The 72,089-nt window shown below is 34.9% G+C and overlaps 1 protein-coding gene across 4 annotated transcripts; it reads right to left on the bottom strand.

The window, feature by feature from the left end:
* Positions 1-39,961: 39,961 nt before the first annotated feature.
* Positions 39,962-71,166, bottom strand: LOC138704406 (facilitated trehalose transporter Tret1-like). Of its 4 annotated transcripts, none has more exons than XM_069832265.1 (7): positions 71,098-71,166; positions 69,902-70,015; positions 58,129-58,264; positions 49,378-49,577; positions 47,217-47,929; positions 43,517-43,673; positions 39,962-40,583 (listed from the first exon to the last, which is right to left on the bottom strand). In XM_069832265.1, exons 2-7 carry the CDS (start codon positions 69,959-69,961, stop codon positions 40,245-40,247), a joined length of 1,605 nt encoding a protein of 534 aa, XP_069688366.1. In that variant the 5' UTR covers positions 69,962-70,015; positions 71,098-71,166; the 3' UTR covers positions 39,962-40,244. The 4 variants fall into 4 exon arrangements, with proteins under 4 accessions (XP_069688366.1, XP_069688357.1, XP_069688383.1 ...); XM_069832256.1 differs by lacking the exons at positions 69,902-70,015; positions 71,098-71,166 and adding exons at positions 59,370-59,472; positions 63,310-63,597; XM_069832282.1 differs by lacking the exons at positions 69,902-70,015; positions 71,098-71,166 and adding an exon at positions 63,348-63,596.
* Between the last annotated feature and the right edge of the window lie 923 nt (positions 71,167-72,089).

Raw genomic sequence — 72,089 nt, 5'->3', positions numbered from 1 at the left:
CAGTATGAATATTAGGTACTTTCCAAATAATTAATATTAAAGGTTCGTTGAATTCTGGTAAAGGTGCGGTATGGCCAATAGAAAATATTTGTTGGATTGAGACTGTATTTAACACACATGCATTAAACACGAAAAAAACTTGCAGCCCTCAAATTAAGACTTTCAAATTATTAGTGAAATGTTGAATTCTCCGTCTTTTTTGTTCAATAATGTAATGAGAACACCTCGAATACCATGTAATGTAGCCTACTTCGATATTATAAGAAATTCAAAAGAAAAAAATAGTCCGAAAAAAGAACTCAGAATATGAAATTCGCTATAAAACAACACAATAATAATAATTCGCGAATGTGTTCATATTTCGCTATTAGAACTCTATTTCGCGATTTGTCGCGATTATTTTATCCGCATATTATTAATCAGAATCACTTAATTCGTAAAGATTAGTAAAAATCTATTGCATATCTATTATGTCGTGATTTTCGCGATCTCCATAAACACCTGGCCCTGCTTATTTCGCACAGGTACGGTGTGTAGCATGCCTGAATAACTTTATCTGTGTGGACTGAGCAGAAGTGGAGATTAGAGTTACCGAAAGTACGGTAATATGCTGAATAAAGTAGCCATTGTATAATAAATACAACCGCTTTAAGAGTTGAATTTGTGAAAAAAAAAAAAACTGTTACTACACTACTCTATTTTGATAAAATACCGTAAAAGTAATAAACAAACTGAAAATCCTAATATCGTATTTCCCTGTAACATAAGTGGATACACTACTTTTCTCTCCTCCTATAGCTAGTAAAATGATTTGTTTACATATTGCACTAGTAACACCAAACTCCTGTAATAGAAGGGGGTAACACTGTTTCCGAGTATAGCCAGGTTAATGTTAAAAATGTTGGTAAAATAAAGTGATATCCCTGTACTATGCACAGCCCTGCAGTAAAGAAATGCCTCAATTCAGTTCGTTCAGTCTGCTAGTCGGTATCGGAAGTGTGTGTGTACACAAGAGCGAATGGAAACTCCGCCGAAACACTCGTCACGCGAAGTCTTACACTCGCAAATCAGAAATATTATATACAATGTGCTAAAATTTTGTAAACAAGAGAAAAATAAAGGTGTTATCATTCTATTAACGAATTCTGTGAAAAGAACAGCAACGGCGGTGGGGAAGAGTGAAAGAACAATAAATACTGTAGCTAAGAAGGTGAGGAAGCAAAGCGCATTGGAGGATAATTTTCAACTCCTGGTGAAAGCTGCCCACATCCAAAGAAAATTGTACTTGATGATTTTGAAAAAATGTGTCATCCGCAGTAGGCTACATTTTTGGAGTTTTATAAGAAGAGAAAAGAAATTCCGACCCTACCCAAGCTTCTGAATGCTGTTAAGAAAAATATACAGTTTAATGACGGAAAAGATACATTTTGGAGCCTGTCAGTTTTCAAACAAATGACCGCACAATCAATAGGCGAAATCAGCAAAGAAGTCTGGATAAAATGCTGCCAATCTGTTAAACATATCGAGGACGAATATTGGCGTCGTGACGCGTTAATGGAAGAGGAAGTAGAAAGGGTAGTAATAAACATAGGCATTGTGAGTAGTGATGAAGAGTGTGATGAAGATGAGATGGATTATGATAGGCCAGATAGCAGCACATATACAGCAGACGAAGGCAGTTCAACTGATAGTGCAGATAAAATTGAGACCTCTGCCTCAGGCATACAGCTACTTCTGGAATAAAGTACGTTTGTATACCGTACATGATAGAAAAAGTAAATTCACCTATGGTATTGGTAATTGTATTTGATTATGTTCATAACAGCTGTTGATGTTATTGTCAGACTGTACCACCATTTCTCCAGCTGACTCGCCACGCATCGAGACTGAGAGGATCGCATTCGCGACATACGAGCGCCCTCATCTGAAAACTGCAATATTTCGTCAGTCTGGTTATACTACATTTAGCAAATTAACGTACCTAAAATTCAATCGTCGAGCCAATTCGCAGACTATTTCAGCCTCATAGCCTTCAATTGCGGTAAAATTTACTCCGAACTTCGGCTTAAACTGAATTATTCCAACCTGTTTTGGAATAGAAAAAAGTATTAAACTAACAGAAACACGTTATGTAATAATTATACATGGTAAAAACACTTGCATTGTACCAGTTTACCTTGAGATCAGTTCCATGTAATTTATGGCTTGTGTTCTGTCAAACAAGTACCCTCAACTATAGACTAAAATTCTTATGATTGCAATACTTCTTTTCTTATAGCTAAGATTTTTATTTTTCTTTCTCTTTCCGTTTCCCTTTCTCTTTTTGGACTACTTCGCTACAGTTTCTTTTCAACTTCTTTTCTCAATCACAATAAATCTGTTCTGTATATGAGGCGTTCCGTAAGAGAAGGGCGAGCCCGCCAAATGTACCTGTAGAGATAATCGATGTTCAAAGTATTTTACCTGTAAACGAGATAAGGGCGAAGCCGCCAAGGACACGTCTGTAAATAATGATAATTACTTTGTACACTGAAAAAAGAATGCTTTTATTGAAAATTGCAATTAGGGGAGAGTCGGGTAGTATCGGACATCGGGTAGTATCGGACATCGGGTAGTATCGGACATCGGGTAGTATCGGACAAAGTTTAAAAATACTTTATGTATGGAGCTTAAATCCATTGCACTTATCTGCCATAACTAATTAGATCCTTCAAAATCGGGAAACAAAAAATATATAATATAATTTAAGTGCATTTCTTTCATCTACCACCATAATGGTAGTACATGAATGACAGAAACGTAACCATGTCAGTCAGGTACTGTCATCGTGTGGTAGATGAAAGAAACTCACTGTCCGATGTTACCCGAAGTCCGATACTACCCGAATCTCCCCTAAATGTCCAATTTAATATTCCAACTTAATAGTGATTATAGATGACATTAGGAATTCATCAATTACTCCTACATCTACATTAAGTATTAAATTACATAATTCTGATTGTTGTCTTATACAGTGTAAATGTCCGATTATTAAAGAATCCTCTGAAGTTAAGTATTTAGGCATAATTTTCGATAATCATTTAAAATGCAACCAACACATTTTATTATCTTTGTAACAAATTACGTAAAATAGTATACTATTTTCTTTTATTGAGGAATTACTTGTCAATAAGTTTATTACGTACAATACGAGTATATTTAACTTTATTTCAATCGGTAATTATGTATGGAATTATGGGATGGGGTAGCTCATTTAAATCCAATTTTAATCCACTTTATTTATTACAGAAGAAAATAATTAAAATATGTCTTCATAAACCTATTGATTTTGCATCTCAAAATTTGTTTCTAGACTTTAATGTACTTAACGGAAGACAAATTTATTATATTGTATTAATAAAATTCATACATAAAAATCTAAATAATTTTGAATTGTATTCTCATAGTTATGAAACAAAAGGTATGAATTCTTTAAGATTGTTTGAACCAAAATGCAACACTGTTACAGTATTTAATCATAGTAGTAATTTAGGCCCAAGAATATATAACAAATTTATATCTAAATATCCTAATCTTGTGAATTGTAATAATTCTAGTATTAAATTTAAAAAGTTATGTATGGATTTTATAAAAATTGAAAAATTGTAAATTTAAATGTATATACTATAATTGCGCAGTAGACATAAGACAAATTGCATTTTATAATTATTAATTTCAATTCAGGAATCCGCCCTTGAGCACGAGTTCTTCTCTTTCAGGGGCGAGCTAAAGTTTTTTCCGTATATGTTATATTTTATGTTACAATTATTAGCAAAATAATAAATAAATTACGCCTAAATCAATATTATGGAAATAATTTGAAAACAATGTATTGGAAAAAGCAAAGGGCGTAGAATGAACTCAATAGTAGCAGACATTAATAATAATAATAATAATAATAATAATAATAATAATAATAATAATAGTAATAATAATAATAAATAAAAACACTTAATCGCTCTGTGATGTGGCATTTACAAAGTGTTTGAAATTATTAATAAACAAAAATAAGTAGATGCCTGTCATGTTATTATCCTTGCTATCAAAAGTGGTCACACTTGTTCTGGGAACAGAGGTGCTAATAATCCATTACATCATCTTCATGAAGATGTTCCTCTGAATCCGTCACTGCTAGTTGCACGTTTTGTTTGCTGATCACGTCGTCCAGAAACGTTCTGTGGCACATAGATAAGGAGAGCTTTCAGATCCTTTAATTGCTCAGAAGTGAGCTTTATTGGCGTGACATGCCTCTTTGGCAAAACCAACTGAGAGAGGTCGGCCTGGTTCTTAATGTTACATCTGTTTACATCAACGCTGGTTACGAGCTTATAAATAAAGGCATTCTGGAGGTCATAATCACTTAACTCCCAGAAATTACGAACTACAGATTGTATTTTCTCTGTACCTAATGCGTTGAACCAATCACAGGTACATGGCGGGCCTGTACCGCGGGCTTGCACATGTCGAGATGTTTTCGTACTAATGTACGATTCACATTTGTTCCTTTTAATCTTTGCTTGTACGTTTATCCATTTTTCGATATGCGTCTGACGTTTCCTACAATAACTAGGTATGCCTGGTTGATTATCACTGTCATTATTACTCATACTAAGCTATTACAATGTCCATAAATTCACGTAATTCCTTACTACGGTTATACTGGGCTGTGTGGTTACAACAACACTGAGACATTGAATGGCGCGCGCCTTCAGGCGGAGTGGCGTATTCGCCCTTCTCGTACGGAGTAATATGAATATTATGAACCTGTCACAGACTACGCTGTTTCTCCAACCTTATAAACAATTATAATTTCGATGTAATAGGGATATCTTATGCGAAGTTTTACCGTTAGATAGCAGGAGCGTTCCATGCGGCACAACATGTTGTAGGGCTATATTATGTTACATGCTTCAGTTGATTACGTTTTCCCGCTTATTGGTTTTCTGTGCGTGTCAAAATTATATTTACAATTATTTTGTATAACCTAGTATAATTTTATATAATTCAATATTTTCTTACCTCATAATTTAATTTAATTTAATTTACAATAAATAATAACGCAAACCTGTATAATATTGAGCGATTCCCCGAGATGGGTGGGGAAATCTGCAGTATGCAGAATATAGATATGAGTAAATTGAATGTTCATGAACCTAAATGAGAACTTTGAGAACGAGGTGCACGAATAAAAAAATAGGAACTATGTCGAAGGTGAATATTGCCCTCTTTAATCATTAATATTTAAGAACCGTACGCTAAAAAAGGATATGCAGCCACCAGTGTGGTTTTCTTTTTATAGGGAAGGGACTATCGAGATTGAATTCCTTGTATTTTGTTCTGTAGTTGCAGAAAGATCAAATGCAATTTTTAATCGAATAATATAATATGATCGCAGTAGTATCAGGATTAGTCGTGCGATTTGTAGGTTAAGGACATGCAGTTTTGAATATTATGTAGGATGATTTTGAAAATTTGAAGTTAAAACATGGTTTTAATAATTCGGGTACAGTAAATTAAAAACATTATTCACGAAATAGGTTTCACTACGGATCGTCCTGGATAATAAACATCCTAGTTTATCGAGAGTCTACTGCAGGCGTAAACTTCGGAGACTCCTACAACTACTGCATATAATGTAAGCTAACATAGCTCGCTGTCGAGGTTGCATATGTTTTTATTAATTTTTCTTTTTCCTCTTCCAAAATGAAACTATAGTCAACAATTCCTTACTTGAAGTACCGGTAGTTACTTTTATATAATACTTTCTAGGCGCAATTTAATTACTTATATTTTTTTAAGTTTAAACCATATATTTAGAATATTTCGAGACCTAATTGAGGACAGAAAGCTTTCCCTGGTTTTTACTTATAGCAACATAACAAAAATTTGCCATTTTTAGTTGTTTTTAAGAGTATTTAATATGCTAATACACAACGTATATCCTCAATGTTTATATACCGAAAAACAAATGCACACGCAAAGCGCATCCCTCAAAGTACACGTGCGCTATCTGTTGGTGCTAGTTCAGGATATCCCTATAAGGGTGAGGTTGCCAACGTCTGCCAGGCTTATGTTGTAGATATGTATCTTAAATGTTCGGAGGTATAAAAAACACAAAATTAGACTCTTGGCGGCCTCGCCCTTCTCTTACGGAACGCCTCATGTAAATGTGCATATCTTCATGCGATGCATTTTCAGCCTTCAGAATAAGCTGAGCAGCCAATTATGAAGGACATAATATAACAAATGGCTTCAAGCATGTCTTTGAAAATTGACAGACACGCTGGGGCAATTATATTGCAAGCAATGGGGACTACGTTGAGAAAGACCATCAATATTTGGAGGATAAATAGCGGATGACGTCACAAAAGTTGTGATAATTATTGAACAGTCATCGTATATAAAGTGAAGTATAGAAATATAACTGTATTGAATGTCGTTATCTTGCACCATATTTATTAAACAAGCACATGAACGCAACTAATTCTTCGAGTTTGTTCTGTTAACTTTTTTCCTTAAAAATAATTGAAGTCTCTGTAATTGCACAGTAAATTCCGAAAGTTAGAAAAGACGTGCTTTACCCTCACAATCTTTCCTACAAATTTATATTTATATAGATAGATAGATAAAACTTCATTTTCAAAGGCATAGACATTGTCAATAAAATACATGAATACATTAAAATTAAAATAAGTCAAATATAAAATACATTATTCAGTTCAAGAACCCGTGAGTGCAACCCCTAGACTGTAGGGATACAAATATATTCATTTCTTTTTTATATAACTCCTGAATTTGAGTATTATTTGTGTATTTGATATCCTCAGGCAAGCTATTGTAAATTTTAATACCACAAACCACATAAGTTCTGCTAATATTTGTATGATGGTGTACTGGAATACTTAAACTATTTTTGTTACGAGTATCATAAGTATGAAAGTCACTATTTTGGTGAAAATCAGAAAGATTTGAATAAATTAATTGCAATACATTAAAAATATATATACCATAAACAGTGAGAATGTTATACTGTAAAAAATATTCCCTACAGGAGGTTCTACTATCAATACCCGCTATCTACCTGACAATACGCTTCTGATCCATAAAAATATAATTCAACATGGTTCCCCCAAAAACAAATGCCATATGAAAGCCTTGACTCAATTTGTGCAAAATAAAAAGACATTAATACATCATGATTAATTATAGTACTCAAAATTCTGATTTGATAAGAAATACTGTTGAGTTTAGAAATTAAACTTATACGTTGGGGTCTCCAAGACAAACAATCATCAAATGTAACGCCCAAGAATTTAGTAGTTTCCCATTTACGTAAGTATTGATCTTGAATAGAAATATTAATGTCCTTCAAATTTTACTTTTGGGAATTGTGAAAATGAATATATCCCGTCTTATTAACATTCAAGTAAAGCAGATTGCTATCAAACCATGCTTTGAGATCTTTTAACAGTTCACAACAGGTTGTCTCTAAGTCCAGTTCATTTCCATCTTTAACAATAACAGAAGTATCATCGGCATACATACACATAAAGTAATTTCTTAAGTACATGGGTAAATTGTTTACATATAATATACAATATATAGCTTGTGTTATACATATGTTTATGCTCGACCATGCCGAAATGTAGTAATTATACACCTGGTAGCAGACCTTTAATGCATGTCATTAAAGTACACCTATTCATTAAAGGTCAGGTCTTTCAGCCAATGACGACTCAGGTTACAACTGTTCAGCCAATGACAGCTTTCTACCGTTATAAAACCGCAAGTATCGATTATTCTCGGATATGCAATCGAAAGAGAATTAGCGAAAAGTCACGGAGGCTCAAAATCCAATACTGTCGCAGAAGGTTATGTTCTGTTACTATAATAAGTAGCGTTAATTGTAAATAATATTCAAATAAATTCAATTTGTCATCTCGTTTTTCAATGTCTAATTTAATTTCAATGTTATCTCTGTAGGTTCTTATGGCCTAGCAAGATCAATGTGGACATCTGTTCCTCGGAAAAAATCAATACTTTCGCGTCTGCGCACATCTCACAACATACGGGACATTGCTCAGAAATTAATAATATCAAGCAAATCAAGATTTCAGGTATAACTCCCTGTAAAGTTGATTTGAATAATTTCGAGGGAAAAATTGTTCCGGAGCCGGGTATCGAACCCGGGACCTTTGGTTTAACGTACCAACGCTCTACCACTGAGCTACTCGGGAACTCTAACCGACACCGATCCAATTTTTCCCTCTATATCCACAGACCTCAAAGTGGGCTGACAACCGTCAAGCAACCAACTTCGAGTGCACACTAACTCCGTGTGACTTAAATTGTGGCTTTCTGTTAACGAACAGTGACGTGTATTATGCAAATCAAGATTTCAGGTATAACCAAAGGTCCCGGGTTCGATACCCGGCTCCGGAACAATTTTTCCCTCGAAATTATTCAAATCAACTTTACAGGGAGTTATACCTGAAATCTTGATTTGCATAATACACGTCACTGTTCGTTAACAGAAAGCCAAAATTTAAGTCACACGGAGTTAGTGTGCACTCGAAGTTGGTTGCTTGACGGTTGTCAGCCCACTTTGAGGTCTGTGGATATAGAAGGAAAAATTGGATCGGTGTCGGTTCCCGAGTAGCTCAGTGGTAGAGCGTTGGTACGTTAAACCAAAGGTCCCGGGTTCGATACCCGGCTCCGGAACAATTTTTCCCTCGAAATTATTCATAATAATATCAAGTTAGAAATATGGTCGAGCATAAAAAGTCGTATGAAACTCGCCTATAATGGTAATTAAGAAGCTCGTATGAAAATTATGAAACTCGCTGGCGCTCGTTTCATAAATATCCATACTCACTTCTTAATTACCTTCATTATAGGCTCGTTGCATAATGTATTAATCTATATGTAAATACAGTAATCTAGATTTTAAACTTCACTTGTTAGGTTTAATATGCACGAAAATATACGATTCCTAAGACATTTGTGTTTTAGTTTTCATAATGGATAACTGAAATATTCTATTACAATAATCTTGTTAGAATGGAATATTATGTGATTATTCAGAAACACGAATAAGTGTCCGTGTAAAACGGAAATAAATTCAGGTGTGATCTCACCAATGAAGATTATCATTTGTCATGCAAAACGAAAATGAGGTGCACACTACTTACTGATTCTACAAACGTAGACTTTATGATCATTTGCTGTAGATTCACCCTTCGTTGCACATAAGATATTGTTGACCACTCAAATCCGGAGTCTGAACGCCATTTCGTCACTCGATTCACGTTAAGAGATCCCAGAGGGTCCAGCTTGTAGACTTCAGAGAGCAATATTTGGAAGTTATCATCTGTGTCTCCAGAAACAGTGTGTGCTACCAACAACTCACAGTGGATAGGAATGTAAATGTCTCTGAAAAACTCTTCTAATGACTGTGAGTCAAGAAAAATCAGCCATTTTCTGTTCCCGAGACTCTTGTGTTGAGACAGCTAAAATAATAATAATAATAATAATAATAATAATAATAATAATAATAATAATAATAATAATAATAATAATAATAAAAATATATAAAAACCTAAACTTGCTCTAAACATTCTGTTGTTAATTACTATTTTGCATATTATATGAGTGTAATTAGTTACACTTCCACTGAAAGTTTATCCTTGAAGTGAATAAATACAAAAAAAAGTAAGTACACACAATGGAGGGAAAAGTAGACTATGAATTTTCAATACATAAGCTTATCTCGAATTTGATTTATCACATGAAAAAAAAAATATATAGATACATAATAAAACCAAAAGTTCATACAAATTTTAAGACTATTTAACCTAATTTAATAAAAAAAAACCTATACAATCAAAATATGTAATATCCTAGCCCTAGCCCTTCCTACTTCTTAATATAGAAACGAATTTGCCACTAAAATAAAACGACAAGGAAACATTGAAAGTTCTTTAAATTAAATTTCTCAGAAAACATCAGGTTATATAGTCTTTCGAACTTAAAAGCAATGAAGGTATTTTTGCAAAATTAGATGTCCCATTAGTTAAAGATAAAATTAACAATAAATTTGTAGTGTAATATAACGAATTTCACAGCTCCAAATTCATGTTGGGGGGGGGGGTGTTTTTGTGCGGTTCTATGTATGTGTATGTTTGTGCGGTTGTGTGTGTGTGCATGTGTGTGTGTGTGCATGTGTGTGTGTGCGCGCGCGCGTATGTATGTATGTATGTATGTATGTATATATGTATGTGTGTATGTATGTATGTGTGTATGTATATTGTTTATGGCTGACTGTATGTAAGTATGTGCTGTATGTTCACGAATGAGAAGTTGAAGGAGAGATGGTTGTTTGGGAAGTTTGGTAATGTTCGTTTTGGAGAATTTAACAGCAAATACTACAATACCTGCTTCAGGCACTGTTGAGTTGCGTTATAACTGGACATTATGATGTATAGATTTGCAGACTCCTCACTCATAGACGCAGAATAAGTTATCAACTGACTCAAATGCATTTCCATGCTTGAGGCGAATTTCAGAGAATGGTAGATGCTTAACATCTGTATGTCGTACATACTGGATAAATCTGATACACAAAACAAAAGAGGAAACAATAAGCTAAGTTCTATTAATTAAGGGGTTAGGCACAGCTTACAGCAATAAAATTTTTGGAAATATTCAACATTTTTTCATCCATTACTGTATTTTGTACAATAATGAAAATTGATATGTATAAAACACTGTCCTTCTGCTATGAAAAATATTTTTACGATTTAAAGAAAATTATTTATTTATTTATTTATTTATGTTCAAAATTCAAAATGTTGGTAGTTCACTGTGCAGTGATGAAGCGTTTCCCTCATAAATAAAACAACTTGTTAACTTTTTCATGTTCTCTCTCTTTTATTTTATTGTTGAAACTCATGATTACAATATCATGCTCTTTCAACTACATTCCTTAATAAATAATATTTTGTTTATTTTGTGTTATAGGAAATACTGATATTTGACCATTTTTAAAATGAATTTATTATTTTATCAATCTATCAAAGATAAAGAAGTGATCTTGCTTCATATTGTAGATGTGACATGCATAAATACATACAAAACATTTCATCACAGAATGTTGGATAGTTTTTGAGTTATATAGGAAACGCTGCACAGTGAACTGAATTTTGAAAACAAAAATGTAAATAATTTTTTTAAATCGTAAAAATATTTTTTTCATATACAGTAGCAGAAGACCAGTGTTTTGCACATACTAATTTTCATTATTGTACAAGATATAGTATATATTATTATTATTATTATTATTATTATTATTATTATTATTATTATTATTATTATTATTACCTTCGGCAGAAACACTGAAATTTTTTGGAAGTAACAATGCTGTTGTTACTGCTGCTATTATTACTACGTACTTCTGAAAAACAGATATTACTAAATACTGCTATTACCGCTACCATTTGTGCACATAATCGTGTCTCGTTTTTTTTTTCTTTAAGAAGTTCCAGACCAAAATATTTAATTCTGTTGGTAAAAAGCAAACATTCTCATGGGGGGGGGGCTGATAATTTATTTTTCTTCCATCATGTTAATAATGTCAAAACAAGTGCTTACACAAATGTTTGCCACTCGACCGCAATTACAAGAGCCAACCAGAAAGTAAGTTCCCCTTGGGATCGTTTACAGAAGGAAAAAAACATGGAAAGATTTATTGGAACAGATAAAGCAATTGTTGAGCTATTTTTGAACATATTTCCCACCGGAATTGGGACATCTGTCATACCATGGGATCATCTTTTGTATTCCTGTCTCATAGAAGTCTACCACCTGAGATCGGAAAGAGTATGTGACAGCCATCTGCATTTATCTGTTGATCCCATGGTATGACAAATGTCTCAATTCCGGTGGAGAATATGTTGAAAAATAGCTCAACAATTGCTTATCTGTTCCAAAAATTTTTTCCAATGAAATTGTGTTTCCTTTCTATAAACGGCCCCAGGCAAACTTACTTTCTGGATGGCCCTCGTAAGTGCACTCGAGTGGCCAAAGTTTTATAATCAGTTGTTTTGACATTATTAACATGGTGAAAAAAAACACTTTTTTATCTGCCCCCATCATAATGTTTGCTTGTAAGACTGGACTATGTGTTTCTTACCTTCTCCGTGTGTTGAATTACATGCTGGTAGCAGATAGATATGAGACGAAGAATAAAACAGTTGTCCAACGCTGTTTATGATATTTGCTTTTATATACGTAGACAGCGTATATCCGGTAGAAACATTTGAAGTGATCATAATTACAATACCCAGAAGTTGAAGAATTTGCATTTTGAGGAAATTAATATGAGCATCACATTATTACGTCATCTTTGCTTCTCAGCAATCAAATGGAGTTCAGCTTGTTACAACGAAGAGCTTTATAACTAAATGTGTCAACTGTCCGTGTTGTTTTTGTAAATCGTACTAGTTAACATTAATATTTAATATCCGAATGATTTATCCGCCCCGGAATGTAAATTTACAGTGTTTAAGCTCAATGAGGTATAAGGGAAAGATAAATGCGCTGTTTAAAATAATAACAGCACTGAGTTAAGATAATTTATTACTGAAGAATTAATTATTTGTGTCTATGTGTGAAATTAAATGTCATGCATTTCTTCTGTTTAAGATAATGATGAATGTATAGTTTTAAGATTTAGTTCATATCACAGAGAACAACATTTATTTTATTTCACAAGGACATAAAGTCCTTATCAAGGTACTACTGAATGGATAGTCTAAACACGAGGTACAAATTTCCTTAATTAATAATCTTGTAACTAGAATTTCCTTCATGCTATCATGATCAAACTCAGTCTGTTCAATTTTTCGCTGTTCACCATGTGGCATAAGTTTGAACATTTGTTGCATAAATCTTCATAATGTAAAAAAAATAATATTCAGTTATTCGATATTGCATATTTCATAAAAGTCTTTGGATGTTTAGAAAAGCCATCGAAGAAATACACGTCTGAGGATGGGGCGTGGCCTTGTTAGAAGTGTGACATGTGGTCCACCTGCCAGCATGGGATTCACAATGCCATCCGGGCCACCGTAGGATTTAGAACAATAGGCCTACTTGAATTATGAGTTTCATTTCCAGCTATTTTTTAAGTAGATGGATGGATGGATGGATGGATTTATTCAGCAATATTATACATACAGATGTACTACACTATCAGAATTTGACGTTAAATCCAGTGCACGGGTCTTTTGACCGTACGTGCTTTACAAAACAAGTCCTACTTTGTAGGTTTCGCCCCCCTCTCCTATGATTAAATCCAACCACTGTCCATAAAACACACGGATTAATATGGAAATAGTACAAACAAAACACATTATATCATATATATCCTAACCTAAAATATAAAAAAAAACAGGCATAAAACTGTATAATTCAGTAGTTAGCATTATCCCTTCTCAGTTCGTAACACAAACTTCAACAACTGATGTTCTAAGCCAGGCATGTCAAAACCCTGCACATTGTGCAGTCGCGCACATTGTGCACTGGTCTCTGTGCAATGTGCAGTTCCTATTCCCCTACCTGGAGGGAGTGAATCGGCTTGGAGGGGAAAGCGACAGGGCTGTACATTACCTGCAATAGCAGAACAGCTTTGGTTTCAGCTACACAGATCAATACGTGTGCTCATTGAGCTGTGATTGTGAATGCGTTGTGAAAAATAAAGTGTAGAGTCCACAGATATAACGAAGAAGAGAAATCACCAATCATATAACATAGGCCTAACTGTTATCATGTTTACCTCAGCCAACAGTAATTATTTTAAAATGAAAGGCTTTCATCATATCATGTGGACCTAATAGTGATGTGAGAATTTAAATCAGATTAGTAAAGTTCTCAAAATATGATATTCGCCAGCTCTTATTTCTTAATTAGTACTCTCACGGCAAGACAAACATGGCAATGATGTTGTTTTGGAGTCTGTACTAACACAGCCATCAATGGTTAAATGACTTACAACTTTTATTTGATAAGCTGATAAGTGATGAGAATAATGAGTGAGGAATACATGTGAGGGTCTTGAGGTTGTAAGGGAAGGAAAAAAGGAACTATTTGTAAGGCGGAAAAATTTTCTGGAAAAATAATATATAATGGCGAATTTTCCATCTCACGTTACTATATTATCTTAATATACTTACGTTAATAAATCTTTAAAGCTGACATAAAGAAAATGTACTCGGTTCACAGCTTGTGAACTACTTTATTAACTCAATTCAGTAACGGTCCCAACTTGCTGATACTTGTTCTCAACGTTTTCCAAATAAACTATAAGCTTATATAAATTTAAATTCAAGCTTAATTTATCCAATTTATTAATAATAATGTGAATTTATATTAATATACAGCAAGGAAATTATTCCAGTGCAAAAGCCTCACAATGTCCTATTGCATGTAATTGGGAGTAAAATGTTTTCTTTAACATTTGTGCACCAATGGTCCCAATAATGCTTGAGAAACAATGAAAGAGTATTACTTTGAAATAATCAGTACCTACTACGTAAAATGAAATACTGTGTTCATTTTTTGTTGTTCCAAAATTACTGCAATATTTGTTATTTTTTCAAATAAGTTACTGTATACAAATCATGTAAATAAATGATTCTTTACAAATGACTGCTTTGAGAATTGTAACTGAGTACCGGTAAGTCTATTGTTTCTTGTGTTACAATTATTGTCAAATATAGACACTGACAATAACTGTGTTTTTGTCCTTCTGCTAAATGAGTTTATAATGTCCAAATGTTAATTTAATTGAACACTAGAAGCGCAGAATAGATTCTTATACATCCCTCCGGCTAAGAACTGGGAAGAGCAACACGAGAATGACGCAATCTGCACAGACCGGCGTTCCGTGCAAATACACTGCACATTCAGTGTCTGATCTCTGATATGCCTGTCCTAAGCTATCTCGCCTTGAAGATAAACAATCCAGTTTTTTGGTTCGTATTCTCTATTCCCCATGAGGCCAAGACATGCAAGCGAACCTCTATTCCGACTTCCCAGCTGATTTTAACCACTGGACATAAATAATAAAGGTATGTTAATAGGCTATCAGTCTTACTAATAAACCGTGTATAGTTTTTATACGAGATTTATGCAGAGTTGAGACAGAAAACGTTACTAACAAACCGTGAATAAGCGATGGACGTATAAACAGGCTGTAACTATACAATGGGAATTGCTCTGCAGTAGTTATATACACGAAACCCCTTGTTTAAGCGTTGTATATAGAGAAAAAATGGCCGCCCCTCTAACAGCTGTTTGTATCGACTGTCATTTTATGATGATGGTTACCTTGTAACCACAGAAGAACAAACCAAAGATCATAGAATTATTAGAATAATATTGCTGTAGCTTGTACTCTTTGACCAAAATGTAGTGTGGTAATCGATTAGAGCCAGTTGTACTATCGATATTTAACACGCTACCGTAGAGCGCTCTACCGGATTCAATAGAGAACCTCAGATATTCTATTACCTCTCGTAACGAAGTAATGACGAAACTATGACGTAGCTGTGTAACAGTTACACTGTTATACACGACGTATGTAGTGATTATTAGTAAGGAATTTACACACCACTTATAAACGAGCTACTCATTGTATAAGAATAAGACAGTTAAACGTCTGTATATAGAGTTTTTATTAGTAAGACCGTATGTGTACAATATAATGAGTTACATACACGCACAAGCTTTTGCTTTATCGGGAATGCCAACCAAAAGTGTACTATTATTGTCTTCCAAATAAAATTATTATTATTATTATTATTATTATTATTATTATTATTATTATTATTATTATTATTATTATTATTATTTATATTAATGTCTCCGCCGCAGCTGCGTGGTTCAAGGCGCCATGACTTGAGCTAGCTATAAGTAATTATTGCAATAGGTTAATAACTGGCAAAACTCCGTTGTAGGAGGTTACTAAGCCTTACCGCTGTGCTGGAGGCGGAGTAGGAGTTTTCCCTCCATTAATCTGAACCATTGTCGCTACTGACTGACAAGTCATCTGACGCATCACTGCTATCAGTACGCGCTACTATTGGCTGTCAGGAAAGAAGAGGTGAATAATATATTCTGTCACTCTTCAAGATTGATGCATGCGCAGACCAACGGAGTTTTCTAAGTTGTTCCCCTATAGTTCGATTTCTCGTGAAATTTCGATCAGTGATATATGAAGCTGATACTCATCTGTATCGTGATGAATTTGGAAGCTACAGTGAGCAGCGAAATCTGGTTTCGCAAGTCATCTACTCGTATAACTGCTCATCGCGGACCACACGTTGTACCCATGAGGGTTAGATGATTTTTCCCCTTTGCTGACGCATTTGGACGTGAGGCCGATAGTCGGCAGGTCGACCTTGGTCCTCTTTAAGGGTAGAGGACGGTATCTTTTAAAACTTTTATTTTATTTGGTGTAAAATATTAATTTGTTGTATGTAGTGAGCTCATGGCTATAGCAACTCAACCAAATAGAAGTATTTTGAAAAAAAAATTATTTGGGTGTGCAGATTTGAAAAAAAAATGTATGCAATACAGGATTCACTAAAACCGATGTATCTAAGCCATTTCAAAAGATAAAGTAAAACGGTTTTTTTCATTTTACTTGTAAACGTATGCTCTACAAACAGTCTGTAACAGAATTTTGATATTAGTGTCTACATTAGTAAAATAAACAATTAAAATTGAATAACTATTTTTTGATTTCCTTTCTTTGCAATCAGACAAACATATCTCTAAAATGAAATCAGTTTGCAAAATTCTGTTACAGAGAAAAATTTCCTAACAGTATAGAGAATAGGTGTTCTAAATTTCATGCACGTATCTTTAATATTTCAGAAATTATATCCATTTTTGTCTGGCAATGTAGCAAAAAATTGAAGTTACTGGAAACAACAATCAAACGGTGCGTGTGATTTAAAAATCTAGAGCACAGGAAGTTCAAAAATGGCGCCTTAACATCCGATAAAGGCACAAATACATACAAAATGTTATGCAATGTATTCCGCACACATCACAGGGTATTTTAAAGAATTTGTTTTCAATTTACTCATTTTTTTTTTACCAAAACATACCGTCCTCTTCCCTTAAGTTGATGGACCATGCATTTAATTTAGCTTTTAATATATAAAAGATAGAAACAGTTACGGTTGCTAGAAATTTGGAGCCATGATTGATGAATAGAGAGGAATGGCGTTTGGTTTTCAGAAGACGGCGACAACTATTGTGATACTGTATATGTGAATATGCAGGTGTGTGTGTGTGTGTGTGTGTGTGTGTGTGTGTGTGTGTGTGTGTGTGTGTGTGTGTGTGTGTGTGTGTGTGTGTGAGAGAGAGAGAGAGAGCCCGTGAGTGCGGGTGTATATGAAACTCACTTTATGATTAATGGCCAGTAGTAACAATAACTATGAATGAAGCTCATATTTCAGTATGGAATAATGAATGTAGGTCTATAGAAATATTACATGACGTTTGTAATCCACGTCATAAACACACATCAAGGCTGAAATCGTTTTCATCATTATTATGGTTAATATCATCGTGAAAAATGAACGTCACTTATTACATAGCTTTATGAAAGCACTATGCTTAATAACGGTATTAAGTAGCGTGAGAATAAATTCATGTGTTAGTGTCTGAATATATGTATATTTGACTTTCAACTTCCATAATGCTGTTCGAGATTTCTATACAATATAAAATATATTATTATTATTATTATTATTATTATTATTATCAATATCATCATCATCATCTTCTTCTTCTTCTTCTTCTTCTTCTTCTTCTTCTTCTTTTCCTCCATAAAAATAATTTACTTTTCGTATAATGAAAATTTATTCCAGATTCGATCCTGATTGCTCAAAGTGTAAATTCTAAGAGTATACATTTTTGCTCAACTTTTTCGACGGATATTAACAGTTACGGGCAAACAAACTAACGGTACAGGGAAAGAACATGCCTTTTCACTTCAGAAAATCATTCAGGAGAAGTTGAAAGTCTGTCTTCGATATATTCTTTCCTTGCATGTCCAGTCTAAAATATGTCATAGCACTTACACCATTCAAGTTATCACAGTGTTACATTCGTGAGATTAAACTACATGCAATCCTATTCCACACAACATGCATAACTTATTTTTGGCTGTATCCTGTATTTGCTTGTTACACTTTTGTCATATTCTGTGCAAATCTGAGTCTAAATTTAATTATTATTACAAATCATATTATATTATCATTATTTTTATTAAGTATTCCTAATAGGCCTACTATTTAATTATTAGCCACACATACACGTACAGACTAAAGACATTATACAGAGTTTTCTAAAAAAAAGGTTCCAATATTTAGAGAGGAGGTAGTATACGTCAAAACAAGAAATAGAAGTCATATAAACATGGGCCCTAAAATTAATATCTTTTGAGAAATGACCAAATATTACCATCACTATAAGAGCAGCATATCTCCTATACTGAGTTCTTTGGCAAGAAACAAATGAGGAAAGAGAATCCAGCCGTTTGTCACCATGTATTCCATAGCATACCTTTGTTTGTGTTTGTATCAAGAGGGCGCTTAAACAGACGACAGTACATTAGAGTTCGTAATTTGTACTATTGTACAGTAGTGGCAAAAAAAACCGGACCGACCCTTGTAGCTGATTTCAGAGTCACAGATTCAAATTTTGCTAGTCACAAAACACATCCATCTTGTATAATTAATTGTAACAATGAAATTTATTGCATTTGTTCGATTCTTACCGTCTTTTGTTTCCTTCAGTGCCTCAAACTTACAGACGAAAAAACTTTGAGAGTTTTATTTTCATCTAGCATCAATATTACATTTCTACCTCTATTCGGCAAAGATAACTGCGTATTTTTACATTAAATAGCAGTACATACCTCTGGCTTCACGATCCATATTGAAATTACCAAAGTTTGACACAGTACACAGCACAGAATTCTTTTGTATCAGCTACAAGGGTCGGTCCGTTTTTTTTTTTTGCCACTACTGTACATAAACTGATTGTACACTGCAGTAATTATTGCTGTACCAGTCGGGTAAGTTAGTTTCGTATCTGTTGAATCGGATCATGTTTTGTTGTAACAGTAACATGGGTCCTAATATTAATATCTTCTGAGTAATAAGCGAATGTTTACCATTACTGTAAGAACAGCATATTTTCTACTGTGAGTTATTGGGCTGGAAACAAAACATGATCCTATTCAACAGATACGAAACCAATACGTAGTGACAAACAGCAACGTTCTGTTTCCTCAGTTATTTCTTGCAAAGAGCTCACAGTATAGAAGATGTGCTGCTCTTATAGTAATGGTAAACATTTGCTCTTTTTTTAGAAGATACTTATTTTAGGATTCATGTTTGTAGGACTTTTATTTCTTATTTTGATGCTTACTACCTCCTCTCTAAATATTGGCACTTTTTTCAAAACATCCTGTATATTATAGTGTCTGACATTTTCAGTGTCTGCAGATGTGAACGCTTTCTTTGCTGCCCTCCGACACGTACCTTATTATCAGACAGAGGATCCGATACCGAACGTTAGGTGTTCGTCAGTTGCAGGGAGGTAGGCCTAATTGAACTCATTGCTATGCTGCCTCCGTAAGCCAAGGGACGCGAAGTCTTGCCACTATGTAGGGACAGAAAAATCCGCTGTCTGCTAACTAGTACTGTCTTCGGCTTAATCGGCGCAACGACTTCTACTGGTGAGTGGATTGAAAGTTTTCGAAGATAATGAACACGCTTTTGAGGCATTTCAGGCCTATGTTTACCACTGTCGTTACATCTCTCAACAATAGACGATAAGGAACTGTCGACGGTCGTATTGTTTCAGCCATGGCAACCTATTTGCTTTTCCCAAAGCCACAACAATAATAAAATCTAATTTGAAGTTTACACTAACATGCGCAAACAAGTTACAACTGACTAAAGCCTTGGTTTTTCTGAACCGACGCACAGGAAATGCGAGGTGCGAGGCCCGCGTCGCGCAAATCTGGACTACACGAGAGATAGTGAGTGGTTTCTATGGCTGCGAGGTGCGCAGACCTCGCGTCTCGCAGCCATAGAAACCACTCACTATCTCTCGTGTAGTCCAGATTTGTGCGACGCGAGCCTCATATGTCGCACGTCGCATGCGTCGGTTCAGAAAAATCAAGGCTTAAAACGGCAAATGTTTATATGAATTGCTCTGTATTTTCTCTGTCGTCGTGCTCTTCTTGCGTTTCTTACTTGTAGCGCCTAAGACTTATTTTCACACGATAGACTTTCCAGAAAGTATAAAATAAATTATTATTATTATACTATTTATCTTTTATCGTGTTTGCCACATTTCACAAAAGCCTTGGTTTTTCTGAACCGACGCATGCGAGTTGCGAGATGCGAGGCCCGCCTCGCACAAATCCGGAATACGGGAGATAGTGAGTGGCTTCTGTAACTGCGAGATACGCAGACCTCGCACCTCACAGTTATAGAAACCACTCACTATCTTTCGTGTAGTCCGGATTTGTGTGAGGCGGGCCTCTCATCTCGCAACTCGCATGCGTCGGTTCAGAAAAACCAAGGATTTAAACGAACGTTCTGCGCATTACCCTGTACAAGTCCATGTGTTTTCTGCGTATTCCATTCAATAGAATTTCATTTGAATTAAAATTTTCTCAAAGTCTTTCAAATTGACTACCAAGTGCGACGACAATGTCTTCAGGGATCCTTACGATGCCAATTTCAATTTGAATTGTTTATGACATAAATATGGAACACACGATAATTCAATTCTTACAGAAATCTTGAACTAAATTATAAATACATCACTCATCAGTCATGAACATAAATCTTCACTAAATGAACTTTAGATTAAATAAACATAACATGCACTTTAGAGTATTTCAATCATAATGTACGTAATTAAATAATAAAGGAAACTATAATAGATAAAGACAGTTGTTATTACACTGATCATAGAACTCCTTGAGAAGGAATTTTCAGTAGTAAACAAGTACAAAGGTGTGAATTGTGTAATAAATTCTTTACGTCTGTAGTTTTCAAAGCAAACTCTAATCTCAGAGCGTAAACACGTCTCGAAGGAAAACAACAAATCATATTATAACAGATAGCAAAGTTATTTCGAAATGTACTTCCTCGAAAGATGTAAACACAATATTACTGATCTCATTCTGCTATCTGTTATGCCAGTTTTGCAGTTAATTCCAATCAGCGTTGTATTTGTCACTGTGGAAATCCTTCAATGTGGGTGTCATATTTTTTACTGAGTTTCTAAAGAAAGATAATTAAATTTTTCGTAATTATTTACTACAATTCCCCGAAATAGTAATCCAAGTAATTTATTACAGGCTTATACCTTTCGAATGTTTGTTGTATATGAAACGGCAAATCCCTCCTTTGATGTTTTACAAAGGATTTGATCGATGATTCGAATCCCTCGCTAAACAAGAATGTTGTACGTTATCAACAGACTTTGGATTTATATGCAAATGCATATTTAATTTGTTTTTACTTGTGATATGGAATTAATTTTTGCAATGTGTTTTATGTTCTTCTGTTTTTGTACGAGTATGTGAGGTTTTCATAGTGCATATAATTGCATATTTCCGAAGTTTCTGCATATTTCACCATTTTTCTATGCATAATACGTATATTTTTTAATTTCTAATTTTATATTTAAACACATTAGTGACAAGATAATAAAGTTCTTACAATGGAGGCAAAATTACGTGATGTTGCTGAGGAATAACATTCCTATTTACAGTTGAAAGCAGAAGTGTTTGCGAGCCCCGTTCAGAGTTAATGCTTACAAAGAACAATTTACAGACCTCCCATTACTCCCAGAGCCAATACTTACCCGCTGGGGTACGTGGATTGAAGCTACTCTCTCCATTCACATAATTCCAATACAGTTAAAGAATTCGTTGGTGCACTAAATGCAACTGAAGCTTTGTTAATTCAACGTTCACAGAATATTTTAATAGTGAATATTTGCAAAGGGACTTGGCTGTAATCCAGGCATATTTCAAAGTTATAGCTGAAGTCACAGAAAAAAAAATCCTAAAAATGTGGTTTGTCTTTACATGAATTTTTATCAATCCTCAAAGAGGTTTAGATTAAACTTTAGAGTGCTCCTTAAGTATGAAGAAAAATTAAGTGTTAAATCTTGCGCTGTTTTAGGTAGAAATTCTGACATTAAAGTTTTGTGTTCTGTGGATAAATATCTTCAAGGTGAAAACGTTGTGCTTCCAGAAGAAATTTTTCCAGAGCTAGTAAGTGCTTTCAAATTTTGCTCAATAACATCTGTAGACGTGGAAAGGTCCTTCTCAGCATACAAACTTGTGTTAAGTGATAAACGTCATAAACTTACCTTTAACTATTTGGAGAAAATAATCTGCAAATCAAATTACAACGACCAGAATGATGTCTAAGGAAGAATGTACATTGTGAATACCAAAATGCGTAAACCTGAATTAAAAATTTCTATTGAATATTTAGTGAATATTTTTTAAGATTTTCACAGCATAAATATATGCATATTTTAGATATTTTTAGAACATATACGTAAATCCGATGTGTTGTTATCAATAAGATGTCCTTTCTTGTCCTAAAGCACATCCTACACGGTCATTAATACTGTCAGTATTAACAAATACAGTAATAATGATCGTGTAGGGTCTGAAATGATGGAATGATGACCAGTACTGAAGGAGACTCGGATTTCCATCAGTCTTGCAGTTATACTGATCGTGTAGAGGCGCTCATCATTATCTCCGTCAGTGCTTTAAGGAGCAGCATGCACGATGATGTGTGTGCTAACACTTTCCAGACTGAGTACGATCAGATAACCTGGAGGTATTGTAACATTTTATTGAATTACTTGAGTTATGGGACTCTTCCGACAGTCATATGTGAATAAAGACAAACGAAATACAACACTGGACGCACTGTTGGCGTGTTTAAGAAAATTAAACCAACTGCAAATTGTGGAGGTGCGAGGAAAAACTAAATACCTTGCACTGTAATAGGAAGGAATAAAAGGAATTAATAAAAAAGATACGGCCGAAGTGCTGAAGAACTAGTAGCTTACAGACGATGAATATGAACCATCATCTTGCATGTTTTATACACTTAAATTTCTAAAGAATACAGACGTTCTTGTTTCTCTCCACGTTACATCTTTCAACTCATTATTTTTCTGTCAGTGTACCTAGTCCACAAACTGAAGTTAATCCTATATATCATTCAACTGAGGTATCTGCTCATAACGACATTCTACTGACACTTTCCTCCCCATACACGGCGGAGTGAACCTGATTCTGACATTTATTTATATTCGTACATTATAATAAACAAGTATTACATTATTAATAAAATTATTTATCATTCAACATTTTTCTACTTTAGCTACATCAAAGGAGGCACAACATTTTTTTTTGTTTTTGTTTTTTTTTTCTGAACTGATAGACGATGATGCCATTTTAATAGAAAAATTTAAATCTTCCAAATTCTTTCCATTTGCAAGATATCGCAATTTTACAACCAGTCTCACTTCAGTTGTTAAAAAGATATTCATGTTCGTATTCTGCCTCACCATTCCAGGTAATCTGCCTAAAGTAGACTCACATTCAATCGGAAATATTTTTCGTAATCTTCTGCACTGGTAAGCTACAGAGTGAGTCAGAGGGAAAGGTACATGGTTTGGGGAGTGATAATATTGCTGATTCTGAACAAAAAAATTTATATGAACATATGTCCTGTTCTAAACGGTTTCGGAGAAAACTAATGGACACAATGAGGAACGGGAAAAGTGCAGGTGATGGTAAACTAAAACATTGTTACCTTATGTTCTATTGTTACCTTATGTTCTGTTTAATTGTGTACTTTCCTCTACAAAACATGTTCAAAAAGTCCACCATCAACTTCAATGCACTTTGCAGCTCTTGTAGACAGTTGCTGTGTTGCTGATCTCAGCTGATTCGGACATTCCTTTACTTGAGCACATGCATGTAAAATGCGAGCGAGAAGTTTCCACTTTGCGCTTGTAGACTTCGCTCTTAAGCCAACTCCACGCACAGTAATGGAATCTAGTAATGTCGGGTGACTTCACTGGCCAAGAAATTACTCCACCGCGACCGATCCAACGTCTAGGATACGTTTCATTTATCCTACTACAATCTAATATTATTTTAGTTGTGTCTGCATATCCCTCCATTTTCCTCGCACAAGCCCCTCCAACGACCCAATTGAAATTTGAAGCACGCGAAAGAAGAATTCTCCGCCAAATCTTCCACCTGCACAGACGCACCAGAAATAACACAGTTTACACTACCACAAAAACAAAGCCACTCTTCACACACCTAAACAACATAAACAGGAAATACACACATTCGGCAATAAATCGCGTATATACACAACACATCTTCGCAAATCCCCCGAACACAAACAACAGAAGAACACTGGAGAAACTCCTCTACAACTACCACCAGCCCCCACCACCAAACTAAAACACACAAACAAAACCACAAACACGTGTTGGAAATTTGAATACTGTCTGAGAGGACACACGACAGCAACAGAGAGGCAGATGAATAAAATAACACCACACCATGAAAGTCTCCATAACGATTCAGACGCTTCTGCCACCGGAAGGGGAAACTTAAAAAAAAAGTATGTATGTATGCACAGTGTTCTGCCCAAGAGCAGGTCTTTAACTGCAAACCCAGCATTTCCCTTTCTAGCTATCCTCTTAATCTCCCCATATACTACTTTAATGCTGTCTATCAACTGATATCTTTTGCCCCGAACTCTTGTCCCGTTCACCATTCCTTAAGCATCCCAAATTAACAAATTAGGCCTACATCAAAATAATTAAAACAAAAAAATAAATAAAGTAAAAAATAAAATAAAATAAATAAAAAGCCAATCACCGCACTCACACACCTACTAGCACTTATGCCAGAAATAGTGTCATACACAGTATGTAAATATATATGTATTGTTATTTATGTACAATGGCTGGAGAGGGCATCCTGCGCGTATAAGACCCTAAAACGGCCTCTGGCTCAAAGCCAGTAAAGTCAATAAACATCATCATATGAGTGCTAATGAAAGACATGAGACTGACGCCCGTGATTTTCAAACAGTTCTATGTCAGATTCTGTTATGAACAGGACATATGTTCATAGAAACATTTTTGTTAAAAATCACCAATATTATCACACCCCACACCATGTATCTTTCCTCTTGACTTAACCTGTATATTTCCCGGAACAAATTAATGTGAGAATAATATACATTTTTCACTTCGTAGGCTAGTCAATATTTAATCTGTAATTTCGATTTAACTCTGTTTTTATGGCTAGTGCTAATATTATAATTATTAACCATGTTCCTTTTATTAGGAATCATTTTACGAGTACTTACGCGTATGTACTGAACAAGAAGCGCATTAAAACTGACCAGAAAAATTGACAGTAATAGAGATCATGTAGGGTCGCTAAAATATAGATGCATTTTTCAGTATTATTGACTCAATATTATTGATCAGTATTATTGACCGTGTAAGGGCTGCATAAAAATAGAGGCCCGATCTCGTGCTGACGTCACATTTCGATAGTCCCGCCACATGTCTGTCAGCTGCATAAGGGACAAAGACATAACCTCAACAACAAGCGAAAATGCTTGAAAATGGACACAACAAACTAAGTTTTCGAAAGTATATAATCGTTATCAATATTTATGAAAAAATGAGATTTTTTTTTTAACTGATAGCGGGTATTTGACTTACGTCAAAAATGAAAATATTGAATACTCCCTTTAACATAACTCTGATTGTTGCCTTATGCAATGTAAATGTCCGATTATTAACCCTTAAGTACTCGCCTGGTAGAAAGTTACATAAACACTCGCGTCGGGTCAATTTGGCCCACTGACACAAACTACAGTAAGATGTGGACGTGGATTCATGGCAAACTTATGGGGTAAATAAAATGTTTAAGCTGAAGTAAATGAAATATTTTTATTCTGAACTGTACATTATTTATATTGAACAGTTCACACCTGTGGAGTAATGGTTAGCACGTCTAGCCGCGAAACCAGGTGGCCTGGGTTCGATTCCCGGTCGGGACAAGTTACGTGGTTGAGGTTTTTCCGGGGTTTTCCCTCAACTCAATATGATACATGAGGATTACTCATTCTCCTGACAACATTTTCCATAAGAAGTTCTTTAGCCAGGTTCTTCAGAAATATTCTTCTTTGTACTTTATCTTCTCTCTGGTATTCATCTTATAATAAACAACATATGAGTTGAGTGCTGAAACATTTATGATATGGAAGAACACTGCCAGTGGCCAGTTTCTTGTTCTACGTCCAACACTATAGTTGCTACACAATTGGTCGCATGAATCAACTTTACCTTTGGTACAGTTATAAAACGTCACAATTTCTGGCTTTTTGGAGGAACCTGTGTCTTCATCTATGACATCGTCAAGCTCAGAAAGTTCCCCCACAGATTCACCATCGTCATTATCATTAGTGCATTACTGAGAATCGTATTCAACTCCCTTGCTATTTCTTCGTCTGTTACTAGTAATTCCCTCGACTTCGACTTCTCTGCAATTTCTTCGTCTGTTACTACTTTCTTTGACATTCTTTGAAAATAATAATAAAAAGAGCTGCATATACTGCTGAAATGAACGCGGAAAATGTGAAGAATATAATATAAAGCTTACATCAAATAATACTTACGCATAAATAAAGAAATCTCCTCAGTTATTCACAAAATCTTCCTGCCTTTTAGAAGAACGCACACACTCGCGTCGGGTCAAATCACATATAAACCGCTGTTGGGGCTAAATGATAAACTCAACAATGACTACAGCCAGACCGTTTCAAAGATTTCAACAATAGAAGAAATTACACACCACCGGCACTCTTCATATTACCTTCCAGCAAAGAAAACAGAGGAAAGAAAAAACACTCGGGTCATATAGACCCGACGCGAGTACTTAAGGGTTAAGGAGTCCTCTGAAGTTAAATATTTAGGCATAATTTTCGACAATAATTTAAAATAGAACCAACACATTACTTACCTTTGTAATGAATTGTGGAAACTAATATATTATTTTGTTTTATTGAGGAATTACTTGTCAACAAGTTTATTACGCACAATATACTTAACTTTATTTCAATCGGTAATTATGTATGAAATTATAGGATGGGGTAGCTTATTTAAAACCAATAATTTTAATCCACTTTATTTATTACAGAAGATAATAATTAAAATATGTCTTCATAAATCTATTGATTTTCCATCTCAAAAATTGTTTTTTTTGATTTTAATGTTATTAAAATAAGACAAATTTATTATATTGTATTAATAAAATTCATACATAAAAATCTAAATAATTTTGAATTGTATTGGCATAGTTATGAAACAAAAGGTATGAATTATTTAAAATTGTTTGAACCAAAATACAACACTGCTACAGTATTTAATCATAGCAGTAGTTTAAGCCCAAGAATATATAACAAATTTATATTTAAATATCCTAATCTTGTCAATTATAATAGTTCTAATATTAAATTTAAAAAGTTATGTATGGATTTTATGAATAATGAAAAATTGTAAATTTAAATTTCTATATTTTTATTGTGTAGTAGACATAAGACAAATTATTGTATTATACACTTATCTTAATTTAAATTCAGGAATCCGCCACTCTTTCAGGGGTAAGGTAAAGTTTTATCTTTTTATATTATATTTGATGTTACAGTTATTAGCAAAATAAATGCATAAATAAGTAAATTATTAAAAGTCGAGTGGTAACATGTATTCTTTACTCTTTACACATTAATGACACATAATAATTCCATGAAGATTAAGTGGTAATATTTAATAACGAATAATTATTTCGTATGCTTACTGTATAGTAATTACTGTTTCATTCCATTTGTATTGTAATTTCGAGCAATTTCCTCTCCACTTCTCAGTTCCTCTCTACTAAGTTTTCGTGTCCTGATGCAAGTCAATTTTCAGGGTGCTATTCATAGACATTTCGCAGCACGCGCTACGAGCGTACTAAGCTAGCCCCGGCTATCCACTGGTTACTAGTACAGAATTCAAATCATATCCTATCGCTAACACTGGTTTATGAATACGAAAAACGTTGATCATCCACCGGAAGAGCCATCGGCATTGCTCAGTCGGTTAAGGCGCTTGCCTGCCGGTCTGACGTTGCGTTCGGGCGCGGGTTCGATCCCCGCTTGGGCTGATTACCTGGTTGGGTTTTTTCCGAGGTTTTCCCCAACCGTAATGTGAATGCAAGGTAATCTATGGCGAATCCTCGGCCTCATCTCGCCAAATATCATCTCGCTATCATCAATCTCATCGACGCTAAATAACCTAGCAGTTGATACAGCGTCGTTAAATAACCAACTAAAAAAAATCCACCGGAAGCCCGCGCTAAAAATGTCTATGAATACGGCCCTAAGTTTTTAAAACCCACTATCACACAGTCACGTGCTGAGATTTAAGGGACTTTAACTCTTCACGTGCCCAGGTCTCCATATAAGATGATACAGAACATATTCATAATTTAGACGTGGTTCGAACTTATTACAGTTATCACGAAGAGTTAGTTTTACACCTTGACCTTTGCAAACCCTTGGGTCACACGGCATCTCGCGATTAAAGCACAACGCCTCAAGCCAGAAGACCTCGGGTTCGATTTCCAATGGGGTCATGGATTTTCCTCAATGATCTAATACCTTCGGCCGCACTATGGCCTTAGGGCTTACCCAGCCTCTAATAGAAATGTGTATCAGTGACATTTCCTTGTACGCAAAGGCGGCGGAGACGTAGAATTGACATCCGTACTGCCATTAGCTAATGCCGATTGTCTGTACAGGTGGGACTTTTAATCTCTTTCTTGCTTTGCATGTAAGGTAATACAATGGAATATCTGGAACCCGATGCTAGGGAATGTAGATGTAAGTAAAAGTTTCCAACTACAAGCAATGGAGATTACACAGAAGCTGCCTTCTTCTTCTACTTTGGCACCACAGCCCGCAATCGAACCTTGGCCTCCCCGAGGATTCTCAACAAAGTAGTTTTTCCAGATGTAAGAATGTCTACCTTACGATTCAACCCCCAACTTGGAGGAACAGAGGATTTGATTTCGGAGACCCAACTCCTAGAATGTTGCCTTCACCACTGCTAAAGAGTTCATCCGGGGCAGGGCATAGTTGCGCCCCACGGTCGGGTAAGATGCAGCAGATAAAAAAGGTCCCCTGTTTTGTGGGCATAGTTGCGCCCCGTTCCCACCAGGTAGAGAAAGGAGCATAGCATAGTTGCGCACCGATGAAATGGGTAGAGTAAAAGACATTACGGAAACTCGAGCCTCCTAATCAACCAAACTTACTGATTTCTTATCGATTTAATATTCATTATGATACCGTTAAAATGAACACCATGAAGTTGGCAGTACTTTATTAACTGTTTTTCTACTGTTTATGCATTGATTATTGATAGCCTACCGTTAAAATGAACACCATGAAGTTGGCAGTACTTTATTAATTGACATATTCAAATGAGTGAGCCATTGGAATATGGGTCCTTAGCTGTCTTGACATTTTATTAGTGACCTTCACACCGTCTGTGGCGTATAGTGTGGCTAATTTAAAATGAATGTTAAGTTTAGTGAAAAGGGTAAAGAGTTAATAATTCACAATGGTTCTAAGTTTCAATTTTCGAAACCCTGTACCGCAGGGTTAAGATATCGGTGTACAAACAAAAAATGCAGTTCATTTATTGTGTGTGATCGATAAAAAAGGGTTATTTTAAATAGCAAAATTGATCATATACTAGGCTTACCTGATTTCAGTGCAGCTACCACTATAATATTTTTAAGTAATTTATTTATTTTATGACAATCACTTTCGTGTGTACTATGACCATTGGGGCGCAACTATGCCATGTCCATTCTGCTACCTGATTTCTTCGGGGCGCAACTATGCCATAGTTACCGGCGCGGCTCCGTCGGTTAAGGCGCTTGCCTGCCGGTCTGAAGTTGCGTTCGGGCGCGGGTTCGATCCCCGCTTGGGCTGATTACCTGGTTGGGTTTTTCCGAGGTTTTTCCCAACCGTAATGTGAATGCAAGGTAATCTATGGCGAATACTCGGCCTCATCTCGCTATCACCAATCTCATCGACGCTAAATAACCTAGTAGTTGATACAGCGTCGTTAAATAACCAATTAAAATAAAAAAAACTATGCCATGCCTAGGCCTCCCAATTGACCGCGGGGCGCAACTATGCCATACCGGTTCATCCTATCCTGTCGCAGTAGGTCACCTCACTGGACCTTAGAAGCTGCCGTTGACCTGCCAGAGGTTCATCCGCCACCTTCCCAAATGTAAATCCTGCTGCCGATTTACATTATCTTATCAGGCCTAATCTAAGGTTACCTCTTAGCAGCCCTGACAAGACCTTCATCTCTCTCTTTTGTTAACTGACCAGGTCGCCAAAGAGGTTTAAACCACAATCTTGTCCACACTTGTGGAGTAACGGCCAGCGCGTCTGGCCGCGAAACCAGGTGGACCGTGTTCGAATCCCGGTCGGGGCAAGTTACCTGGTTGAGGTTTTTTTCCGGGGTTTTCCCTCAACCCAATACGAGCAAATGCTGGGCAACTTCCGGTGCGGGACCCCGGACTCATTTTACCGTCATTATCACCTTCATTTCATTCAGACGCTAAATAACCAGAGATGTTGATACAGCGTCGTAAAATAACAAAAAAAAACCACAATCTTGACATGGGTTCCTCAGCTTAACAGGATCCACCACGGGATCTCATGTCTGTTAGAGACTGAGTAAACCCCAGAGTCATAATGCGGCGAGAAAGGTTAGATTAATGGAGAAATTCCATGACTTCATCGGGATTCGAACTCGCGACCTTCCGGCTTTGCAGCATTATGCCTTAACGGCGAGGAAACCGCACGCCTCCATTGACTTATATGTTTGTATTTAGAAGATAACTTGATATCTCCAAATTACAAGCAGATTTGTACACTGTACCCAATGGTGATACTCCTACCTTCTGGAGTTTTGGATACGCAGACGAAATTGATTTGGTGGTAGTCGACAAAAACCACAATTGAAATCTACATAGATGTAAATAGTGAAGGAAAATGATGACGACAAAAACGATGATGATGTTGATGTTGATGATGACTACAACGAAGATTTTTTTTTTTTTACATAGGCTAGCCTACTTTGTTTCTTGATCATGAATCTGATGACCCCTCATTTAAAATTAATGGGTTCAAATTTGTATATAACTTTCCTCTTCTACTTGAATTCCACTAATCGTATTAATTGATCACTGCTCAATTATTATTATAAATTACTTTCACTATCTCTGAACACACGTTACAGATAAAGGAGTTGTATGAAGGATTAAATTTTTACTCCTTTTTCTTTAATTTCATTAAATATTCATTTTTGTCTTATTTAATCTTCATTATCAATATCCCCGACATGAATCCTAAGCCTAAAGTTCATTCTGAGAGCCATCTGTAAGATACAAATCTATCTTATATTATTTAACTTAATCTTGAAGTAATACACGGTGATTCACGACTAATGACCCGAATTTTAGGAATCAGTTATACAGGCAATTTTGAGGATAAAATGTCATATGAACATGGGTCCGATCATTATTAATTAGAAAGTTGTTCGTAAAAATCCAAACGCCATACTGTGAATCAGGCTTTGGAATTGCTTGCATCCTAATACAAACATTAGAACGTAAACAAAAAGGATGGTTGCGCTGTGACGTGAAGTACGGGGGTGAAGGGGAAGAACTTTACTGCCATCAACCTTTTATAATACAATTACTTAACTCTTGTTCCATTGCTTCAAGTAATAAAACTATAGTAAACTACTGCACGTTCACAGAGTAAATGTTTTAAACGCCATGTATAAGCTCGCACGTGCTAACGAGCGTCTCGATGACGTCATGTTCTTTTGGTCTTGTGGTTTTGCGCTTACCAATGTTTGGTTCAGGTCTCATTTTCCTACCAGTAAGAGTGATCATAGCCACCGGCGTGGCTCAGTCGGTTAAGGTGCTTGCCTGCCGGTCTGAAGTTGCGCTCGGGCGCGGGTTCGATCCCCGCTTGGGCTGATTACCTGGTTGGGTTATTTCCGAGGTTTTCCCCGACCGTAAGGTGAATGCCAGGTAATCTATGGCGAATCCTCGGCCTCATCTCGCCAAATGCCATCTCGCTATCATCAATCTCATCGATGCTAAATTACCTCGTAGTTGATACAACGTCGTTAAATAATCAACTAAAAAAAAAGAGTGATCATAAAACCATAGCCATATACAGTTTCAGTTACTCGTATGTTTCTTTTCTTACTTTTCTGTATCAGGTCCTTTAGATAGTTGTACATATATCTTGGAATTTCCGTTGTTTTGTTTCTGTTTCTCATTCATTATCTTCCTTATGTACAAGATATCACATCTTAGATATGTGACATTTGACATTTTTAATTAGTTTGTTTTTTTAATAGTCCTTTATCCAGTTGAAAATGTTGTTTCGTAAGTCATCACTTTAGTCGCTATTACAGGTACGCCCTATATTACAAATTAAGTATTCAATAATACTTCGACTTTTAGCTAAATATCAAAATTTCAGAAATCACTTTTTAATTATTGTTCTAGCAAAACTATTACAAAAGTGACTCTGCTTGTTCGTAAATATTTATATGATCCTTTCACTTACATAGTTTTACAGATTGACGTGAAAGTGAAACTAAAGCTATCCCTATTACAGGCCATGGCGGCTCACGCAGGCTGTTCGGGTGGGCCCATTACACTACCTGGAATGGAATGGTGTGCCTGCCCTAAGGCCCTCTGTGTGCCGCTACCGAACTCCCCCTACAGCTTACATGATCCGTTTACCATACCACGTAACCCTCACTGGGGTCCCTCAACCACGGTTTCATGAGCAGGCTTCGGTCCTGGGCACAGAAATGCATAAAGTTCAGAACGCACGGGCGTTGTTGTTTTGGTCAAGTAGAGTGGGAGATGGAGCGCTCCGTTATTTCGTGTCACAACATGTAAACAGTCCGTCACAAAATATATTTCAACCTGTACAGATGCAGTATATACAGTACATTCCTAGTGTAGACAATACATGTCTACCATTAAAGTATTAACGTGAGTTGTAGCCTTCAATCAGGTGTCCCTACGCCCAAGCCTGTTACACGTACCGCAGCCAAGCAGCTATACACACAACGGTAATGCACATTACGGACCCACCTGTGCTGTTGTAAAATTAATGTTAGTCCGTTAAATTTACTACAAAAACTAATAATTGAAATTTGTTTGAAGAAACGTTTCGATTATCCAACTAAATTATTTTATTCTGAATTTAATGTATTTAATATTGAACGAATTTATAAATATACGCTGTTAAAATTTTATCATAAAAATCGTAATAAGTTTGTATTACAAACACATAATTATGACACAAGACGAAATATTAATTCAACATTAGTAGAACCTAAATGTCTCACATATGCTGGTCTAAAGCATAGCATTAATTTTGGCCCTCGGTTGTACAATGCTTTAACTAAATTACGCCCAGAACTTCTAACATGTAACCCACTAACATATAACAAGAAAATTAGAAATGTGTTAATATCTTCAATTTGATTAAATAAATTTATAGCCTATGTGTATGAATTAATCAACCTATATTATATTTGTATTCTATAATTTTGAAATATATAGTCCTAAATTTCACGTGCGATATTATTCTTCTCTAGTGTTAATATTATATAATATAATTCCATTGCCGCTGTAATTTAAATTTTATTTCCTATTTTATTTTACTTATTTATTTTTATTATTATTATTTTTTCTTTATTTCTCTTATATTAATATTGTATTATATAATTTCTGTAACTGTTAATTTTAATTATATTTCCTATTTTATTTTATTTTATATTCTCTTATGGGCCTATTAATATTATATCTGAACTGCGACCGAACACGAGCGCTGCTCATTCGGTCTCAGATTTTGTTAATACTACTGTATCTCCTGTTTCATATTGTTGTATTATTTTATTTCTATTTCTCTTGTTTGTTTGTAATTATATTCTTTATTCTGTATATTTCAATTTAAATAAAAAAATATGTTGCACATGAGTCATGACGTCATTTATACTCCGTGTACTCTAAACCTCATACTGGTTACTCTGTGTCCCTAGACCGAAGCTGCTCATGAGTTACCATGGAGAGCCATGTTGCATAGCACTACCACCAACAACGAATGACCACATATCCACGGGATCCAAGTTCGGGGCTGCCCGCAAGCGACTCGACATTGGAGCAAGCCCTAAACCTAGGAAAAAAACGGAGATGATGATGAAAGCGGGGGAGTGGGGAGTGTAATTATGATAGCGAAATTAATCCGAGGTCCAATCCCAAAAGTTACCCAGCATTCATTTGGTTGAGGGAAAACCTCGGGAAAAACCTCAACCAGATAACTTGCCCCAACCAGAATTTGAACCCGGGCCCTCTCGTTTCTCGGTCAGACGTACTAACCGTTACTCCACAGCGGTGTACTTACAATAAAGTATCAGTAGCAGTAGCGAGCCCTACTTGCTTCCTGCCTGCACCACCAAGGAAAGATCCTGGTAGTCATTTCTGTTAATAAGCTGGGTGAACCCCAGAATCATGGTGCGGCCTAAAGGATTCGGGAAATAATCCATCACTTTATCAGGAATCGAGCCCATTAAATTCCGCCTGACAGCATAACGCCCTAACCACAAAGCTATAGCGCTGCTCGCCCCCCCCCCCCCGAGTGGCGTATTGCTCCTTTGATTATGCAACTTTTTCAATATTTGTAAGGAATGATTGAAAGCAGTTAAATGAAATTAAGTTAATGTTATGAAGAAATTCAGTAATACATTGTTACCAAGATAATCGAATGGATTTAATAGGGATCAAATTTCAGTCCACTTGTGAATACTGTCTGTATAGAAATAAAATTATTCCCCCACTCTTTCCTGGCGGTGATCCCGAAGATATCAGTCAGGTGATTAACAAGTCAAATGAAGCTTCTCTCTGTTATCTCTTGCATTCCATCACGTCCAACACTGATAGTGTTTGAAGTTCATTGTTCTTGGAATAACTGCAGATCCGATCCATCATCTCTTACGCGATCTTATCAGACTCCCTGATAGCTGAGCCAGCAAATCAAGGCCGGATACTTGCATTGTGTTACATTGTTACACAAGAGTTAGTTCTCAGCACGCCTTCGTGAAACGTAAATGCCACGTCACTTTCCTATGTACGACCTGAAAAACATTCTAACACTTTTCAGCTGTGTGTATGAAAAAACTTCCAAAGTACCGGTATTTCAAATAATGCAGTAGCTATGTAGGCCTACCTAAGGTCCCTGAGACAAATAACGCCACGTATATCTTTAACGCCATCCTATTAATTCTTGTTAACGACACCAGATTTTGGTAGTGCACTACTGTAGCCTGCATTCGCTTGCCATGTAGTGATGAAATGAATTACTGTACTAGCTGTCCGCTGACATTTACGAGTGACATGATCATGGGAGGGCAACTCGTGCTCTCAAAGTGTCAACACAACCTCAGTGCAGGTAGAACGGACTCTGTACTAGCTGTACTGTCTGTGAGCGGTTCTTTCAAGACACAAGTTCGATCGCGTCTGGAGTAAGTGGCGGCTCGTTTTAAGTGAAAAACAATATAATTCCCACATCATTTCTCTTTAGTTACGAGTAAAAAGAGAATTTTTTTTATTAAGAAGAGAGGTAAAGCTTGTATTCTATTACACTTTCTTACGCATGACATTTTATGTTACAAATAAACAGTGAAGGTTTTAGTATTGTCTGTATCTGCTTTAGAACAGCTAAAGGTAAAAATGAGATATCAACAAGGTGAGACTGAAATCAAATATCATTAGCACGTTGTGTGTGCGAGTTACAGAATTGCACGACATATAATCGACTAGCTAAGAACATTTATGGGTAAATTTGAAATGTGGTAGTATCATGTAGAACATAGACAACTTTACTTTCTCTGACTATAAACTATCTTGAAGAGTGATAAGAAAATCTTCTTATCAAATATAAGACCCTACTGCAAGACCTGCTAAGTTTGGAGAAACAGTGACAATTGGCAAGGAATCGAATTTTTTCTGAAATCTTTTTGGCTTACGCCGATAGAAAATCCTGAAAATTTATAGCTTGAATTAATAAATCTACAGAATAGCACGCCACTCAGATTCCAGCAAAATCAGGAATCGAACTGTTCGTAATGTTGCCTAAGTCAGAATTACCAAATATACTCTTTGCTTCCATACATACTTTATGTGCTTGAGGCAGAGTTTAATACAAGGAAGAAGTGTTAAAGCTCTCAAAGTAAAGAAAGAGCTCAGAAGTAAGCTTATTTCATCTGTTGTGACTTGTAAAAAATGCTTCCTTGAATTTGTTATAGTTTGATAATATAGACTATTACCTTTCTGAGAACAGAGGAATACTCTTTAATGTGTAAAGACTTGTAAATTCTATCGTTCTACGTTTCAAATAAGACATATAATAAGAAATATTAACAAATAGTGTAATAATAAATAAGTGTTGCAGCTATGTTTGTTGTATCTTGAAAAGGTTGTATTCAGTTTGTGTTTCCAGTACTAAACTAATTTACAAAGCTAGAAAATAATATAATTTTGATATGTGTTCAGGTATAGTCTGTCTAAAATTGCTATAATTACTGTACCATGCGTCATTCTGAAATTCAAATCATGGAATAGATATCACGATCACCTGCATGAGCCGCCTGAGCGCACCGTGGCTTTTGCAGCGAAACTACAAACAACTTGTAACTGCTCGGCTGGCTCCGTCTGCCTTTATCTCTTTTAAGGTTTTTTAGCACTTTGGGAGCACGAGTTACCCATCCATGGACATGATATTCCGCCATTTTGCTGTTGTTTGTTGATAGTGAAAGGCTGTTCTTATATCAAGATAAGAGACATTTATTTTGCGTGTTGAGCAAATAATAACTATACTAAACTATATATTTTCGAAATCCTTAAACATTCTTCTATGTAGAGAAAGTATTTGCTCTCTATAATATTTGAAAATGTTATAGAAACAGGTGTGTAATGTTATCAAGTACTCAGTAGCGCTTTAACGCCGCGTGGCGTTAAAGGTTTACAGATAAAATTTCATATTATGTTAGTACGGTACTCATTTGTTTAACGATAGTCCTCAGTTTTTAATAGTATTTTCATTGCGTTTAGGGGAGAGTCGGGTAGTATCGGACATCGGGTAATATCGGACAGTGAGTTTCTTTCATCTACCACACGATGATAGTACCTGATTGACATGGTTACGTTTCTGTGACGTCGCATAGAGAAACGTAACCATGTCATTCAGGTACTACAATGTGGTGGTAGATGAAAGAAACGCACTGTCCGATACTACCCGATGTCCGATACTACCAGACTCTCCCCTATATTCATACGAGTATTGTATGAGATTTGTACACGGTAAGTGTGGAAACATGAGGAAAAACACTAAGCTTTCGACTTACAAATGTCCAGAATGTGCACAGTGATGATGTTGGTTCAACTGTTTATCAAACTCTTTTTTTTTTTTATTTTACTTGTGGAAAAAATTCATATTTAACTAAGGTTAATGCTTTTGTGTTTATAACTTTCTACTATCTCTCGTTGTCTCTCTTTTTGAAAGTAAGGAGTTACCGGAAAACATATTTTCCTAATCCATCTGATGTTTCAGCTTCAGATCAAGAATATGTCATTAGTGATTTTGTACCTTTTGTTAACAGAAACTCAAATGTAGTTGCTTAGTTCAATTTGTGTTGCTTAGGAAAAATAATTCATTAACAATTATAAGTGTATAGGTTACTAGAAAATAGGTGGCGTTAATTGGACAAGCTGTTCTTAATAACACCAGTATACAAAGTTTTTCTATTTGAGTTGTAATTCTTCTCCAGTATATAATATCATCATTTTCATTGTGTTATTTTCTAAAGATAACATTAAAGTCTCTTTGTCATAATTTTTGTCTTTGTGCATAATTTATATCCAGAGAAAGAGTGGCTAAAGTATTAAGGTGGCGTTATTTGGTACGTGTACCTTATGCTTTCTATTATGTAGGCCTACTTTCTCCTTATACTGTAGTTTCCCTAGCCCAGTTACAAAACAGACGACTTATAATTCACAAAAGGAGATCGGAGTTTGAAGCAGAGCAATCTGAAAGATTTTCTTACAGTATTTCGATGTATTTTTATTTTCCTATTTCTTATCGCACAGTTGATCCCTTATTGTTTTGCAATTATTTCACCGTCACTAAATTGCCTCCTTATTTGAAAATGTGGGTTAAATAAATAATTGTCCATTAATATCAATAATTCGCTGTTCTTGAGAGGTTGTCACCCCAAATTCGCCTTCGAACTTTATTCAGCTTTATGTAACTTACAGGACTACTGCTGCAAGATCAATACAAAGCCGAAAATCTATCAGAATCAATACAAACAACGGACAGAACCCCTCTCTCTAGACGGAATTTTAACTCAATACAGTGGTAATTTTAGTATTATAAGAACGCTCCAAATAAAATATAAGATGCGACGAGCAAGAAACGCTTCCTTATGTCTTGGGTTTCTGCCATCATGGAGAATTGCTCCGAATCAACAGACATAATACGGTTCGTGCTCTCATCGCATCTTCAATCCGTCGGAATGCTTCCTATGAGGTTTATGAGGAGGTTGGTTGCGTCTCTTCTGATGGCTCTACTAGACGTGCTGATATCACCATAATTGATCGGCAGAAGGATAAGGGTGTCATTCTTGATCCCACAATCCGTCTCGAGTTGCATGAGCAACAGCCACAAGAGATGTGTCGTGAAAAACAAGTCATATATGAGCCTTATTGTCAGCATCTTGGAGCACAATACCACATGACACATTGGACAGTTTTTGGGCTCATGTTCGGTGCCCGTGGCACGATCCCACGAGAAACTTTAAATCAACTTAAACAATTTAAAATTTCTGATGCAACGATTGATGCCATAGGAACTCATGTGTTAAAATCATCCTTAGCTATAATTGGTAATCATTTGTACCCAACAAACTTTTATTGTAAATGATTTCCTGTTTTCGTATCATTTATCTTAATGTTTTCTTTTTCCTTTCAAATTGTCACACAGTTGGTTTTAATGATTATTCTTTATGAATTGATTAGTAGGCCGATCTATTTAAGGCAGCTTTTTTTTTTGTAAAAAATTATATATTGTAGCAAATGGGAGGCAGGTAAGAAAGACATCCATGCGTGTGGAACTCACCTAAATTTTAATGGTAAAAGCTGTATCTGAACAGTGTATTGTCCATCGCACATTTCACTTGCACTCGTAGGAATTTTAACTTTGAACTCTGACATGGAAAGCCAATGCTATAACCATCGCCCACTTCTAACAAGAAAAATGATTTGAAACTGATAATTTTATAGAGGATAAAATGATGTACAGGAAATAATACTAAGATTAACATTCATTTTCACTCTTTGTCTAAAGTCTTGGTTTTTCTGTAGCGACGCATGCGACGTGCGAGGTCTGCCTCACCCAAATCCAGACTACACGAGAGATGGTGAGTGGTTTCTATAACTGTGAGATGCGAGATCTGCGCACCTCGCAGTTATAGAAACCACTCACTATCTCTCGTGTAGTACGGATTTGTGCGAGGCGGGCCTCGCACGTCACATGCGTCGATTAAAAAAAAAAGGCTTAAGAGATTCAGCTACCCACGTTAGAGGCCGAAGTTACAATTCCATTGAATCTAAAAGATATTTGTTGACCACAAATAGGTTTTGGAAAAGTATTCTTGGAGGAGTTTTCTCGTTTCATCTCCTATAACAGCTGTTCAAAATCTTTCATTGTCTCTACTCACTAAAGCATTAGGACAAGCACAAAACGAAATCTCCAGAGAAAGGTGTAGGCTATATTTAGAAAACGTTCTCTTTATTGTTTAATTCATATAAAATTCAGTCTCCTACTCGGTCTCGTAAAGTCGTCTGAAATTTCCTGCAGAGTTCTTCTGAATGTTTCTGGCAAATAAATATAAATGAAAAGCACAGCAAAGGCAGTGACCCCGCCGTAGAAATAGAACACTCCCTCCGTGGAATTTATAGAGTTCCCGTTTGCTGACCCACCAAGAAGCACAACAATAGTCGGGAACAGTTTAATGGAGGCAAACCCGAAGAAATTCCCCAGGCACGTTGTGATGCCACACGCAAGTCCTGCCACTTTTGTGGGATATACCTCACCCAGCATCGCCCACGGAATGAGGAAGAAACCTACGGCCGCTGATATCTGAAACAAACAAAATATATATTCTATTGTATTGTAATATTATATTATATTGCGTTGCATTATATTTATATTATTAGACTATTTATTTTATGTTTACGTTACGTTAAATTGTTATTTAATATTAATAAGTGTATGCATATAACCTTTTCTAGATAGAAAATACAATTACATTTTTATATAAAGTAGAGGCAAAAGTTTTACCAGCAGAAAATGAACATAAAGGTTTAGGTATATATTGTTTAGCAGTAATTTTACATTTCATAGTCGTAGTAATAATATTATAAATTTGCCCTATAAAAGTTTAGGTTTTGTTATGAGAAATTCTTGCAAATTTAAAGTCAAAACTGTAATAATTTTGTACAATTCCATTGTTCCATCTAAATTAGAGTATGATGCGGTTATCTGGAATCCAGTTACTAACATTAATATATTCTGTTACTAGAAAGCATTCAAAATATATTTCTGAAATTGTTATATTATAGACTTTATAATAAAAATCCTACTTATGAGAGTTATGCTACAATGTTTCAACATTTCCACTTTACTAGTTTGCAAATTTGACAGAATTGTTAATCTTTAAACTTTTTTTATAAAATTATTTGACAATAAGTTGGACTGTGTGGGTTTATTTTATTATATAACATTATATGTACCCAAGCTTAATACAAAATTTCGAAATTTATTTTTCATACCAAGGATAAATACTGAATCGCACAAACAATTCCTCACTTTACCAAATGTTACAATTATACAATAAATTGCTTCCTTACCCGAAAGTTGATATTTTCAATATTTATTTTTCTAAATACAGAATAATTTGCTATTATATTTTACAGAATATTGTTGTTAGTCAATTTCAAGCTGACTTCCACACCTTATTTTCAATTTTCTTTTCTTTCTATCTTTCAGTTTTTAATAGGAATATGTTTCCTTTTCCTTGTATATGGTTTATAAATTATATCAAATTTTAACATTAAAATTGGGCTTTGCTTGTCATGTTCAATAATAAATAAATAAATAAATGAATAAATAAATGAGTAGGCCTACATAAGTAAATAAATAAATGAGTAAATAAGTAAATAAATAAATGAGTAAATAAGTAAATAAATAAATAAATGAGTAAATAAGTAAATAAATGAGTAAATAAGTAAATAAATGAGTAAATAAGTAAATAAATAAATGAGTAAATAAGTAAATAAATAAGTAAATACATAAATAAATGAGTAAATAAGTAAATAAATAAATAAATGAGTAAGTAAGTAAATAAATAAATAAATGAGTAAATAAGTAAATAAATAAATAAATGAGTAAATAAGTAAATAAATAAATAAATGAGTAAATAAGTAAATAAATGAATGAGTAAATAAGTAAATAAATAAATAAATGCGTAAATGAGTAAATAAGTAAATAAATAAATAAATGAGTAAATAAGTAAATAAATAAATGAGTAAATAAGTAAATAAACAAATGAGTAAATAAGTAAATAAATAAATGAATGAGTTTATAAGTAAATAAATAAATGAGTAAATAAGTAAATAAATAAATAAATGAGTAAACAAGTAAATAAATAAATAAATGAGTAAACAAGTAAATAAATAAATAAATGAGTAAATAAATAAATAAATGAGTAAATAAGTAAATAAATAAATAAATGAGTAAATAAGTAAATAAATAAATGAGTAAATAAGTAAATAAACAAAGAAACAGTAGAACGAACGTAAGTTATCTGAATTAATTGAAACCGAAGTTTGTTGGAATTTTTAATTTGTTCGGATTATCGAATATATGATATATATATATATATATATATATATATATATATATAACACTACAGTTTAGAGAGAAATTTTATTTATCTAAATGAGATAAGTTTTGTCTATATGAAAGTCTATTCAAAATCTCGATCTTTGTTTCAATAGTTAAGACTTCATGCTTCCTTTTTGAGGGTATAATGCCATAACTACAATGCCTACAATGAAGTTTGTAAAAATACTAAACAATTACTTACACATCAGTGAATGCTGTTTAAAATCGAGCTCGCCTTTATTAGTCGCTTCCGTAGCAATATCGACGGTGACCTAGTCAATAACCTGATGGTGATGGTACTCTTTATTTATTTTTACTGTAATTTCTTTCTTGAAACTCTTAAATACACTCGTATACCAAACTTTAATATATTCAAGTCTCTTTAAAAACAAAAGATAATACTTCATTATAATTGCCAGGATGCTGTTAATAGTACATTATGCAACGAGCCTATAATGGCAGTAATTACGACGCGAGTATGTTTGTTTATGAAACGAGCGCAAGCGAGTTTCATAATTTTCATACGAGCGTCTTAATTATCATTATAGGCAAGTTTCATACGACTTTTTATGCTCGACCATATTTCTAACTTGAAATTATTCATAACTATTCATGTTATGGCTATGTAAGTGAGGAGCGGAACTGACCTGAATTGTGAGTTGTGCGCAGACGCGAAAGTATTGATTTTTTCCGAGGCACGAATGTCATTGACCTTGATATAATCTAGAGAATAACATGAAGATTAGTCTTGATATAACCTGAAAATTGATTTAGAATTGAAAAACGAGATGACAAATTGAATTTATTTGAATATTATTTACAATTAACTCTAATTATTATAGTAACAGAACATAACCTTCTGCGACAGTATTGGATTTCCAGCCTCCGAGACTTTTCGCTAATTGTCTTTCGATTGCATATCCGAGAATAATCAATACTTACGGTTTTATAGTGGTAGAATGGTGATTTCTCATTGGCTGAACAACTGAATTATAATGAATAGGTATATACTACCAGGTATATAATTACTATATTTCGGCATGGTCGACCATAAAAATATTTTGAATTACGCGCCCCTTGCAGATACATTGCCCTTGTTGTACTACCGATTGTAATGGAATACTCACAACGTAGGCGAATATCAGTAGCAAGGGCACCCACGACATAAGTCCAGTTTCTTCAGCGTCCTCAGTATTGGTGAACATTTGGTGATGAAGTCCAAGTCCCACCATGCAGGCTGCCATTCCCATTCCTGACGCAATGGATAGAGGTCGCCTACCAAACCTGAGCAGAGTACAATAAATGTGCAATATATCTCGTTTTCATATCAGTCATAAGCAGACTGCGGCCTAGGGTTACCGATTCGCGAGACTGAAGTTTGGAACGCACGGAGTATGCATGACGTCATGACTAGGCCCCGGATTTTTATGCATTATGAAAGTGCAAAATATGTACATAAAAATGTAGTAAATGTAGTAAAAATGTAGGGAAATATGTAATTAAATATGTAATATTAATAAAATATGTAATTTAAAATCACTATTGTTTATTAATACATTAAATTCACAAAAATGTCGTCACAATTTAACTGGTCAGTTGAAGTGGGAGGATATAGCCTGGAAAGTGACTTGCCATTTCCACCTCATTGTATAGTTTGCAAATACAACTTGTCTCTGTCAAGTTATGCTTTTTTTTTTCTTGTGCCTTAAGATTTCCTAGAAAAATATTTTTCTGTGACACACATAATGGTACAGCATTTTGATTTGTCTGACACCGACCCAAATATCTCGCTAATAGCCTACTTTACGCTAGTGAACAGTGATACCATTCTCGTAATTGCACATTTGTGCGCAATTCTTATATTATTATTATTATTATTATTATTATTATTATTATTATTATTATTATTATTATTATTATTATTATTATTAATAGTCTACTTTCAATTTGTGACATAGTTAAATGACCGGCGCACCTGATCATCTAAGATTCTGAGAAAGCATTAATGCAAATGTATAGAGTTGAGGCACTCCGAACTATTATGTTTTACAGACAAAAAGTAGTAATCCCTACTTTTATGTTTGTTTTTTTATTTATAAAAGAACTATTGTCTTAAGCAAGCTTTAGAAATTTAAGTAGGCTATTTTCTACAGGATGTTTAAAAAATACGGAGCATAATTTGAGGTATTTATTTCCCACATGTAGACAATCAAAATAGTTCATTACAACATGTGTCCGGAAATGCTTTATTTCCGAGTTATGGCCTTCACAACATTGAAATTCACCGGAACGTTTTTCTTTCCGCAGGTCGTTGCCGTCAAAGGAGACATTAAGAGGGCATTCTGACTGATCAATCGTCAACACATTCACTTCTTGCATGATGGCGCTCCTGCACACTTCAGTCGTACGGCTCGCCGGTACTTGGATCGAAGGTTTCCTGATCGATGGATAGGTAGAGGTGGCCCAATTGCTTGGCCTCCACGCTCACCTGATCTGAACCCTCTCGATTTCTACTTGTGGGGCCATTTAAAATCATTGGTTTATTCATCTCGGGTGCCTGATTTGGAATCCCTTCGGAATCGAATTGTGGCATGTTCTGAGGACATACTCAATACTCCTGGAGTTTGGGATCGTGTTCGCAGGTCAATGAGACATCGATGTGAGGTCTGTATTCAAGCAGGAAGTGGACATTTTGAACATCTTCTGTAATGGCAACGACCTGCGGAAAGAAAAACGTTCCGGTGAATTTCAATGTTGTGAAGGTCATAACTCGGAAATGGAGCATTTCCGGACACATGTTGTAATGAATTATTTTGATTGTCTAAATGTGGGAAATACATACCTGAAATTATGCCCCGTATTTTTGAAACACTCTGTATAGTTGTAAACAAAACATTACGACGTCAGTTTCCGAGCCCTCCCTCTTTACCAGCATCGTGTACTATAGTGAGAACAAAAAGCTGCCCTCTAATCGGAGTAATGGGACAGGGACGTTAAGACATACTATGTCTATGAAAAAAATCAATAATTTACTCTGAAAAATAAAAAGAATTTAATAAAAAATTTAAAACTGAATAATTGCCTAGGTGTAAAAATGTTACATTCTTTACATGATATGTAAAATATGTAATATTACTAAGAATATGTAAAAATAACCATACCAGAACCACAAATCGCCGATATTTGTCATTTTCAGTAGTCTAGAAGTAAAGGAATGCAATATGTAATTACATAAGAATCCGGTCTCTAGTCATGACCCATGGGGTGGGATGGCATTATGAGTGTACAGTCGGTTTCGTAAGAAATTATATTACCACCTTTCTAGTTTCTAGTTTCGTAAGAAATTATATTACCACCTTTCTAGTTCTGCTTGGCGTGGGTCCTTGCGATCACCATACGTACTTAAGATCTGTGATTAAACAAGTATATTTTATTTCTTTACATTTATTTATTCGATTATTTATACATGCATATTGCGTTACTGTTAATTTAGTTGTTTCATAATCCACACTGCTGAGGATCATGTCGAAAATTAAGAGCACCAAGCGTTCCCTTCAGAACGAACTTACAGAGAAGTTCGGAAAAGAATATTTTTTTTATTAAAGGAAAAAAACACTGAATTTTGAAAATTGTTAAAAATGCTTAAGGAAAGATAGAACTCTATTTTTTCAAAAGCAGTGTAATAGCAAAATCTACATGGAAAATATTTAATTATACAGTCAAAACTGGCCTTTAACATCAAAATCAGACATAAAACTTGAAAAGAATTTAATCGAGATTTGTGTATAATGTTGCTACATGCCAACATTCTATTTTTTTTTATTTTAGTAGGTTATTTCATGACGATTTATCAACATCTGAGGTTATTTAGCATCTGAATGAGATGAAGGTGGTAATGCCGGTGAAATGAGTCCGGGGTCCAGCACCGAAAGTTACCCAGCATTTGCTCATATTGGGTTGAGTGAAAACCCCGGAAAAACCTCAACCAGGTAACTTGCCCCAACCGAGAATCGAACTCGGACCACCTGGTTTCGCGGCCAGACACGCTAGCCGTTACTCTACAGATGTGGGCCCTACATTCTATTTCAACAATATTTCAAAGGGTTTCTTGAAAAAGGTTTTATTTTGATACCTTGCGAATGTACCTTGCAATTCGGTGCATTGAATTGTGAAGAAATGTATTTTGTGTAAGTACTGTATTTTTTTTTTCTTTTCTGCTCACACGCAAATGATTATTTTATATTGTTAAAACTTGTACAGTATGATGCAAATTGAAATATGTAATGTTAGGTAATTATTTTTCGCACTAGAAATGAGTTGTACATATAATATATTTTTTTCAAGCGTGAACATTTATTTTGTGTCCTACTGTGATTGAATGTTTACATGTTGAGACAAGGAGTAACTGCACTTCAATCTCCCATTCCTCTCTATCTACACAACACAGTGGTCAGAGCGTTTGCAACTTAATGCGTTTCGGTACCCTGGGCCGCAGCCTGGTCATAAATATAAATAATATTTAACAAGTTTCGTTAGCATTCAACCTGGAGATCCGGAGGTTTGATTCTTATTCCAATGGCTACCTTATTATGGAAGTAGCAAGATATCACCTCAAGAAAGCAGAAAAAGATAGTGATTCCAGATTTTCAGCCTTGAATCATGGAGTGAGTCACTAAAAGAGTAAATACAGGAATTAGGACACGGTGCTTGAATAATCTAGGGAATTTTGAGGTAACCCTTTTCAGTCTTTTCATTATTAACAACAAATTTCAAAATAAAAATAAATTGAATACAGGTCAAATGAGGTAATAGTAAAGTGAAGCTCACCTGTTTTGTACAAATCCGGCGCCGATTTCAAAAATGAGTTTAACTATTCCTAGTAGCAGAGTCGCTAGGTACGGTTCAAGAGAAACGCCTTCGCTCATCATGATGTTCACAGCATAAGATATGAGGACAGGGACACCAGAGAACTGCATGAAGAAGAAGTACAAGTTGAGGATCACTAGTGGTTTCCATACGTCACTCCGTAACAGAGTAGAGTAAGGGCTGCTGACACTTTCTGAGACTTTATCTTGAGTCTGCGTAGCTATCGGCACCTGTCTGATACCGTAACACGGTTCAGAAGACTGGTACAGCGGCATATCTACACCCGGCTCATCAACAGACTCATTGTCAACACGTTCTCTCATCGTACTACTTTTCTCAATAATTCTCTCAAACTCATCGACGAGGTCTTTGGGAATTTCGTCATCCTTGTCAACTTCACGAATCCATTTGAAGGATTCTTCTGCCTCTTCAACTCGTCCTCTCGCTAGCAACCAAATTGGTGATTCTCTGACGTAAAAGTAGATTGAAACTGTTGTGATGATTGGTACGAATGTGCTGATTGCGGCTATGTAACGCCATTCGGTGATGATCAGTCCCAAAGCATATACCAGAATAATGCCGACAGAGATGGCGAGGGACGGCCACGTGACCAACATACAACGCATGGAGCTTGTGGACATTTCGGCGATGTAGATGTTTCCTGGAATGCTGATCTGAAATTAAATTATATTAATCATAATTAATATTCCATTCTCATTACCTTTAAAATGTAACAAACCTCCTACATCTATATTAAGTATAAATTACGTAACTCTAATTCTTGTCTTATACAGTGTAAATGTCCAATTATTAAAGAGTACTCTGAAGTTAAGTATATAAGCATAATTTTTGACAATCATTTAAAATGGAACTACCACATTAATTACCTTTGTAATAAATTACGTAAAATAATATATATTTTTTTGTTTTATTGGGGAATTACTTGTCAATAAGTTTATTACGCACAATATACTTAACTTTATTTCAATCGGTAATGGAATTATAGGATGGGGTAGCTTATTTAAAACCAATAATTTTAATCCACTTTATTTATTATAGAAGAAAATCTTTAAAATATGTCTTCATAAACCTATTGATTTTTCTTCTCAGAAATTGTTTTTAGACTCTAATGTTCTTAAAATAAGAAAATTTATTATATTGTATTAATAAAATTCATACATAAAAATCTAAATAATTTTGAATTGTATTCGCATAGTTATGAAACAAAAGGTATGAATTCTTTAAGATTGTTTGAACCAAAATGCAACACTGCTACAGTATTTAATCATAGTAGTAACTTAGGCCTAAGAATATATATAACAAATTTATATTTAAATATCCTAATCTTGTCAATTCTAATGGTTCTAGTGTTAAAATTAAAAAGTTTTGTATGGATTTTATAAAAATTGAAAAATTGTAAATTTAAATTTATATATTCTTATTGCATAGTAGACATAAGACAAATCATATTATATACTTCTTAATTTCAATTCAGGGATCCGCCCTTGAGCACGAGTTCTACTCTTTCAGGGACGAGCTAAAGTTTTTTCTGTTTATTTATATTTTATGTTACAATTATTACCAAAATAAATAAATAAATAAATAAATAAATAAATAAATAAATAAATAAATAAATACATAAATAAATAAATACATAAACAAATAAATCAATCAATGAATAAATAAATAAATAAATAAATGTTTAGAAGTAAGGACCTGTTTTAGAGTGACCTTGTATTGAAGGACACGTGACGTGCCGTGGACACTTATACTCATTTCTTTGTAGTTGGACTAAGAAAATGGTCTTTAGTCATAACATAAGTAGTGTGACAACTTCCTATTAGAATGTCTTCATAGCAATCAATTTTGACTCCCTCTATCCCTAGCCATATATCTGTATCTCCACCTCTATTTCTATCACTATCCGTATCCTATCCTTATCTCTCTGTTTCTCTCTTTTTGTCTCTCTCCCTCTCTCTCTCTCTCTCTCTCTCTCTCCTTACCTATCTTTATCTCTGTAGCATGTAGGCCTAGGTACCTCTTGTATCAATCCTTCTAGTTTTTAAGTTTTCACTTCTCGTTATTATGACCCTGGATCTACACTAAAATAGAGGTAACTCACCATTCCGCCTCCTAACCCATTCAGTAGTCTTGCAAAGTAAAGAAGTGCGATGGGGACGGGTTTCGGGGCCACCCACATAAGCAGCCAACCGATGACGAAAGGAAAGTTGACCACGAGAAGCGTCCTTCTGCGCCCCATTCTATCGAGTAGGGGTCCACAAGTGAGACAGCCCAACAACGTCGAGATGAAGCCGATGCTTGCTGCAAATACATGAAACAAAGTGTCAAAATTATATCATGCAGACTTAGCACAATAAGAACATCATGTTTATTATCTCTCCAGCGCGCGTCAACTTATATGAGCACATAGGGTCGCACCTCGTGTTATTTTTTTACAACAATAATAATAATAATAATAATAATAATAATAATAATAATAATAGTTTTATTTTCCCTGGCAGAGTTAAGGGCATCAGGCCTTCTCTTCCACTCAACCAGGATCAAATCATATACAGAAAAATACATTCCGGTATACAAATATTAACATAAAAATAATAATAAACATAATAAAGTAAAAAAGAGAGATTGAATACATATACACAATCAGTATTAACTTTAAAATAATAATAGTAATAAAATATATATAATAATAAAGAGACTGAATACATAATCACAAACAGGAAAATACATTCTAGTATACATGTATTAACTTAAAAAAAAAAGAATTAATACATATGAATATAATCTCACAAGGAATAGTACAATTAGTATGATCAGCACAGCATTATTATTATTATTATTATTATTATTATTATTATTATTATTATTATTATTATTATTATTATTATTTATGAGATTTATTTACAGTATTTTAACTATACGCTCAAGTATTTTATAATAATAATAATAATAATAATAATAATGATTTATTTTAGCTGGCAGAGTTAAGGCCGTAAGGCCTTCTCTTCCACACAACCAGCAAAAAGTGTATATACATATGCATGAACTTACAAAGAATTCAACAAATTGATTTAGATGAGAGTTACATGTATACAAGAGTTATTTACGAATTAAACAACAAAATACTATGAACTATTAATTAAACACTGAAATAAACTGGGTAGCAGAATTAAACTAAAATACATAGAATGTTAATATATTTCAAATTATATTAGATAATAGAAAGAGATTATTATGAGACAATTTTGAAAATGCAGCACAATCAGGATGATGTCTAAAGAAAAAAAGCAACAGTGTAGTCAGTAATATTTTAAATCAGTATGATTGGAGTGAAATGCTAATAAGGTTATCTTTTAAGCTGTTCTTAAAGGTGTTTGTTGTCTTGCAGCCCCTAATACTTTGTGACAAGGAATTCCATTGACGCGAGGTGGATATTGTAAAAGATGAGGAATAACAAGATGTTCTATGAAGAGGTATATTTAGCGTGCTACAGATAAGTGATCTGATTTTAGGTGTAAGTTAAATAAATCTCATAAGTATAATGATAACAGGGCAAATTATTGGGTGGGCTAGGATCCCACGAGCCCATATAAGTCGGCGCCACTAGCGTGGAGAAAAAAAAATGCAATTACAGCAGGTATGCTCATTCTCTGACTCCCGATTACGTTCTGTAATCACAACCTTCGAATGTAGAGCGTACTTTTCCTCGTTCGAAGCTCGATGGATGACTGCTGAAGTCAGTTCAAGTACTTAGTAACGCACGAAGAGTGCGGGACAATGACACAGTCAAAACCTTCTGTAAGCAAACGATCATTCAGTACAGTGTGGGAGGAAGTCTATTTTTGTTGTGAAAACGTAAAGTGTTTACTATGTTATAAGGTACTGTCAGGAATACTGCTGAGCAACATAAAACTACATTATAGGCTCTGCCATCCAGAACATGTCGAAATGACAGGGAAGCTGTTTTCTGTAATATGTATTCATATGTATGTATGTATTTATTTACACTGCAAGTGGGCATGCACCCGGTGGCAGTGGTATACACAATATAAACAATACACCAGAAAGAAATGATAAGCAATATTTACAATACACAATACAATTATACAATACACAATAGGCCTACAATTTTATACACAATGCAATAAGAATACACAATACAATTTAACACTATAATAATAAAACATAAATAAAATACCTAATTTTACATTACAACCTACATTATTATGTACAGGCACTACATAAGTTTCAATAGTCTTTCACTTTAATTCTCATCTCACTCACTGTAGTGGCACTATGACGCATTTCACTGACACTTTAGCACACATTTCACTGACACTATAGAACACATTTCATTGACGCTATAAATTATCACTGATCGGAACTATTCACTGCACTGTAAAACCATAACTTCACTGACTCACCTCGCTTCACTGATACAACAGTTCAAATAAGTCAAATAATTACACCCTTATGCATACTGTACTTATAAACAGAACTACATTTAAACTAAACATTTCTAGTCTAAGACAGACTTACACGCTATTTTTAAATAATTTACAATTCAAACCAAGGAAGTGACTCGTCAGGCTAAATAAATACATGTCACCTTAAAAAATTAAATGTTAAATGTCGCCTTAATTTTAATTTTCACTTTATACACAACTTTTTAAATTATTCTTGAATCTTCTTAAGGAAGGACAGCCCTCAAAGACCGCTGCAGGTAGGTCATTCCAATCATTTATAGTTCTATTTAAAAATGAGAATTTACCTACATCCGTTTTCTGTTTCCTACATTTGATTTTAAAATTATGATCGTTCCTACCATAGTACGTTAGCTTTTCTAACCGAGCCGATGTCTACCCATGCTTTCTGACCTAGATGTGCTCTATACAATGATGTTATTCTAGTTTTCCTACATCTGTTTTCCAAAGTTTCCCATTTAAGTTCTTTTATCGTATCGTTTCCATCTTCTCTTTTACCTTTTAACAAATTTAGCTGCCCTATACTGGATTCTTTCTAAGGAATTTATCTGATATATTCTATAGGGATCCCAACATGTAGTTCCGTATTTCATTAACGGTCGCACTAACGTTAGACATGCTATTTCTCTCGATTTGGGGCTAGCCTTTCTCAAGATTCTCATAATAAAGTGAAGTGCCCTCCATGCTTTACCCGTAACATTATCAACATGCTCTCCCCAAGAAAGTTTGGAGTTTAAATATACTCCTAGGTATTTACAACATTGTTCTTGCGGAATTACAACACCACTGAATTCGTAATTAAGACTAGTTTCCTCTCGGGTTTTACATTATTATTATTATTATTATTATTATTATTATTATTATTATTATTATTATTATTATTATTATTATTATTAGTACAATTATTGTTATTGTGGTGATTTTATTCCAACAGAAATACATGTTATGATAAAATAATTTTTCAGGGGTGCAACGTGCACTACAGTTTCAAGAATTGAAAGCACTTCTTGATACACCAAATATTGAAGAGAGTCGAACAATTCAGAGTCTACGTTTAGGAGCAGGTTATGTAGTATGTTGGGAATTAGCTAAGGCACTAAAAACCCTTCACAGATGGTGAACTTGTAAAGAAATCTATGGTGCCTGAATTTTTTATTGGGTTATTTTACGACGCTGTATCAACATCTAGGTTATTTAGCGTCTGAATGATATGAAGGTGATAATGCCGGTGAAATGAGTCCGGGGTCCAGCACCGAAAGTTACCCAGCATTTGCTCCTATTGGGTTGAGGGAAAACCCCGGAAAAAACCTCAACCAGGTAACTGGTGCCTGAACAAAATATAGTTAATTACATCTCGATACTGGAACAGCTGAAATGTGAATTCACAGAACATCGATTTAATGAGTTTAGACGTATGGAAAGTGATATTAATCTTTTTGTTAGTCCTTTCATAGTAAATTGAGTACAATCCGTGAATGCAGTTCCAGGACGAGTTAATTGATTTACAAAGTCACGTAGAATTCAGAACTAAATGCGGAGAATATGACTTGACAAGCATAGATATATTCAAAAATGAACAAAACGCAATATCCCAAGATGAGCTTCTTCGCTGTCACTCGAAATATGTGTGCAAACAATTATTTTCGAGAATGAAGGTTGCTAAATCAAAATATCCAAACATCGATCCCGATTAACATATGAGAATCTTTTGTGCACTGCAGTAAATTCGTTGGAAATAGATTTCCAATTACTTGCAGAAAAGAATAGGCCTACACATGTTGAATGTGGAATACGAAAATAACATTATCTATGATATAATAATATCATAATTGTATAAAATATAATAAATAATGTAATAACTGAATATTTCCTTTTTCAGATTCAGTTTATTATCCGTATTTGTAAGACAGTGAGAGCGATGCCACAGGCGGTGCTGCAATGTAGTTGCGGAGCCCAGTCCGTACACTGTGTGTGTTATGCAGTGCAGCATCATCCGTGTAATCGGCGCTTTTACAATTTTGAGCATACCTGAATTACAGTATCTTCTCTCCTCTAACTGGTGGGAATGATCATTGTGGAGAGAGAGAGAGAGAGGGAGAGAGAGAGAGTTGTTTATCCTGCAATTCTTTACAGTTCTTGAATCTTAGTCTGACGCTATCCATATGCGAATGTGTAAGAGCACGTGACTAGATTAATAAACCAGATGCATTATTGTTCTTTAATGCTTATAGATAGGTCTTCTACGTAAAAAGGCATGTAAGCAGAAATAAGAGTGTGGCAAACTCTTAAGTATCCCTTTTACGTAGGTGGTATCGATTGATGTATAATAAAGTGCTAGAAAACTTGTCGGTATGCCAAAAAGAATCAGAGATTAAGTTTGGTGTACCAAGGTTAGAGAAAATAATTTCAAGTAAAAATTGTTCCGGAGCTGGGTATCGATCCCGGGACCCTTCGCTTAGCGCACGAACGCTCTCCCGACCGACCTACCCCAGGAACTATACACGACACCGTCACAATTTTTCGTTTATATCCACATAACTCAAATGGGCTGACAAGACGCCAGAACCCAACTTTGAGTGCACACAAATTTTGTGTGACTTAAATGTGGCTTCCTTTTAACGTACCTCCAGTAACGAAATATATGATGCAAATCTGGCTTTCAAGTAGTAGCTCCCGATCGATGCTTTACAGGGAGCTACTACCTGAAAGCCAGATTTGCATAAGGGTAGAGAAAGATTGGGGAACACGTAGTAAAATTAAAATGAATTGGGCTACCCCAACTATTTTTGGTTTGGTCACTGAGGTTTTGTACAGACCCAGAAACAAAATTTGGGCCACTTAATTTTGCCAAATTCCAAATACAATGCATTGCGCAAGTGTAATAAACAAAGGCGCCTAAATGTATGCTACTTTTGGAAAGTCTTGCGAAGTTTGTTGCCTACATAGAGGAGAACTGCTACCAAGACTCGTATCTGTACTTGACCTTTCCCAAATCCATACCGGTAGTTAATTCTTTAAAATATTTTTGAGCTGAAAACAAGAGTTATAGACACTGAGAAGGTGGTATGATAGCAAAGCAATGCTGGAATTAATTCATTTATGGTTTTCTGCCTGAAGGCAGATCTTTTACTGCAAACCTAGAATTATCCAGTCTTCCTTATTTTCTACCTTCCTCTTAGTCTCGGCATACGCTCTGTATATCTTAATGATGTGTAACATCTGTTGTCTTCTTCTGCCCGAAATTTTCTCCCATCCACAATACTGGATAAGGAATCGAAATCCTCAAGGAAACCTATTTTGTCTTCCACAAGTCACAAGTCGGTCGAGGACAAAATACTTATCCCTTAGTAACAATTGAATAAGAGTCATATGAGTTTAGCACACCGTTCAGTTGACCCACTGAATGTCGGGATCAAATCCCGGAAAATAGAAATACATTGTTCTAATATAAAAAATACTATAATTGAGGAATATTTGTGGGAAACGATATATATATATATATATATACATTTCTGTTTTTTAATTAAAACTTGATACAGTGAAACCTCTCTATAACGGACACCATAGGGACTGCAAAAAGTGTCCGTTATGGAGAGGTGTCCGCGTAAGAGAGGTTTTTAAGAAAAAAGGTTTCATAATGTAAAACTATTATAGTAAGGAAATTATCAATTTACTCTTATATAAAACTATTGAATTGAATGCTGAAATCAAAATTGTAATACATGCTCTATTAAGTTTATAGTAATTATTATACACTAATATTGTACTCACATGAAAAACAGGAATTCCAGCTTCTATATACATTTAACACATAAACACATCGGCACATACACTGATAACATTTAAAACACAATACAGTATTTCACATTCACTTCTTTAAAAAAAAAACTTGCAATGTTTGTTTGTTTGGTACATTTTGGTTTCACAGTAATGCTCTCATTATGTATGATTAAGTCTTGTACCATTCTCAGTCCGTTTTCATCTTCCTTTGCACTGTAGAACTACTTTAACCGCTTAACACAATCCAGCGCTTCACTATATGACATTATTGGTGGAACATCACTGTTGTTGACAATTTCTACATCACCACCATCATCATCGTCGTCATCACTGTCATGGTTGTCATCGTCACCATTTTCATTTTCCTGAATGGACTGAAGGATCATTTTTGCATCTTCACTAGAACATTCGGTTAGAATATCCAGATCGATACAAACATAATCATTCACACCGATGGTGTATCCTGCACTATTTGTGAGGTTCTGTGTGGTGTTCATTTCGTCAGAAATATCTGACTCCACATTCATTTCACCATTACCAGCAGGGAAACCAGCTTTCCGAAAGCAACTCTGAATTGTTGTTGTTGAAACTTGTTTCCATGCATTTGTTATCCAACAAATTGCTTGGAAAACATTCAGTTCTTTCGTAAGACTTTGCAGTGACGTTCCATCTTCATCAAGTCTTGAAACAATATGCTTCAATACTAACTGTCTGTATTTCACTTTAAAGTTTTGGATCACTCCTTGGTCTAATGGTTGAGAAAGGGATGTGACATTGGGTAGGAAAAACATGACCTTGACATTGTTCAATTTGATGTCTGGATGTGAAGTGACGTTATCCAGAAACAGCAACACTTTTCTATTTTGACGCATCATTTTCCCGTCCAGTTGTTCCAGCCATTCCGTCATTATCTCTCTCGTCATCCATGCTTTTCTGTTCGCTTTCCAATCTACGCCGAACTTCGTTACATCCATGTTCTTAAAACAACGTGGTTTTAACGACTTGCCTATGACGAGGGGTTTCTCACGTTCTCCGCTCATACTTGCGCATAAGAGTACGGTTAGTCGTTCCTTAGCCACTTTACCTCCAGCACAGGATTGCCCTTTGAAACACAAAGTTTTATCGGGTAAAGCACGAAAGAACAACCCTGTCTCATCAGCATTAAAAATGTTCTCAGGAGAATAACCACTGATAAGTGAAGGCAACTTTTCCTCCCAGTTTGTAATAGTCTCCACATCAACACTAGAAGATTCTCCACAAATAGACCTGAATTTAATGTCATGACGCTTTCTAAATTTTTCAAGCCAGCCATTCGAAGCTTTGAATTCGGAATAACCCAATTCAGCTGCGAATTCTAACGCTTTAGCTTGAATCATTGGTCCCGATACAGGAACATTTTGGCTTCTGATTCTGCTGAACCACTCTATGACAGCCTTGCTAATAAGGGCACCACTCCCACTTTGAAACTGTCGGATGCGCTGCTCATTGCCATTAAGGTGCCAATCCCTGAGAAGCTCGTCTTGTTTCTTCACAATTTGTGCTGCCTGTGTTTTCCCTATCTTGAACACTTCCGATTGTTTTCTTACTCCGCACTTTTCACGCCTATGATAGTCGATCATGTCTACCTTTTCTTTTAAAGTCAAAGATTTACGCGGAGCCATCACAAACACGTGCTTGCCAGTTCGTTTGTTGTTGCAGACTATAAATACCGAGGCAAGGGATTTTTCAACCACTAGTGTGACCTTGGCACACTTTGTTTATTCCTATTAAGATCGGTTTTCACTATAACGTCTTTGGTTTTCACCAACCTTACAAGAAAAAGAGAGTCAAATATTTTTGTCTCTCTTTACTAGAAAAATACGATCCCTCTGTCAAGTTACTGTATTCCTCACACATAATAGCAGTCGGTCCCGTTAGGTTTGCGGACTATGAGAGGGGTGAGAGTCAAGCCTCCCGAGAAGCCTGAGTGAAAGTACTGTGGCACAGGCTGCTTCAAAAATACGTTTACGCATAATACGTTATGTTCCCATGTACATTTATTCCAATATTTTTTAAGCAGTGTCCGTTAAGAGAGGTTTTGATCGTCATTTTTGGTACATATTTTGTGTCCGTGTCCGTAATAGAGAGTGTCCGTCTTAAAGAGGTTAATTAATGTGGAGTTTTGATATATTGACCTACGGACCGATAAAATCGTCCCTTAAGAAGAGGTGTCCGCTATAAGGAGGTGTCCGTTTATGGAGGTTTCACTGTATGTATTGTTGCTAGTACTGTAGTGAAAGATAAAAGTGCAAAGCATTCACATTTTATTTCAAACATTTGTCCAAAAATTGCGCTTGATCTATATCCATAACTGTTTTTTTCATTTCCTGACAAATTTATCAAGTAGGTTTTAACACCATTTTCCACAAAAACATCTTCAATTACCAGGTTTTATTGGACCACTTTCATCTCCTCCTATTATCGCAAAAGTCCTCATTAACCAACAAAGGAACAATAGGCCAAGCTTAATAAATCAACTTATATGGAAAATAATGTTCGAGTTTGGATGGAATTCTGTGACATTTTATTGCAAAGAAAAACGTACTCACCGAACCACGAACCTTCGTCCACTGTGAGTCTATCGGGTCCGTTGACATCCTGCATGTGAGGCAGCGAGACTGCGGAGAAACCGAGGTTCATGCCCGCAGACAGCAGCGTGGCTGAGGACACAATGCTCACCACCACCTTCAAAATAGACATTTTTAAGTATGTGTGTGTGTGTGTGTGTGTGTGTGTGTGTATAACTTTCTCAGCGACAATGATGTCAACTACAGATTTTGTAAGGTTCAAATCTGAGACTCTTAGCAATGGACCTTTGTAAATGGACAAAACACACAAACTGTATTATATTTTTATTGCATAAAATTGCAATAGAATCGATATACCAACGACCAAAAGAAAATGAATGTGTGGGACAATAGTACATTATGCAACGATCCTATAATGATAGTAATTAAGACGCGAGGATGTTTATGAAACGAGCGCAAGCGAGTTTCATAATTTTCATACGAGCTTCTTAATTACCATTATAGGAAAGTTTCATACGACTTTTTATGCTCGACCATATTTCTAACTTGAAATTATTCATAAGTATTCATTTTATTCGTATCTAACTGAAGAGTGGAAGTGACCTTGTGCATCGCTCGTAAATTGTGAGATGTGCGCAGACGCGAAAGTATTGATTTATTTTTTCCGAGGAACAGTAATGTCATTGACCTTGTTATAATCTACAGAATAACATGAAATAATTTTGATGTAACCTGGAAATTGATTTAGAATTGAAAAACAAGATGACAAATTGAATTTATTTGAATATTATTTACAATTAACGCTAATTATTATAGTAACAGAATATAACCTTCTGCGACAGTGTTGGATTTCCAGCCTCCGTGACGTTTCCTTCTTCTTTCGATTGCATATCCGAGAATAATCGAAAACCTGAACTTTAATGAATAGGTGTACTTTAATGACATGCATTAAAGGACTGCTACCAAGTGTATAATTACTACATTTCGGCATGGTCGAGCATAAAAGTAATAAGATTAGATATTTGGGCAGCAATGATGATATTAAATTACTAAGCACTGAACTTATTTCATGTCTTAATGTGCAAAATTGAATATTATGCAGGTGGAATGTCACTATTATTATTATTATTATTATTATTATTATTATTATTATTATTATTATTATTATTATTATTATTATACATCTTGATTACACAACTTTTAACACTGTATTACTTCGGAATATGTATTATATGACTTTCTTGTGTTAAATTTTATCATACCTGGTTTACACGTACCGACCTATTATGGGTCATCCTCAGAACTGGTCGTTGTTGGTCTTGGCGCCTCCACATATGTAGAACACATCACAAATGCTAACCACACCTACAGAGACATCAACACAGACATGAAAATACTACACATCCAACCAGAAAGCCAGAAACTAAACACACTAGAACAATATGAAATGTACAGACACACAAAAACACACCCCAATGAAATTCTCAACACACAACTTAATTTCAGAACAGACACACTCTTTGACTTCACATTACACCACACGAACACACCCTCACAGGAAACAAAACAAGAGGCAGCAAGACCAACAATGACCAGTTCTGAGGATGACTAATAATAGGTCGAAACATGTAAACTAGGTACGATAGAATTTAACACAAGAAAGTCATATAATACATACTCCGAAATTATTATTATTGTTATTGTTATTATTATTATTATTATTATTATTATTATTAATAATATTAAAATAAGGTTCCTGCAAACATCAATGATAGGATTTTTGCAACTTATACATATCCGCCTTCAGCTCTCACAATATCATATTGATTGTTGATAAGTTCTTCTTGTTAGAGGAGTTTGATGTAATCGTAGAGTGGAGAACTTTATTCAAGTGAAATAATGAATTACAAATATAACATTTCGTTTAATTGTGGCCCCATTTTATTTGTTTGAAATTCGTATTAATTCATTTCCACTTATACGTTGCGACTGAGTGTGGATTAATAATAATAATAATAATAATAATAATAATAATAATAATAATAATAATAATAATAATAATAATAATAATAATAGTGTACCTCGTTTTAACCGTAACAACGCCTTTTAGTTCTTTTAAGCATTCTCATTATTATTGTATTGTGTTTCTATTTTGTGAAGGATTTTAGATAAGGGCGCAAATAGCCGTAGTAGCTGACGCTCCCTTTTTAAACCCCACTGACTATAGATTAATAATAATAATAATAATAATAATAATAATAATAATAATAATAATACGCACAACGTCCATGAAGGGGTAAGGCCCATCAGCTTCACGTCCACATGCCTTAGAAGAGGTGAACGATCATTCAATCAGTACGGGGGTAAAGTATGGTCAGAATACTGATCCCTCCAGCCTTTATAGCTCGTTTTTGAAGCAGGATTTCGCTACCTGTCGTAGCTTCCCAAATTCATCAATACTGGGTGGACACTAGTCCCATGCACAGGACGAAATTTCATGAGAAAAGTCCTTTTCCATGGAACTCGAACCAGCGCTCATGCCGTAACGTGCTTATTAATATTACAAGACGTATTATACTAAAATATTATTTCTGTAAAAGAGGAATACAAAATTGGATACTATGAGCTCTTAAAAAGGAACAAATATTTTTGATAGTTAAAGACATCATCTAGTTTCAAAAATAGATCAAAATTGCAATTTTCCAATTCAGATTCCTTTCATTTAGAAGTCTTTTTCTCTACGACAGTTTTGTAAATTATATATATATATATATATATATATATATATATATATATATATATATATATATTGTTTTGTTCGCCATCACTGAACTCTCTTGACCACCGGATGAATTTATTATCATAGACTTTTTATTGTGGCTTTTATTTAAATTATTTTTTATTATATTACATTCCATTCCAATGAATGGAGTTTTATTTGAAATAAGTACAGTAGAGGACGCATGATCTGTCCTGTGACCTTATCATGTGCCGTGGCTTTATCAAGATAGATTGGAGGGGGAAGATAAGTTTCAGTCAGAGATGAATTTCCGTCTCGGTAGATTTGTATAATATTAACCATCATGAAACAAACTCTCTTTTTGATAGCTCTTTGTTTGCCCTATCACACAGCTCACATGCCAGTCTCCCCTCCTGACTTATATCAAGAAAATATGCTATAGATTTAGTAGGCTACAGAAGCAACGTGCTGACGTCAGACTTAAAAAGGAGAGTAATACATCAGGAACTTGAAACCCAGAAACGTGCCGTGTAACTCATCCTGTGAATTAGGATGGAGTAGCATCATCTGTACTTAATCCATTAATTGTATTACACAGAGGATTAATAAAAATTTTTCTAACCAAAAAAATGGATTACCCAACAAATTTAATTATACAGATTTTAAAGTATCAACTATTGAAGAAATTTATAAATATACTTTACTAACTTACTACCACAGAAATCAAATAAAACATAAATCTAATCGACATGAATATCGTACTCGAAGACAAAAGTCTACTTTTCCATTAATTGACCCTAAATGCTAGTTTCGGCTCAAGAATGTTTAATAAAATTACAAACCATTTTCCAAATTTGAAATATTTTAAAATTGAAGTTTTAAGAAAGAAATTTATAAAATTATTCATGATATATAATATTAACAAATGTATTTTTTAGCTCGACCATGCCGAAATGTAGTAATTATACACCTGGTAGCAGTCCTTTAATGCATGTCATTAAAGTACACCTATTCATTAAAGTTCAGGTTTTCGATTATTCTCGGATATGCAATCGAAAGAAGAAGGAAACGTCACGGAGGCTGGAAATCCAACACTGTCGCAGAAGGTTATATTCTGTTACTATAATAATTAGCGTTAATTGTAAATAATATTCAAATAAATTCAATTTGTCATCTCGTTTTTCAATGTCGAATTCAATTTCAAGGTTATATCAAGACTAATGTTTATCTTACTCTCTAGATTATATCAAGGTCGTCGACATTCGTTTCCCGGAAAAAATCAATACTTTCGCGTCTGCACACGTCTCACAATTCATGAGGTAGGCTATTGCACTCACATAACAATAACATGAATACTTATGAATAATTTCAAGTTAGAATTATATGGTCGAGAATAAAAAGTCGTATGAAACTTTCCTATAATGGTAATTAAGACTCTCGTATGAAAATTATGAAACTCGCTTGCGCTCGTTTCATAAACATCCTGGCGTCTTAATTACTACCATTATAGGCTCGTTGCATAATTACTATTTTACCCTTTATTTCTGTCGACTATATTCATGTTTTTATTGAATATCACTGGCTTCTGTCTGATTGTAAATTTATATAAAATGTGTTCTCTCTCTTTTTCTCTTTTTTTTGGCCTTGTGTCTTATTTATTGGTTTGAATTAAGTTACTTTTACTGTATTTAGTAAACTGTCCTTGTAAATTTTATGTTATATTATTGACTAAGACCACACCGTACACAAGCCTGCCTCTTACGGTAGTGGCTAGAATCATTTTTTTTTTAATTTTAATTTCTACTCGCTAGCTAGCTAACTAGTTAAATAAACATAAAATAAATTAATTGCTATAAATAGCCTTATTGCGTAATTTGAGTTGCTACTGTAAGAATAATAAATTTGGATAAGATCTTTTCAATACTAATGCATATAAATATATGAATTTATTTATTTTATTTTAGTAGGTTATTTTACGACGTCTTATCAACATCTTAAGTGATTTAGCGTCCGAATGAGATGAAGGTAATAATTCCAGTGAAATGAGTTCTGAGTCCAGCACAGATAGTTACCCAGCATTTGTTCATATTGGATTGAGGGAAAACCCCGGAAAAACCTCAACCAGGTAACTTGCTCCAACCGGGAATCGGACCCGGGCCAACTGGTTTCGCGGCCAGACGCGCTAGCCGTTACTGCAGAGGTGTGGACTAAATACATGGAATTTACTATTTTTGACTTCGGTGAACAATTTTTTAATGTAATTTTCGGTGAAATAGATGCAATTCCTGCATTTATATTATAAATGATTGAACAATATTTTAGACGGTGTTTCATTTGCACTCAACCTCAAGTTCAAAAGTCCATCGAGAAGCATTTTATCAGATTACCTTTATCTTTAAATAAGTCTTCAAGAATATAACATTGATATAATGCTAATGATATGGAAATATAGTTGTACTTACTTGTCTGAACATTTTACTCTCCTATACAATTTACTCACAAAAGGAATAAAAAGATGATTCTGCACCTGCTGGAGATTGTCTACACTGCAAGATAAGCTAATCTAATAATTCAATAACTTCCATAAAAAATGAAACTATTATTATACTCAAATGATATCGCTGCTATCACAAAATGTGGTTTAGTCGCACATGAATCCGTATAATTAAGAAAATCTACAAATTCCTGGAGCTGTAGTTATGCATCGCCACTGTTCACACACCTGCCTTGAACTAATTGAATGGTGTAATGCAACATAACTTTATTTCCTTCGGGACACAGACGCACCATATGTAAATTTCACGCGACCCACATAAGATGTCGCAAGAAGTGTAAGATGATTATCTATTACGTAATAATCCAGACAAACGGCGCAAAATCTAACATGTGGCTATCGGCAGACATTTACACACTCTGAGATAATATTATGATGCTTTGTGATCGTGGATAATAAATTAATACAATCTCGATAAACCGGAAGAGTAAATTAATCTCAAAACAATGAGGTAACATTCCTAACTGCATGCCAACCAATTCCTTACAACATAGTTCAGTCACAGTTTAGTATATACAGTAACGAAGCTTGAGTTTTGAGGGTGTTACGAACAATAGACTGTGCAGGTACCATTTCACATTGTCTGTAATGAGGCAATAGTAGCGATCCTAGTGGTTAGCAACTACCTATGGATGCATATTTATTAAGTATTGAGCTTCGTGAACTGCATATACTAGACCAGACGTCTCCAAAAGTCTACTCGCGAGTAAGCTCTTGAACGGAACCGAAGCCAGTACGTAATGAGCGCGATCCGCCTCACCCATCTCCACCTGTACTGTACTCAATGTTTATGCGCAAACGAAGAGCAGTGGCGGACTGCCATTAGCATTGTGTTCGTCGGAGTGATCCACCGTTTCACAATGTCTTCTAATCATGGACATACATTCAAGGATGAATAGAAAAAGACATTTTTGTGTTGGGGGGAGAATGTGAAATGCTTAATTTATTCGAAAATTCTTAAGAGTGTGTTAAAATTCAACATTCGACGACAATACTCGACTCTTCACAAAGAAGATCATACAATTACAGGCATATTGGACATGTGAAAATAATTCATTTTGGGGCTATCTGTATAACTGTTGGTCATACATAATAATCAATATATTACAATACGTTTACACTCAGTTCCACATGACAAACATATGGTTTTTCGTTTAATTTTAGATGAAATGCGTAGGCCTACAAATATTTTGATAAATATAAAACAAGAAAACACAAACACAAATCACACACGTGTCCTCAGTCTTAAACAAAAAAAAAGCTTCTTGCTAGCTATGTTCTGGCTTGGAATATTAGAAAATCAGTGAAGCCCTTTACAGAAGCATCATTTATAAAATCGTGCATACAGAATGTTATTAAAACAGTGTCCAGAACAAAGTCAAAGTTTAAGAAAATTAAATTGTTTCCAATTACAGTTCAGAGAAGGAATTTCAAGATTGAAAATGTAATTGAATCTGAAGTCGAAACCACAATTAACCAGTTTGTAGCTTACTCACTTGCATTGGACGGAAGCACAGATAAAAATGACAAAGCTCACCTAGCCATTTTCATCCGAGGAGTTAATGAACATTTTACTGTGCCTCAATGTCTTCTAGATGTAATTACAAAATACAACTGGAGACGATCTTTTCCAGGCACACTGAAAGGCACCATAGAACAGAAGAGGTTGAATTTTCAATGGTTTGTGTCAATAGCAACAGAGAAACAAACGTATGATATTTCTTATTCTTTTGATATTATTTGTAAACATAAGCAGACTGTTGCCGCGATTCCCTCACTGATCGCTCCCATCTGTTGAGGTACGAGTTTCTCCCCCTTCTCTAGCTTTACAGCACACTGTGTTCTTCGGGCAGCATCGAGAGCACGAATGACGATACGCTTTTTGGAGACCTCTGTACTAGACCGTGGTTCAGTGTTGTGACTATTTCTAACTTGGCTCGAACAAGCTCTCTAGTAGGCCAATCCCTCGTTAATAAATATTGTTGCGTCTGTCTTCGATCCGTGAACTCATCACACTGATAATGCAGTATTATTGTTCTATTTAATTTTATAGATAGGCTAATAGTAATTGGGAAGTGACGAAATTCCGGCATTTGAAGTGCCATACAACATATCAACATTAACTTCGTTTACCATTCTTCTGGAAATAGAAACAGAAAGCCTGCTATGGAGTAGAGTTGATTACAGGGTTGTTTCCGATCTCTGATAAGGAATTTGAATGACATCCTGTGCGTCAGGAACCACATCGACAACTGAATTGCGGCGAGAGATGTAGTGAGTAGTGAGTAATTTCATAATCAGAGTGCACAGTAGCAATGCCCAAGAAAATCGAGCATTTTTGGGAGGGGTACATAACAACTCTTTCCGATGCCAAGTACAGTTACGTGAAAATCATAGGAGTCTGCAAGACACCTGGTTTCGTTATTTCCAAGCAAGGCATCTTGTGTGTACCTAATAAGACTGGCGAAGCTCGGATGGGATTAATACCAGAGTGGAAAAAGCAAGCAAATCCACCCCCCGTCACAAGTCGCCGCACCCCACGAGATGATACAAATTAATTCCATTCGAGCTTTATCAATCTTATTAAGTACACAGAAGGTGTCTTTCCTAGAAATAAGTAAATCTCATTTATTGCGGGCTTGTTTTATTTTCACTTAACTGTACTTGGCATTGGAAAGGGTCGGAATGTACCCCTCCATAAAAGGCTCGATTTTCTTAGGAATTTGTGCTGTGAGTCGCCGTGCACTCTATGAGATCACTCACTACTGGTCCGTCACCTCGCGGCACAGTTCAGCTGTCGTGTGACTCCTGCTGCACATGACGTTATACAAATTCGTAATCAGAGATCGGAAACAATCCTGCACTTCATTAATGACAACCATCTTCTTCCAACAGTGAATTACATGAAGGTTTTTATTAGTTCATTCATGCAAATACTAAAACAGTTGATTTATTATTATTATTATTATTATTATTATTATTATTATTATTATTATTATTATTATTATTATTATTATTATTATTTTACTTTGTTATTTAACAACGCTGTATCAACTACTAGGTTATTTATCGTCGATGGGAGTGGTAATAGCGAGATGGTATTTGGCGAGATGAGGCCTAGGATTTGTCGTAGATTACGTGACATTCGCATGACGGTTGGGGAATATCTCGGAAAAAAATCCAACCAGGTAATCATCCCAAGCAGGGAACGAACTCGCGCCCGAGCGCAACTCCGGATCGGCAGGCAAGCGTCTTAGTCGACTGAGCTCTACACCGATGGCTTATTATTATTGTTAATATTATTATTATTGTTATTGTTATCATCATCATCATCATTATTACTACTATCAGTCTATCACTATCATTATTAGTAGACATCGAATTTATATGCACTAAAAATTTCTAAAATATGTATGCATTTATGCTGTCAAAATCTTTAAAATATGTTCTGTCATTTCGAAAACACGCACTAAAAATTTTAATTTTAGGCTTATGCATTTTGATACTTAGAATGTAGATTCTTCCTTAGACATCATTCTGGTCGTTGTAATTTGATTTCCAGTACACAATGACAACAAATAAAGAATTTCATTTGAAATTGAAATTGATTGTGCGATTGAAGACATTATTACAGAAACAATTCTTGTCAAAATCGCTATTTTTCAGGAAAAAAAAAAATAGAACAACACATGTCAGCTGTTTCCGTACAACCAGTGTTTATCCTTGTGACTAATGCATCTGACATGGATCATTTTTGGAGTCTATAAACATTTGAAATAGTAGAAAAAGTGTTCTTAACTCAGTTTCATTAAAAATGATTAGGGATGTTTTTGTAATAATGTCTTCAATTTGTACAATTATTTAATTTTTTAACTTAGAGTATTCTGCCCATAAAGTACCGGGAGATTTTAGTCTTTCATTCCTTTCAACAATATACACTAACAAACATTTTTCACTTATTGTTCCATTCTTATGATCTAGCCATTTCCTGATATCACGACATAATAAAATTAGTATCAGAAGTGAAACATAAAAAAATATATATAAAAACAGTGTCAAGCAGTTAAAGAACATAACATTTAGTGACCTCAGTTTCGTAAATATTTCAGTCCTATATTTTACTTGATTGAAATGTAGTATCTCTCGAATGTTTTTATATAAATTATGATAAACAATAATACTTTAGTTACTAAGTAGAGAAAATTCACTAAACACGCATCTAGAGTTACATATTATGCAACCAAAATTAAAGCTTACGGAAAACAGAAGTGGCTTACGAAATATATAAGATGTAATTAGAAACATCAACAAACCAACATCTGTCCCATCGCACTCTCACATGTCGGCAACAGATTAGATAGACCACACTCCTACTGAACTGCCGCAGTAGTTGAAGTACTCCGTATGTTCTCACTTCTTCAAAAGGCTGTGACTAGACATCTGTCTAATACAGGTGTCACATCTCTCAAGTATATATAAATACACACAAGTGTATGTGTGATGAAATTCTGTGTAAAGTCTGCATTTTGAGATGCAGTCTAGGAAGAAGTATAACAAATACTTTTTCCGTAATTACTCGTAAATAAACTTTCCAAACTCACAGAGAGGAAAATACAGGATTGTTTCCGATCTCTGATAACGAATTTGAATGACATTATGTGCATCAGGATTCACACGACAGCTGAACTGTGGCGCGAGGTGACAGACCAGTAGTGAGTGATCTCATAGTCAGAGTTCACGGCGACTCACAGCAGAAATTCCCAAGAAAATTGAGCCTTTTTGGGAGGGGTACATTACGACCCTTTCCAGTTCCAAGTATAATAATAATAATAATAATAATAATAATAATAATAATAATAATAATTCTTTGTTTATACTGGCAGAGTTAAGGCCATAGGGCTTTCTCTTACACTCTACCAGGTCACAAAGTATACAAGCAGTTAAAATTTAACAAAAAGTTAAAGAACAGAATACTAACATATTACAAAAAGATGATGCTAATAATAATAATAATAGCATAATAAAATCGACACTAAACAACATGAAAATAATACCATAATAGAAAAAAAAGTAAAATAAATTGGAATATAGTGAAAGCAACTCATTTAGTACAAATGGTTAATATGGAAAAAACGTAAGGAAGAATATATCAAAATGGATTGTAATAAAATAATAATAAAAAAGAAAAGAAATACGAAAATTAAATAAAATTCACGATAAAAAGGCTATGATAATAAATTCATCGGCTGATAAAGAGAACAAAAAGGGGAAAGGAAGGAAAAAGAAATACATAGCCTATATTGTTACAAAACTATGGCAGAGAAAAGGGTTCATAACTGAAAGGAATCTAATTCAAAAAGTGCAATTTTAATTTATTTTTGAAACTAGACAATGTCCGACAGTCTCTGTGACATGTACAGTTAAGTGAAAATAAAAGAAGCTTGCAATAAACGAGGTTTCGTTATATCCAAGAAAGGCATCTTCTGTGTACTTAACAAGTTTGGTAAAGCTCGAATAGAATTAATTTGTATCTCGTGGGGTGCGGCGACTTGTGACGGGCTGGTGGATTTGCTTGCTTTTTCCACTCTGGAATTAATCCCATCCGAGCTTTGGCAGTCTTATTAGGTACACACAAGATGCCTTTCTTGGAAATAACAAAACCACGTTTTTTGCAGGCTCCTATGATTTTTATGTAACTGTACTTGGCATCGAAAGGGTTGTTATGTACCTCTCCCAAAAAAGGCTCGATTTTCTTGGGCATTGCTACTGTGATACACCGTGCACTTTGATTATGAAATCACTTTACTACTGGTCTGTCACCTCTTGCCGCAATTCAGCTGTCGCGTCGGTGTGATTCCTGACGCATATGACGTCATTCAAATTCGTTATCAGAAATCGGTAACAACCCTGTAGAGGCAACTGAAATTACACTTTGAAGTCAATAACACGTTGCAGACCACATTACGTCCGACAACAATAAGACAACAGTTAAATAAAAAATATATAAATACAACAAAAATAATTGACTAATACATAAACGATAGGAACTTGTTCTACGAATATTAAGTAATGAAAAATACTGCTGTCATATATAGCAGGGCGGGCGAAGAGATGGCGGCAGGACAAGGAAACACTGGATTAACCGATTTTGCACGTGGAACCTAACCTGATGTTAAGTTATTCATCTGTTAATCGTACTATGGCACCGGCCACGATGGTGACAACGAATATAATGATAATCGGAATTGGCATTTAGATGATTCCTTTTTACTGTATTTTACGACTCTTTTTCAACTATGATGGTTATCTAGTATTTGAGTGATATGAAGGTGATAATGCCAGCGACATGAGCACAAGGTCCAGCACCGAAAGTTACCGTACCCAACATTTCTTGTTAATGGTTTGAGGAGAAAATCTCGGGAAAAAAAAACGCTCAACCAGATAATAATAATAATAATAATAATAATAATAATAATAATAATAATATAATGCTTACTTACTTGCTTGCTGGCTTTTAAAGAACCCGGAGGTTCATTGTCGCCCTCACATAAGCCCACCATCAGTCCCTATCCTGAGCAAGATCAATGCAGTCTCTATCTTCATATTCCACCTCCCTGAAATCCATTTTAATATTATTTTCCCATCTACGTCTCGGCCTCCCCGAAGGTATTTTTCCCTCCGGCCTCCCAACTAACACTCTACATGCATTTCTGGATTCGCCCATACGTGGTACATGCCCTGCCCATCTCAAACGTCTGGATTTAATGTTCCTAATTATGTCAGGTGAAGAATACAATGTGTGCTGTTCTGTGTTGTGTGACTTTCTTCATTCTCCTGTAACTTCATCCTCTTTAGCCCCACATGTTTTCCTAAGCACCTTATTCTCAAACACCCTTAAAGCCACCGGTGTGGCTCAGTCGGTTAAGGCGCTTGCCTGCCTATCTGAAGTTGCGTTCGCGCGCGGGTTCGATCCCAGCTTGGGCTGATTACCTGGTTGGGTTTTTTCCGAGGTTTTCCCCACCCGTAATGTGAATGCAAGGTATTCTATGGCGAATCCTCGGCCTCATCTCGCCAAATACCATCTCGCTATCACCAATCTCATCGACGCTAAATAACCTAGTAGTTGATACAGCGTCGTTAAATAACGAACTAAAATAAACAATTAAGAAAACGCCCTTAATCTATATTCCTCTCTCAAAGTGAGAGTCAAAGTTTCACAACCATAAAGAACAACCGGTAGGTTTAATATAACTATTTTATAAATTCTACCTTTCAGATTTTTTGACAGCAGACTGGATGATAAAAGCTTCTCAACTGAATAATAACAGGCATTTCTCATATTTAATCTGTGTTTAATATCCTTCCGAGTATCATTTATATGTGTTACTGTTGCTCCCAGGTATTTGAATTTATTCAAAGAATAAATTTCCAATTTTTGTATTTCCATTTCGTACAATATAATAATAATACTACTACTACTAATAATAATAATAATATAATATAATAATAGTTGTATTAGTAATAATAATAATAATAATTATAATAATATAATAATATAATAATAGTTGTAATAGTAATAATAGTAATAATAGTAATAATAGTAATAATAATAATGATAATGATAATGATAATAATAATAATAATAATAATAATAAAAATAATAATAATAATAAATCAATAGAAAATTAATTCTCACGGTAGGCCTAAATGTGTTCAGAAGCAGACTTCCGAGTGTTCCATAGTGACTTGAAACTTAACAGCTCAACGTTTCGAAACAACATACAGCAGGTTCCATCATCACGGTAAATAACTATGGTAGGACCTAAAGGACCACCTGCTCTGTCAAACTCATATCTGACCCAGCTGTTTGAAGTAGGTAGGAGATAGGGAAGACCTATGAAACGACTTTTGGAAGTAAGATCGAAACAAGTCAACAAGTGGCCTAACTCCTTAAATGCTTCGTAATGATGTGATGACATAAATTTGACAACAATATCAATCATATGTATGATGCAATTAAATTAATTGTATCAAAATATGAGGCATTCAGAGCTAAAGTGGATCAAATCACATATTTTCATAAATTCAGTTTAATTCATTTTCTGATTATTTGAAGTTGGATCTTTTCCGAGCAATAATGGATCAAGTCTTAATTCCAAGCAGTCACTTTTGGCTCAGATTATTTGTTCACGATGTTTCGAGCCATAGTGCAGACTTCCTATTCCCCTACCTTTAGGGAGTGAATCGCCTTGGAGGGGAGCGCGACAGGGCTGTACAGTACCTGCTGCAGCAGATCAGCTTTTGTTTCAGTAACACAGATCAGTACGTGTGCTCATTGAGCTGTGACTGTGAATGCGTTATGAAAAATAAATTAAGCAGTCCACAGATATAATGAAGAAGAGAAATCACGTATCGTAAAACATAATTGTTATAATTTTTTCCTCAGCCAACAACATTATTTTAAAATGCAAGGATTTCATCATCTCATGTGGGTCTAATAGTGTTGTGAGAATTTAAATGAGATTAGTAAAGTTTTCAAAATCTCATATTCACAAACGCTGATTTCTTAATCGGTATTCTCACGGCAAAACAAAGTGAGAATAGCGTTGTTTTGGAGTCTGTACAAACACAGTCATCAAAGGTTAGACGACTTACAACTTTTATTTGATAAGTGGTGAGAATATTGAG

Source organism: Periplaneta americana, chromosome 1 (assembly GCF_040183065.1).
Source record: "Periplaneta americana isolate PAMFEO1 chromosome 1, P.americana_PAMFEO1_priV1, whole genome shotgun sequence".
In the NCBI taxonomy this organism is placed as follows: domain Eukaryota; kingdom Metazoa; phylum Arthropoda; class Insecta; order Blattodea; family Blattidae; genus Periplaneta; species Periplaneta americana.
The sequence above is the reverse complement of the archived record's forward strand: the minus strand, read 5'-3'. Positions and strand labels throughout refer to the sequence as shown.

Excerpts from the sequence above, each read along its gene's own strand:
- LOC138704406 (XM_069832256.1), bottom strand. The coding sequence starts at position 59,441 with ATGTGGAGGCGCCAAGACCAACAACGACCAGTTCTGAGGATGACCCAT. Across the intron at positions 49,578-58,128 it reads GGACGAAGGTTCGTGGTTCG|CAAGCATCGGCTTCATCTCG; the intron begins GTGAGTACGTTT and ends ATGTATTTGCAG. Across the intron at positions 47,930-49,377 it reads ATGGGTTAGGAGGCGGAATG|ATCAGCATTCCAGGAAACAT; the intron begins GTGAGTTACCTC and ends ATTTAATTTCAG.